This window comes from Notolepis coatsorum (assembly GCF_963971535.1).
Source record: "Notolepis coatsorum genome assembly, chromosome: 17".
NCBI classification, from domain to species: Eukaryota; Metazoa; Chordata; class Actinopteri; order Aulopiformes; family Paralepididae; genus Notolepis; species Notolepis coatsorum.
The window spans coordinates 83640423-83712511 of NC_140181.1; the positions used below are offsets into that span (position 1 = coordinate 83640423).

At 41.3% G+C, this 72089-nt stretch overlaps 2 protein-coding genes across 5 annotated transcripts in view; one reads left to right on the forward strand and one right to left on the reverse strand.

The window, feature by feature from the left end:
* Window positions 1–5014: 5014 nt before the first annotated feature.
* LOC311244588 (MAP kinase-activated protein kinase 2-like) lies at window positions 5015–56771 on the reverse strand. 2 transcript variants are annotated; one of them, XM_084334178.1, is made up of 10 exons: window positions 56118–56771; window positions 25703–25842; window positions 19570–19634; window positions 19361–19440; window positions 16948–17074; window positions 13611–13686; window positions 12965–13089; window positions 11900–11985; window positions 9587–9664; window positions 5015–8337 (listed from the first exon to the last, which is right to left on the reverse strand). In XM_084334178.1, exons 1-10 carry the CDS (start codon window positions 56358–56360, stop codon window positions 8194–8196), a joined length of 1164 nt encoding a protein of 387 aa, XP_084190304.1. In that variant the 5' UTR covers window positions 56361–56771; the 3' UTR covers window positions 5015–8193. The 2 variants fall into 2 exon arrangements, with proteins under 2 accessions (XP_084190304.1, XP_084190303.1); XM_084334177.1 differs by having other exon boundaries at window positions 9587–9667.
* A 4635-nt stretch (window positions 56772–61406) lies between these two features.
* The window catches only part of eif2d (eukaryotic translation initiation factor 2D), a 14496-nt gene continuing 3813 nt past the window's right edge, over window positions 61407–72089 (forward strand). For 2 of the 3 annotated variants that reach the window (XM_084332775.1, XM_084332776.1), the window contains exons 1-10: window positions 61407–61598; window positions 62560–62750; window positions 62871–62954; window positions 63051–63141; window positions 63822–63929; window positions 66317–66594; window positions 67278–67395; window positions 69549–69594; window positions 69694–69800; window positions 71906–72061. In XM_084332775.1, the coding sequence (XP_084188901.1) occupies window positions 61543–61598; window positions 62560–62750; window positions 62871–62954; window positions 63051–63141; window positions 63822–63929; window positions 66317–66594; window positions 67278–67395; window positions 69549–69594; window positions 69694–69800; window positions 71906–72061 (1235 nt within the window). In that variant the 5' untranslated portion in view covers window positions 61407–61542. Of the gene's footprint in view, window positions 61599–62559; window positions 62751–62870; window positions 62955–63024; window positions 63142–63821; window positions 63930–66316; window positions 66595–67277; window positions 67396–69548; window positions 69595–69693; window positions 69801–71905; window positions 72062–72089 lie in introns of those variants that run through there. The other variant, XM_084332777.1, reaches the window with a different exon arrangement.

Sequence of the window (72089 nt, forward strand, 5' to 3'; positions counted from 1 at the left end):
GTAGGGGAGGGTGCCCTAGACGAGGCCCTGGAGCTCCGTGCGGAGGGAGGGGGAGTCGCCCTGGCAATCAGTTGCTCCATTATCTGCGCTTGTAATCGGTCGCGCTCGGCTTCGCGCTTGATGTGAGCGAGGTCGCGCTCTGCTTCGCGCTGGGCTTGGGCTGCGTCGCGCTGTGCATTGGCGGCTTTGCGCTGTGCATCGGCGGCGGCGCGCTGGGCTTCGGCGCGGTCCCTTTCAATATTCTCTTCCGTCTGGAGGCGTCTGGTCTCCAGGCGTATGCGGTCGTCTTCACTCCTTTGCTGCGCCTGGAAGCGCTCTCGCTGGGTCGCAGAGTGTTCGCGTTCACTAAGGGCTTGCGCTTGGAGCTGCGCGTGGAAGCGTTCTCTTTGGTCTGCAGATTGTTCGCGCTCACTCAGTTGTTGAGCCTACAGGCGGTCTCTTTCCATGGTAGAGTGTTCGCGCTCACTTTGGTGTTGCGCGCGGAGGCGCTCTTGTTCCATGGAAGAATGTTCGCGCTCGCTAAGCGTCTGTGCTTGGAGTCGATCGCGTTCAGTGGAGGCTGCCAGGGTGGCGATAAATGTCTGCGCCAGCATCTTGTCCGCCTCGCTGGGGGAAGACACTGATGGAGGTGATCGGCTTCTGGCAGTGCTCGTTGGAGATCCGTTCTCCTGTCGCGCTCCGAGGAGGTCCATCTCCTGGGTGCGCGTCTCTTCTGGTGGTGGGTCGGGTTCCGTCCCTGGAGCGCTTTCTTTATCCTGGAGCTCTCCGGGGACTATCCCGTTGACGTTGGCGGGGGGTAAAGTCATGTCATGTCCCTCCTGGTCCCCCCCGTGAGCTTGGTCAGTTACGTTAGAACCCACTAGGGTCTCTACTGGCAGGGTCGCCTGGTCGGTAGGGTTTGACATACTTTTACTATCCGCTTTTTCCGCGTTTAACGTCTGTATAAAGCTAGGTAGTAGACTGGCAGTGTAGTCCTCTAGGTAAGGAGGTGGCTGCCGTCTGCACTGCGGGCGATCTAGCTTAGGAGAACCGTTTGTGGAGTGTTCATCGTTGGCCATGTCAATATTAATATTATATTAATATTACGCTAATTACCATCCGGCTCGAAGGACCAATTGTAACTGAGGGGTACAATTCCCTGACTGTATTGAATAAGTATGATATCATTAAACCACTACTGAGTTATGTACATTACTACTGGCCATACAGTACACATGTATATGAGATGAACACCCACACAATAACACGGCTTAACAAGAAAGTACTGTTTATAATATTTATTAGAAGAGCACCAAGATTATCTTACATTTATTAAGAATGAGAGTTGCGCTTGTAAGGCGAAGAATGTGCATGAATAGGTCAAGAGCGTAAGTCCATGAGCATATTACGAAGGGGATAATTAATACCACCTGTAGCATAAGAATTATATATGGTACACTAGTAGGTCAGCTGGAGATACTAAGGGGGTTCCCTCCGGTTGTAAGCCAGCAGGGGAGAGGATTTGTCGGTAGCAAAAGTCTGGATCAACGAGGAATAAGGAGACTCCAGGTACAGGAGACGGTGCAATAATCCCTTGATCCGTAGACAAAGCAACAGCTATTCTCCGGTATGCAGTGCCGCATGGGTGAAAGCTAGCCAGCCTCTGAGTCCTAGAGGCGGGCTCGACGGTGCTCCTCACAGGGTAAATCCCACACAGTAGTGGGGGTAGACGATTCTCTGCTCCAGCAGCCACAGGACCAAAGCATTATAATCCAGCCGAAAAGGGCTCTGTAGTCGTCGGTGTAGGTTATCCAGTGTACATATCCACACGGTTCTCGTCTAGGGCTCCTCGGATGACGGCACAAGGTTAGGCCGCCCAGCCTGGATAAGCACACTAGCTCGGTACGATGAAACGTTGGTAATGCTGGTCACTGTAGAACGGTAGCCGCACGATACACTATACATAATAGACTATTACTTAATAATAGAATAGGTCGAACTCGACGATACAGCGTGAAACTCTGACACTTCAGCTATCAATTCGCACGCGGTCTCAAGGCTCTATTTCGGGGCAAAACGGGCCCACTTCACAGCACGTTGTATCGTGGTGTGAGGCTTCAACTTGTTACTAAGATTAGACTACTGCTGTATCCACCTGCAACGTATTTATACGTAAGGTGAATAATCTAGTACCAGCCTTATTTCTGTCTCATATTACTGCGCAAAACCGGGCATGTTGAGACATGTCTTAGCGGTGACTTTGAACTAGACATTGGGGGTATGGCCGTGGCGCCTGGGGGGTCGCTGTCCAATAGGAGAACGAATATTATGGTCTGGCCTGTACTAGGTAAAGGGATATTCCGTGTATATGTACAAAGAATATACAAGGGATATCAGACGATATACAAATACTATACAATATATCTCAAGTAATAAATATATATATTCGGTTTAATCTGACCCTTTGTAACAAGTAGTATGCCAGTAATATACCAGTAGTATTCCAGTACTATACCAGTAATATACCAGTACTATACCAGTAGTATACCAGTAGTATTCCAGTATTATACCAGTAGTATACCAGTACTATACCAGTATATACCAGTACATTTCTGCATAAAGTCCATTTGAGTGGACATTTACGTAACTCCTTAAATAATTAACTAATTATTTTATGTCTGTCTATAATTATGCCAATGTCTATTTTGTGTCTACATCACTGCTAAAGCACTTTGGGCTGCAATGCTTGTATGAAAGGTGCTATATGAATAAAGTTTATTATTATTATTATTATTCCATGCTGGCGGAGACAATGGTTGCTATATGCAAAACAGTGTTGACATATGAGCGATGAATAAACAAAAATTTAGTAAATTGGTGTTGTATTAATGGACCTAGAAAAGTCGCAAAAACTGCAAAATATATATAAAACAGAGGTTATAAATGAAGAAGGGTTGCTGTTTCTCCCACGGTGGAGGGAGATGTTCTGTAGTAGCTTTTCACACACAACTTGTGTTAAACCATCTTTAATTCCATAAAACCGCCAATTGGACTGATCCTCTACAGATGGAGGCTTTGTGATGTTTCCCAACACCCCCCCAAGCTCTATTGGCTGCTAAACAACAGTACATTCCGTCTCACAGCATCATGTTTATGGAAAACAGTACTCCCTCATCTGGCTCTGATCACAAGCCAATTAGTGCCAGAAGACGACATACCATAAACATTCTGCCTAATGTATCCCCACCATAAATTCTAGTCTTATGTAACTGATTTAACCCAAAACATCAGTGTTAAAAACCTTAACCTCATTGGACCTCGCACCCTGCTTTAACCGCTGGATGCAGTGCAAGAAAAGATACCTACATGAACATCGTGCTTTTACTGAATTCCCAAACCACATGTTTTTACATGTTTAGAAATGATTAAAAAAAGCGATCAGAGGAGAATCTGTTGGATGTTTTTGACTATTTGAAAAAAATTATAGAATTTATTTTAGAGTCTAAAATCCTAAAATCTCAATTGACCTATCTCAAAGCTCTGCTCTCTTTTCTTTATCCTCCAATCAGAACTGTCAAAGTTGTGATTGGAGGATCAAGACAAGAGGGCAGGGCTTGAGATAGATTAAATTGGGGTAGAAGACTATAAAATCAGTAGCCACTTCCCTATTTCCATAATATGGCTTCATGTGTCACCAGAAGCCATCAAAATAACTGCTCATATTTCTTTTAACAATACACCAGCTAGCTATTCATATATCTCTACAGTAGTAATAATAATAATAATAATAATAATAATAATAATAATAATAATAATAATATTTAATTTGTAGTGCACTTTACATTTGGAACCAAATCTCAAAGTGCTACAGGGTAAAAACATGGGCAATTATAAAAACATACAAAAAAGGGATAAAACACATAAAGACATGTATAAAAGGTTAAAACTAAGAAAAACTTTGGTGAAGAGGTAAGTTTTTAGAGTCAGTGCGGTCTGTGGTGCTCTCAGGTAGTCAGGGAGGGCATTCCACAGGCGAGGAGCAGCCGAGCAGAAGGCCCGGTCGCCCATGGTGCAGAGCTTGGTCCTGCGGGGACGGAGGCGATTGGTGTTGGCACTGGCAGAGCGAAGGTTACGAGTGGAGGGTACTGGGGTGAGATCTTTGAGGTAGGGGGGGGGGGGCATTTCCGTGGATGCACTGATGGGTCAGAAAGGATATTTTGTTGGGCGGCTGATTGGCGCAGTGGGCAAGGGAACGTGACATTGAATGACTAATGATCTGATCACCTGACATCTAATGACTAATGACCTGACAGCACAACATGACGATACAGGATTTGAAAGAGTTTTAATACAGGCAGCCAGGATGTTTGCACAGTGCAGCAGTTTGATACACAATGTGCAACCATTTATACTGTACATCTCTAACCACTTTATACTGTACATCTCTAACCACTTCTTCTGGGAGTTAAAGGTGAGAAATCTGAAGCTCAAGACACGTAGGAAAACATATCTGTGGTATATTCAAAATGTATATAATTCTATGGTAAATTAATAAATGTATATAATTATATGGTATTCCCATGAATGGGTGAAGTGGGTTCTGACAGGACACTCTATAGCTTAGAGCTCCTCAGTCCCACCTACTGATTTAGTGGTTTATTTAAGACCTCCCCAATCTCTCTCTCTCTGACAGACACACTGACTGATGCTGCTATAGGGAGGTGTAGTCTGACGTCACTTTAGTTTCCCGCACGGTCCACCCATATAGGGATTTATCATTGGGAAAATGTATTATCAGCTATTGTAATAATTCTGCCTCATGAACATTGGCAAGCTTTCCATTTTTTTGCACAAAATTAGTTACCTTCTATCACTTCTAACATTATTGTTTAAGCATTTCTGGTTGAAATACGTAAGGGATAATGTATGGCTACGAGGTCATTGTCGCAAAATAATTGACCGACACGGAGTTTAAAATACAGAGGCGCCGCGCCGAGGTGTTTTAAACGTAGTGAAGGTCAATTATTTTGCGACAATGACCGAGTAGGCTATACATTATCCCGCTTATTACATGGCTAACTTACTAACAATATACCTAATTCATTTGACAAATCGCAGTTGTTCTGTGGCTCTGTCAGCCCAAATAAAGTGATTATTATTATCGCGGGCAGCCTCTGTTCTGGCTCCGCTGACACTCCGCTGTCAGTGCAACGCGGCAGGTGTGTCTGATTTGCTGCACTGATGTGGGCTTGATTGCCAACAGCTGCGCACTGCGGTCATTATTGAAAAAACAGTGGTCATTATTGAAAAATAATGACCGCTGTCGGGGGGCTGTTGACCAATCACAAGCAAGCATTTCGGCGAATGTGAAAACGCCATGTAATAAAATTACATAATCATTTTACCATTAATTGTAAATTGTTTCATGTTGAGCTATTGTGGATGAATACACACAGAAAGGTACACCATGCCAATGTTCATGCTTTATTTGTTTTAAACGAGACGATTTAGAAATGTGTCCATTGGAAATACATTGCCATTTCAAGCGAGGTGGACCGGCCGCCTGAATACTTTTACCAACGGATTTCCAGTTCCGCGTTCTGCGCTCTGATTGGCCACTGACATTTCTGGTCGCGCCAATTGTGTGACGGCAAGTTCTGCCACCGGTTAAGCTTAGGCACTCTTTCGAAGTTGGTTAAGGTTAGAGTTTGTCTTAGAGCAGGGCGATAGAACACCAGCCCTGATTCCAAACTCTAACCTTAACCAACTTCGAAAGAGTCGCCTAAGCTTAACCAGTGATAAACTAGGCGTTAGGTAGTTTGCTGTTCGAGGCGGAAATGGGCGCGTCGCGCGATTGGGCACACGTCACATGACCAGAAACGTCAGTGGCCAATCAGATCGCACCAGAAACGTCAGTGGCCAATCAGATCGCAGAACTGGAAATCCGTTGGTAAAATAGACACGGACCGGCCGGAAACAACAACGACGTAACCACTACACCTCCCTATACCTGAAGTAAGGTTCCCCCCCACCGCCTCCTTTGGTTCTACTGTGTATTGTATGAAACTCCTCAGTCCTCAGTGTACTCAGTCCTCCTGGAGGATTTGTTGCAGTGCTCCCTGCTGGTCAGTTTCAGTATGCTGCTGCTATGCTTTATCTTCTGGGTAATTTGTTGTACTTTGCAGCAGAGAACACCCACCCGCGAGTAGAATTATACCGCAGAGTAAAACTGTATTACCATTTACTGAATTAACAAACTGTCCTCAGAGAGGAACCAGGTCCCTGCAACTGTTTGAAGCTAGAAAGCTTCCTGAAAAGTTGTTACCGTTACACCGTTTAAAATGACATGGCCCTGCTATTTACAACATATTTACCAGTGATATTGCCGCTAGGCTTATGTTTGCTTCACAGCACCTCAAAAACGTTTTGTTTTGATTTACACAAGATACAATACAGGTAAGAATTACATATCATGTAATAGCACACCTTTAAAACAGTGCCCTGCCTACCTCCATGTCTTAGGCCCCAAAATAGCAGGGACCTCTTAACAGTACTTCTCTAATGCTGCTGCTGCTGCTGGGAAACTGACTATTGCTTAAGCACACAATGCTAGAGACTAGTTAGCAGCAAGGCTTATTCAGAGACTTTCAAAACAAATGCAACTAGCATCTGCTTAATGGGCAAGGCATGATTAACGCCACATGTTTTTATTTTCTTAACGAGGAACGACATGACAACCCTTTGTTATTAGACGACCACAACATGGCAAGAATCTGAGGATGACGTGTGCATTATGCTCGCATGACATTAACGCTCAAGAGACACGTGTGGTGAACATGGTGGTCTTCATTCAATAGATGTTCAATGATAATTATGACCTCAAAGGCTTCAGTAGCAAGTCATTCTAAGAGGTCCGTCTGTCTGTCATTAAAGGAGATGATAAAACTCTTGATGACAGGCGTGTTGGCAGGTTAAAAAAAAAAAAAAAAAAACCACAACCACAACCAACACGCAACAGCAGTCATATAACTGGGGACTGTACTTACTGTGTCTCCATTATGACATCAAACATGGTCTATTCCACAATGCAAAGTATATATCCCATATTTTGCTGTTGGCAAGCATCGGCACGAACATTTGCTATCAAACATTAGAGCCACTGTGTCAGCCAGCAAATGTGGTAGCTAGTCGGGGTTAATCAAAGATGGCCATAGCCATTTAGCTCGGGTTCGCTGCAAGCTTTGGTGGCTGACACTTGCCGAGTGACCTCAGTAACGGGGGCGACCATACTAAATATGTCTTTACATCTATGCTTACAATTCATAATAATCTAAAATGACAACAAAGTCCACTCAACACAATGACACATTAATACTGTTGATGTGAGGGTGTGAATGAGTAAATACAGCAACGACATGAGCAAAACTAAAAGACAATTCTATTATAAGATGTTATGTTACTTCCTCCAATACAAGGATTTACATAGAAGCTTCAGTGCACATACAGAATGGTTTCCAGTGCATAGAAAAGGAGTTCAGGACTGACTGGAGTAATCTCACTGGGCTCTCAGCTACCCACCCCAGTGTCCTGGAAACATACCCAAATACAATGACAAACACATGGCCAATTGTGACAAACGATTAAAAACAGATTTCAGTTTGATACTAGATTAGTTAACACAGTGCAGCTGGCTGAACACAGTGGTATACAGAAGAAAATAAAGAGTTGCATCACTGCGACAGTCTCGAAGATTAAAAACGCCAGATCTCAATCGTGACAAAAGCTAATCCAAATATAATTCATAACCTCTGTGACCAAAAAGAAAAATGTTCAAAAGAAACGAGGAAAATAAAACATTTAAAATCATGTTTAAAAAAAACAATAACAGTGGAAACAATTCCTCTTTAAAAACATGTGTTCTCTGGTTTCCCTAAAGCTCGTCTTCACTCCTCAAGTGGCTTCTTCTTTTTGACTGTGTGAGACAGAGAGAGATAGATATAGGGAGGGAGGGGGTGAGAGAGAGAGAGAGAGAGAGAGAGAGAGAGAGAGAGAGAGAGAGAGAGAGAGAGAGAGAGAGAGAGATAGAGAGAGAGAGAGATAGAGAGAGAGAGAGAGAGACATAGATAAAGAAATAGATGACAAAAGATACGGAGGCTAAGCCAAGTCTTTGTGGAGAAGAGTGTCTATGAGTGAGTTTCTGAGAGTCTTTTGTCTTCACAGGCCGGGTGGCTGCGTAGCCGCGCCGGTAGCTTTCTTCCTCCTCTTCAAGAGCAGCGGATTTGTCGAGTCTTCAATGGTTTTGATTTTGATTTGCTCATAGTCCACCCTCATGGTTGCCAGAGCACTCGTCATTTCCTCCTGATAAAACAACAGCGCCATTACCAAAACAAAAACAACCAAGCTGCAGTATAACACAATAACAACATCCTGGTTATGGACTTAATTTCCTCTCGATGATGACCACACACACACGACACGGTATGAGATCAAAGATACTACAAAATGCAAACACCATGAACTCTCACTCTCCATCCTATGTGTTGGTTTATTCATTCTCTTTAACACATTCGTGGCCAACCATGTATATATACGTGTTTCGGATCCAACGTTTGAGGGCCAACCACGTATATATACGTGGTAAGGTTGTTTTGGCTTTTATTCCATTGTAATATCCTACTCAATGTCACCGAGCGGCACTGCAGATTTACCCTACTCTTGGGATTCGGAAAAGTGCATTACCGGCCAGATCCTCGTCCTTTTCATCATGGGTGGACTTTTTTGTTAGCCTAAAGCTATGCCTGTAGCATGTAGCCTGGAATACGATTTGCGACGCTGAATTCAGTATGCAGTAAAGGAATATAGCATCAGCCAATGGACATATCGATCTACCAGATGGCGATCGATAACTGGGAAATCCTGTTTGGGATCCAACCGGCCCACGGTAAGAGCTTTTTCACGTAAATTACGGCCCGATCGGGCCTTGCTTTGATAGCCGACCAGCCGATCAGCGAATGAGGCTAATGCCGTTATTGGTCATCAATAATCAGAAACGACGTCCCCCGCCCCCCCCTTTCATGCATTCATGGTGGACCATGATACCGATAATATGCATTTTGAGTTTTAGTTCTAGCTTGTGTATAGCCGAAACGCCATTCGATTTGACGTTATTAGCTTAGCACCCTGTATCTCGCCTTCCAGGAAATACCCCAGAACATTGTGGTATATAGTTCATATTCACAACGCTATAAAATGGGAACGTATTGATGAAAAATGTATTTATTTAAGGCATATTGAAGGGACGGTTTATAGTGTCAATTGACAATGACAATGGACAGATAGCAATAGTATAAAGTATAGATTTAGCTCTACAAACAGCCTCACGCACAATGAAAGGTTGTTATGATAAACTGGCCTTATAGAGTGAGATTAGACGGATCCCAGTGGCCGCGAAAGTGTTAAGAGAATACAGCTAAGGCATACCGCTACTGTGCGTTTTGAAGGCTGTGGAAGCGAGAAACAAGGACTGCAAACTTTGAGTGGACAATGTCAAGAAGACAATCACGGCTTCTCGTGCCTCGTTAATTAGGTAAGTGTCATCTCTGCTTACCTTGACCTCCTCCCAGACGTCCTGCTCCTCCTGTAGCACGCGGCTGGTGTGAAGGGGGGTCTGTGGGACCTCCATCGACTGCTGTAGAAACAGGAGAGCACATGTGGGCATCCAAAGCATCTCAAAGACGACCGACAACAGATGGTCATGGTGGGTCATTGCGTTATAGTTATACAGTAAAGTGAAGTTCTGTATTTTTTTAATCCTATAACATAGGCCAAGCAGTAGTCAGTGTTGGGAAAGTTCACTTTCTACATGAACTAGTTCAGTTCACAAATCTTTAAATGAACTAGTTCAGTTCATAATTCAAAATCTTTAACTAAAGTTCATGGTTTCAAAAATGAAACAGTTTATAGTTATTTTTTCAATACGTTGCTTGCTGCGAGCTATTATTTGTCAAAACTATTGCCACAACCCATATAGAACCACAGACAGCAATCAGAATAGTGGCATTCTGTCTGTCTGTCTGTCTGTCTGTCGGTCGGTCGGTCGGTCGGTCGGTCGGTCGGTCGGTCGGTCGGTCTCTCTAATTCAATTGGCTTTATTGGCATGACGTACTTCTACATGTTGCCAAAGCAATATTAAACATAAAAATATATTACAAACAGATATAAGTACATACAAAATATCATCGTAAAATAAAACATCAAGTATTACGGCGTAAACATGTCAGGTGACTGTCACTCACTGTCCCTCAGTTTGTGGCAGGCAGCAACATATGCTGCTGCTAGCTCACAGCTTGTTGAGTCCTCCCCTAGTAGGACTGGTCGTTTTTCTGTATCTGGTAGTGCGAGAAAGCCTTTTTTTATTAATTCAATTTTTTTTTTAAATGTGTTTCTCTAATATATTTATATTTTTCACATTTGGTGAGGAAGTGCCACTCAGTTTCAGGCTCACTGAGGGTGCAATGACAGCACAGCCTTTGCTCTGCAGGAAGCCAGGTTTTCCTGTGCCTCCCCTTTTCAACAGCGAGGCTGTGCTCACTCAGTCTGTATTTTGTCAAGGTTCTTTTTAGTTGTTGATCAGTCACCATGCTCAAATAATCTGCTATGGTGTACTGTCGATTTAGAGCCAGATAGCACTGCATTTTGCTCTGTGCTTTTGTTTGTGTTTTCCAATAGGTGATGTAGTTTTGTTTTAGCTGTGTAGTAATTTGATTGATTCTGATTGGTGACGTGTTCTGTTCCTGAGGTGTGTTAAGAGAGCAGGTTTGTGGACTCAGCCTCAGGACCAGCTGGGTAAGGGGGTTCCTGATGCTCCTCAGCTCTTGGCACTGCAGGGCTTGATAATGGTACGAGAGGGGGTCACTTCGTTTTAGGTGTGTCCAAAAGTTAATTGCTCTTTTTTGTATTTTTAGTATTAGTGGGTAACGGCCTAATTCTGCCCTGCATGCATTGTTTGTAGTTTTCCTCTGGACATGTAGGATAATCTTACAGAACTCTGCATGCAGGGTCTCAATGGGGTGTTTGTCCCATTGGGTAAAGTCTTGTTTTGTAAGTGGACCCCACACCTCACTGCCATAGAGTGCAATTGGTTCAATAACACATTCAATTAATTTTAACCAGATTCGAATTGGTATTTCTGTTTGTATATTTCTTTTTATGGCATAGAAAGCCCGGCGTGCTTTCCCTCTCAGCTCATTGACTGCTTCCTTAAAATGTCCAGTTGAACTTAGTTTTAGGCCTAAATAGGTGTAATGTGTGCAGTACTCTACATGTTTTGTACCAATTGAGAACTTTGGTAGGACGTCCTGAGATCTGGATCTTTTTTGGAATATCATTATTTTGGTCTTTTTGGGGTTTACTGCCAGGGCCCAGGTCTGACAGTAATGCTCTAGCAGGTCCAGGCTGTAGGCCGTCTGCTGTGGGGGACAACACAACCAAGTCATCTGCAAAGAGCAGGCATTTCACTTCCCGATTGTGGAGACTTACACCAGGGGCAGAGGACTTTTCTAGTATATTAGCCAATTCATTAATATAGATATTGAAGAGTGCCGGGCTGAGGTTGCAGCCCTGACGAACGCCTTGCCCTTGGGTAAAGAATTCTGTTCTTTTTTTGCCAATTTTTCTCTCTCTCTCTCCACACGCGCAACACGCACACACCAAAACCTTTCGGTGTGTGTGCGCCCGTCCCAAATCTGGTACACTTTTGAATGAAGTTATACTGTGATAGAGCGTCGAGAATGAACGCACTCACAATTACGTTCATCTAGTGGAAATGCAGTACAGTATGTTCAGTTCACATTCGCCCAGTGATGTATTGAACACGTTCAGGTACATCACTGGTAGTAGTGAGCGGCAAGGGGCTGCTCACGTTGATCCAGGGATGGCTCATGAACTCCGCGATGCTTATTCTCTGGGTGGGCTCCGTTTTCAGCAGGTGGCGTATTAGCTGCTTGGCTGAAACAGAGACCCCACAAGAAATTGTGTACAAATCAGTCAAAGTCCACACAGCTTACGTCCAACATATCCTTGTTATCTCAACAAGATAATCATTGACATTTCCTTTTCTTTTCCATCAGCAGTTGAGTGAGTCATATTCCAGTGCTTCTAGCTGAAACCTCAATTCACTCGTATAGCTAGTAAAAACGCACATGCAGTGTTAATTATAAGGTGTTAGAGTCCCAGTGTTAATTATAAGGTGCTATGGTCCCAGTGTTAATTATAAGGTGCTATAGGGTCAAAGTGTTAATTATAAGGTGCTATGGTCCCAGTATTAATTATAAGGTGCTATAGGGTCAAAGTGTTAATTATAAGGTGCTATGGTCCCAGTGTTAATTATAAGGTGCTATAGGGTCAAAGTGTTAATTATAAGGTGCTATAGGATCCAAGTGTTAATTATAAGGTGCTATAGGGTCAAAGTGTTAATTATAAGGTGCTATGGTCCAAGTGTTAATTATAAGGTGCTATAGGGTCAAAGTGTTAATTATAAGGTGCTATGGTCCAAGTGTTAATTATAAGGTGCTATAGGGTCAAAGTGTTAATTATAAGGTGTTATAGGGTCAAAGTGTTAATTATAATGCGCTATAGGGTCAAAGTGTTAATTATAAGGTGCTATAGAATCCAAGTGTTAATTATAAGGTGCTATGGTCCCAGTGTTAATTATAAGGTGCTATAGGGTCAAAGTGTTAATTATAAGGTGCTATAGGGTCAAAGTGTTAATTATAAGGTGCTATGATCCAAGTGTTAATTATAAGGTGCTATAGGATCCAAGTGTTAATTATAAGGTGCTATGGTCCAAGTGTTAATAATAAGGTGCTATATGGTCCACGTCAAAACAATAAGAGCCACCGCATTATACATATAAATAAAATAAAAATAAAAAAAGGTTTTCATACTCCTAGGCCTACATCCTGTACATTTAACATGCCTCACTCACCTTCCTCAGAAACATCAGACCACTCAGGGTTGGGGAACTCGTACTGTCCGTTGCGGATTCGTCTCTTCATTCCGGGGGATATTGCCAGACCATGGTTAGAGTAGAATGGAGGATATCCGCAAAGCCTAGGGGGTAAGAGAAAAGCCTAATGAGCAGGAACACCATCGGCTGAGCGTCATTAGTAATCTAGAGTTCTAGGAAAGAAAGATTTTATAACATCACTAATACAACAGAGCTCAGACGTGCCCACGGCCCTCCTATTGATAGTTGTTCCTATGAGCTTGCGGCATCTGGTGATAATTACATAATTTCTATTGTAAAACTACAATAATTTCACTGTGCAACATACGTGTAGAACCCCACAGTTCCATATATGCGTTTTGTGCTTGTATAAAGCAGGAAAGGGTGATTAAAAACAGTGATGAGACACAAAACACCAATAACCGATTTTCACTACATTAATATATCCAACTGTTTTATGGCTGCAGATAATTGTGGGTTTCTAATTTGTACAGGAAAATCGTTGTAATATTTAGCTAATTATCACCAGAGGCTACAAGCATAGAGAACACACTTCCAGGAACAACGAGAGCAGGCATGTCTGAGCTCTGTTCAAAGTACTTTCAGCTGTTAGCATTTTACTTACAGAATATACATGATGACACCCAGAGACCACATATCACAGGATTTGTCGTACTTCTCTGGTCCAAGAACCTCTGGAGCTGCCATGGTGTCAAGAGAAGAGACAGATTTAATGCCAAAGACATTTCCCTGCTATCACACTATCCCATTGCAATGTGATCAGAACGTTTTGTGAATGGGGTGTTAGCTAGTCAAGATGAATATGGATTTAGCAGGGGTTTGGTTAATTAAAAGACAATTATTAGATATCATTAAATGAATAAAGATGTCATAATTTCACAAAATGTAATTTAAACACAGCTTGTCGTTTTCAATTAGGGCAAGTGTCATTTACCCCCCCCCCCCCCTCTCTCTCTCTCACATAACAGTAATGTGTTCTGTTTACATAGTGACATAATAGACTGTTTCACTGGAATTCTGTTGCTAGGGGACAGTTCCTCAGTCAACTATTGCATCAGCAAACATTGCAACAGGAAAGAAACGTGGGTCCTTACAGAATGTCATTGTTGTCACATTCTAACAGTCTATAGTGACATTCTAACCCACCAGAGACACCCGCTTCTTCAACTTCTCAACCAATAAAAGCCAACTGCCTTCATACCACGGTTATGTAATGGCCTGTGATTCCCCCACCAGTCTACAGGATGTGACTTCTTGGAACCCAGATAGGTCTGAGCCAGTAACAATAGTTTCCATATCCTATATAAGCGTCAGCGGGTTTTTAAACCCAGTCTGTGAAATCCCCGCAGGGAAGGCACTTAACATTAAGTCTGTCTCACGTTAACTCTCAAGGGGAACTACGCACAATTTCAGAATTCGTACATGTCCCTCCTCTGGTCTAAGACGGTACAGAAATATTAGTGAACATGAGCAACTCTCTCACGAACCCCCCTCCTCCCAAGAGTGCTAAAAAAGAGAGGCCAGGGGAATGTTCCGAGTTCATAGGCACATTTTCTGTTTCAGAACTGAGATCACTGCTATAGAATAAAGATAATTTGTATATAAAAAATAAAACAATAGTCTGTGGAGCAGCTCCAGACTCTATACTTGATGACATCACAAGTTTTACTTCTCTGGTTTCTGGCTTTGGGAGAGAGTATCTCATGTTCACAAATAACTTTCTTAACCTCTTAGGCCCTGGCCATTATTTTCAGAAGTCGCCTAAAAGTACATTCCCAGTGTCAGAAATATTGTGTCTGTTACTATGCTTGAGTAAATTGTAATGAACCAAAGGAGAATATAAATTCAAATCTTTTTCTTCTTCCATCTTGGTGAATAACACCATGCTAACATTGACCAGACGTGAACATTTTTGCCATTCGGACACATTTGCAATTTGAAATCTCCTCTTTCCAATGGCAGAGTTAAATCTGGATTTAGTACCACCAGGCGCCCGTTACAGGGCAGCAAAGACTATGAATGAAATCTACTGCAAGTACAGTTACTTTTGTATAATGTCCATAGCTCCGCCATTTTTGACTGGATTGCAATGTGGTTTTTTCCCTAGACGTTCACAGAAAGGTAAAGAAACAATATACATTTTATTTTATGGCAATAACATTCAGGTTTGTTCGACCCGTGAGATATAATCACGAAAATAACGTTAATATCTTTTTTCGCATCAAGCGGCTGCAACTTTGACTGTGGCTGGTGTGAGCTGGGTAGTGTAGTTTTAGGAAATTTCGACGTCCATCGAAAGCCCTGGGTCTCCTCTTTCTTAACACTTTGGTTGCCTAAGGTTAAATTAATGATATACCATAGATTGCCAGCGCTATTTGTCTATGGAGAAAGTCCCCTTCTTTGCAGGGCTATAACTTTTTAAATTCTATTGCTACATTGCCATTATTAGGGCCCATTCAAAGTCCTATATGTATTGTTCATTGTGTAGCAACGTTAAACTTTTTCATTCACATATTCATAGTAAAGTATGGTCTAATGTATAAGTATGTTTTCATCTCTTTCTGCAGCTTTCTCCAGAACGTGATATATAGCCCCAAATGCATTATATTGATGATGAAATACAGTTTGATGGCAATCAGCGCGATATAAAAAATTCCAACTAGACGTACTTCTAGAAGTTACTACACGTCATCTGATGTTGACCGGATGGGCGAGGGGGCGTTTATAATTCCGTGGGCAGCGTTATACCAATCATCTAATGTGGGTCAAATGTTGATAATATCAGTTATTATCGAAGACGGTAACGTTACACGCTGAAACTCACCCCAGTCTCCGCGCGCCGTTGGGCGATCATCGTCGAGTAGAAATTTTATCATTATGGGATATATTATTACCCGGTCCATCTCCAGCTTGTATAATGGTATATACGTCCAAATCATGTTGTTTATCGAGTTATTGGCAATCGATCGCTATGTAGAGTGACGAGCTAGAGTCACGGGACATGTACCGAGTGGCCGGAAGCAATACGGACGTCTAGCAAAACCTCTAGTGCGCTTCCTGTTAAGCGCTTGCGCCGATCGGCCACCAGATGGCGCTCCTGAACCGCCAGAGAGCTCAGTGGGTCCTGCTGGTGAATCTCAGGCCAGCGGAGGGACATTATGAATCCGATCGCAGATTTTTGAAATATTGATATAAAGACGACGTACAGCGTCCCCCGGCAACTTTAGCATGGCCAGCAAAGACGTCTAAAGACGGCTCCCGGCACCCAAAGTGTTAAGACTACAACGATTTCATGACGGCGTCATTTCCTTGCGTCTAAATCATCCGGTTTCCAATGCAATGCGCAGAGATTTTTTACAAGCTCATATTTCGCTAATAACACTTAAAACCATTGGTAAACAAATGTAGTGCTGAAAATATACACTTCGAGTGCTGTTTTGATAGGGTTAGGGTCTTTACTCATGGCTACATTTGAAAAAGAAACGCAACATTACTTAATACGGACTGTATTTATCTATGACGTGAAATAAATCTTGGTTCTGGTGTCATGGAAATAACATACTAGAAGAATTTTTATTTGAGTGGTTCCTGTTTAAAATGTATTGAAATGTTTATTTGAAAAGCTGTTTTATTCATATGATATTGCAATAGGTTATGTAATTGGCACCCCAACCAGGTTAAATGACCAAAAACATTAAATGATCTTTATAAACACCGTCCTTTAGAGGTGGTTTATCTATCAACATCCTGCCTCAGGGCTGGAGGACATGTATCGAGAACGCATTGAAGTCACACAGCAAGCAAAAGTATCAGGCCTGATCATGTTCCTTTTCAGGAATAGATTGTGATGTTGTAGTTGAACAGTAGTCCTTTTCATAGAGAGAGAGCAATTGCAAAGTAAAGTAACATGCAGCTATGCGACTCCAGCCAGGTGTCCTCACCAACATAGTAAGGGGTGTAGCACGGTGTAGCCAGAGAGTTGAGTGTGGTGATTTCTTTGGCAAACCCAAAGTCTGTCAACTTGAGGAGGGCATCTGGCCTCTTGGAGGTGTAAAGAAGGTTCTCCGGCTGGAAGAGACAGAATAATGAGTCATTGTTATTAATCAACTGTAGATGTCAAATGTAAAATAAACTCATTAGGATTCTGGCAAGTAAAGTTATTTGGCAACTCTGATGCTACATTCAGACAATGGAGATTTCAAAAACATCACTCTGGTCGGTCAAGAGGTGTGGCATCCTCTGTTCAGTCTACTTCACATTGTATTTCTGACTAGAGGAAGGACAATGTCAGTCCTTTAAAAGGAACACACCGATATTATGGGAAGCACACTTACCGTATTCCCCCAGAGTCAGACAAGAAGACAGACACCAATGTCCTCTCTGTGCGTTCAGTAGAAATCTATCCGGCTGCACGCTAGCCTAGCTTAGCATGAATGAATGGAAGTGAATACAAATCAGCTAGCCTAAATTAAAACTCCGGGAGAGGTGTTTTTGGCAGACCGCTAGGCAAGCTGATCCGTATCCGCTTCCATTAATTTGTGCTAAGCTATGCTAGCATGCAGACGGATAGCTTTCTACTGACGACGCAAAGAGTAAATTGGTGTCTATCTTTTTCTCTGACTCTGGAGTACACGGTAAACACATTTCCCATAATGTTGGCGTTTTTACAGGCTCAACATGTGTTTTTTTGCGGATGTTGAGCGGGGACACCAAAACATAAACATCAAGACTGCACATTCTGCTGTCGCCGTCAACATTGCCTTTGGTAGATTTTGCCGGCATCCGTCTTGCCTACCGTCTATGGCCATAGTCTGAAGAGAAGTCTTACCTACCATATACTGCCGAGAGGTCTTACCTATGTCTACTGCGATAGTCTGAAGAGAAGTCTTGTTTACCGTCTATGGCCATTGTCTGAAGAGAAGTCTTGCCTACCGTCTACTGCCATAGTCTAAAGAGAAGTCTTACCTACCGTCTACGGCCATAGTCTGAAGAGAAGTCTTGTTTACTGTCTACTGCCATAGTCTGAAGAGAAGTCTTGTTTACAGTCTACTGCCATAGTCTGAAGAGAAGTCTTATTTACTGTCTACTGCCATAGTCTGAAGAGAAGTCTTGTTTACGGTCTACTGCCATAGTCTGAAGAGAGGTCTTGTTTACGGTCTACTGCCATAGTCTGAAGAGAAGTCTTATTTACTGTCTACTGCCATAGTCTGAAGAGAAGTCTTGTTTACGGTCTACTGCCATAGTCTGAAGAGAAGTCTTGTCTAGTGTCTACGGCCATAGTCTGAAGAGAAGTCTTGCCTACCATCTACTGACATAGTCTGAAGAGAAGTCTTGCCTAGTGTCTACTTCCATAGTCAGAAGAGGTATTGTCTAGTGTCTACTGCCATAGTCTGAAGAGAAGTCTTGTCTAGTGTCTACTCCCATAGTCTGAAGAGAAGTCTTGTCTAGTGTCTACGGCCATAGTCTGAAGAGAAGTCTTGCCTACCATCTACTGACATAGTCTGAAGAGAAGTCTTGCCTAGTGTCTACTTCCATAGTCAGAAGAGGTATTGTCTAGTGTCTACTGCCATAGTCTGAAGAGAAGTCTTGTCTAGTGTCTACTGCCATAGTCTGAAGAGAAGTCTCGTCTAGTGTCTACTGCCATAGTCTGAAGAGAAGTCTCGTCTAGTGTCTACTGCCATAATCTGAAGAGAAGTCTTGCCTACCGTCTACTGCCATAGTCTGAAGAGAAATCTTGCCTAGTGTCAACTGCCATAGTCAGAAGAAGTATTGTCTAGTGTCTACGGCCATAGTCTGAAGAGAAGTCTTGCCTACCATCTACTGCCATAGTCTGAAGAGAAGTCTTGCCTAGTGTCTACTGCCATAGTCAGAAGAGGTATTGTCTAGTGTCTACTGCCATAGTCTGAAGATAAGTCTTGTCTAGTGTCTACTGCCATAGTCTGAAGATAAGTCTTGTCTAGTGTCTACTGCCATAGTCTGAAGATAAGTCTTGTCTAGTGTCTACTGCCATAGTCTGAAGATAAGTCTTGTCTAGTGTCTACGGCCATAGTCTGAAGAGAAGTCTTACCTACCGTCTACTGCCATAGTCTGAAGAGAAGTCTTGCCTAGTGTCTACTGCCATAGTCAGAAGAGGTATTGTCTAGTGTCTACTGCCATAGTCTGAAGAGAAGTCTTGTCTAGTGTCTACTGCCATAATCTGAAGAGAAGTCTTGTCTAGTGTCTACTGCCATAGTCTGAAGAGAAGTCTTGCCTAGTGTCTACTGCCAGTCAGAAGAGAAGTCGATGCCAAACAAGCTAATTGGTTGGTCTACTAGATCACGACATCCATATTGTAGACACATGGTGATGATTTACCTTGATGTCTCTATGAGCGATGTCGATGGCATGCAGGTACTGTATGGCTTCACCTATACTTTTCATGATGTCAGAGGCCTCTGATTTAAAGGAGGAGAGAGGAGAATGAAGGGGAAGCGAGGTGTTATGGAACAGATACACATGGATGAAGCTACACATCAGTGAAGATATAAAGACTGGATGTCATGTACAAGATTTAACTTCTTCACCTCTTTCTGTAAAGGCATGATTCCCTCTGTCTTGGATGTGACTGAATAGCTCGCCACCATCCATGCTGAAAACAATAACAGTAGAATGGACGGTTAGGGTTAAACAATACTAGTAAAATGATCTGCGTGTTTTTGGGTTACCGTAAGTGCTGAACTTGGTATGCCAGGTATCAATGTACTATTATGGGTTTCGTTCTGAATCCTTATACATTATACAAGTCTGTTAATGTTTTCAAATCTTATTATCTAAAGATGGTAGGTTAAGAGTGTTGCGTACATTCATAGTTAAACACAATAGATGTTGTGTACTTTTGAGTGGTAAAACATTCTATGAGACTTATAATGGCTCTTCATCTCATGTCAACAGTAAAAAGCTGAAATACCATTTCTTAAATAAGTAGTTGGAATCAATTGTACTTATGAGTAAAAAGACATCAATTACTAGTCGAGTATCAAAATCTCTCAACACTTCGGAGCACTAGTCATATTCTAGATCAACATCTGACAGAACTCAGTCTTTTATTAATAGCCTTGAAATGCAAATAAATCCAGTTATTCACACAGCTGTGTGTAAAGAATATAGTATGCACTGCAGGGAGAAAATAAACTATTGGCAACATGTTGCTTTTTATTGGTTTGTGTGGAATAACAAGCCCCCACACCTCTCTGCCAGGTGTCTGACACTGCACCTTGCATTTCGCCAAATTGAAACTTTAGGCCAGTAAACATTTTAACACATGGAGCAAGAGAGCATTAAAAACATTATGGAAGCAATAACAAACAGACATTCATGGACTGGCAACGCGTCTCGTGTCTGTGCTTGGACAACCCTTCATGTGGACACAGGGCACGAAATTAACTTTTTGACTCACCGGCCAGTGGCGGGTAGATGGGAAAAATCTACCCGCCAAGCATATTTCTTACCAGCCAAAAAAAACTCATTTTTGTGTCACATATATATATATATATATATATATATATATATATATATATATATATATATATATATATATATATATATAAAAAAAAATCTGTAAATTTCAAGTATATGGGGTATTATGTTGAAGAATACACTTAAATAAGAGGCCAGAGTACAATTTTAAGCAAATTATTTTAATATATTCATTGATGATTGCTTAATCAATACATGTCAATTCAATCTTAAGCTTAAATTGTAACCTACTGTTAAACATCATCAGACTCCTCACTCTACCCTCTTTGCAGGATTTAACAGAACATAATAAAATGTGAAGGTTTTATAAACCTAACTTAAACCTCCTCAATCATGTCCTCATCAGAGTCCACAATCTCATTGATTTACTACCGATGACAAACGTGTTGTTTCTGTTTTTCTTTTTGACTTTGACTGTGAGAAAATAATAAATCACACACAAAGGATAATGGCTTATAGCAGACTTAATGATTTTTAGAATATTTCAGATAATGAAATGAAATGTATCAACTATCCAGTTAGTATTTATACTGTAACGTTTGGCTTTAAATCATATTGAACGTAGAGAGAGAGAGAGAGAGAGAGAGAGAGAGAGAGCGAGAGAGCGAGAGCGATGAATGAAAATGGGGGACCCTGATGTAAACAAGACGAAAGTCTTTCTCTGGTCTGCATCCCCTTAACAATTGTATGTATTGAGCTGTACTGTACCTATTCTGCAATCTGTTAATAAAGTTTGGATACTATTGGGAGAGAGAGGCCCCGTCTGAGTCGCGTAGTTGATGATGTCACACACACTAGACTAGGATGTCAACACATGGAGCCTGAATGCATGAAGCGATATAATTAAGAAACGAATAGCCAATAAATGTGAAGTTATCTTTGAACGCCTGTTGTCAAGCCTCGTTAATATAACCCCTTTCCTCACTAATGGAACTGGTTTTGTGGACTCACTGACGGTGCTTTGAGCGTTTCCAGGGTTAGCAGCTAATGCTAATTAGCTTAGCTTAGTCAGCTCATGGTCTGTGTTAACACTTTGATCGCCATGGTTAAATTCATAATTTACCATCCCTAGCCAGCTCTATTTTTCTATGGAGAAGTTCCCCTTCTTTGCAGGGCTATAACTTTTTAAATTCTATTGCTAAATTGACATTATTATGGCCCATTCAATGTCCTATATCCATTGTTCAGGGTGTAGCAACGTTATACTTTTTCATTCACATATTCATACTAAAATATGGTCTAAAGTATAAGTATGTTTTTATCGTTTTCTGCAGCTTTCTCCAGAACTTGATTTATAGCCCCAAATGCATTATATTGATGATCAAATACAGTTTGGTAGCGATCGGTGCCAGATAAAAAATTTCAACTGGAGGTACTTCTAGAAGTTACTACGTATGATCTGATGATGACCGGATGGGCGGGGGGTCGTTTATAATTCCCGGAGTGCCCGGACTAAATATGGATGAGCACTTCTTGTTTGGCGCGTCACTTCCTGTTGGCCGATCTGCCGATCGGCCACCAGATGGCGCTCTTGAACCGTTAGAGAGTTGAGTGGAGATCAGCAGTATATCTCAGGTCCCCGGAGGAGAAATATGATTTCGATCACAGATTTTTGAAATATTGATATCAAAGACGTGTTACGGCGTCTTCGGCAGAATGAGCATGGCGGGCAATGACGAGTTACGGCGTTTCCGGGGATTAAAGTGTTAAGGCTGGGCGATAAAACGATAACTATCGCGATAAATCATTTCCTCGAAATAAACATGAAACGTGGTCGCAAAGTTTCGATATATCGATTTCCCAAGCTTGGATATCAGCACACGCGCACTAACAACCAATCAGTGAAGGAGATGGCGACAGCGAAGGACACCCGCGGTGCACCTCTGGGTAGTAAACAAGGCTGGCTAAGATCATTAGCTTTCACGCCGCTATTTTATAGTTTACGTGCGGAGTGAGTGTGTGGCGTGAATTCTGAGGGTACGGTTAGAGTAGGGTGGGGTATGCTGCGCCGCGGTGGACGTCGTTGCAATGTATTGGGGCGGAACGGAGTATTTTAGGGTGATAGTTAGTACATTGGAAACAAGGCTGGCTAGGATCATTAGCTTGCACGCCGCTATTTTATAGTTTACGTGCAGAGTGGGTGTGTGAATTCTGAGGTAACGGTTAGAGTAGTGTGGGGTATGCGGTGGACGTCGTTGCAATGTATCAGCCCTTGCAACCTCCTTTGACAAGCTCTGTCCCCTCGTTGAGAAACCTGCCCGCCGTTCCCCACCCAGTCCATGGCTGACGGATGCAGTGAGAGAACAAAGACAGGTCCTGAGAGCGGCTGAGAGGAAGTATAGAAAATCACGCCTCACTGCTGACATCGACACATATCACAACCTCTTGTTAACATTCTCCAAAACCATTACTAATGCCAAAGCTTCTTTCTTTCACCATAGGATCGAGGCCTCTGCCAAGAATCTTCGCAAACTGCATGCTACCATGTCCTCCCTCCTCACTCCCCCCCCACCCCCTCCTCCCTCATCTTTTTCTGCCGAAGACTTTGCGATCTTCTTTGAGGAAAAAGTGGAGAACATCCGCAGCTCCTTCTCCCAACCCCCACCCATTCCAAACGCTGAATCGAGAACCTCATCCTTCACTCTGTCATCTTTCTCTCCCATTACAGAAGCCGAGACCCTGACACTGGTAACGTCGAACCGTCCGACTACATGCCAGCTGGACCGGCTACCCTCCCCACTCCTCCAGACCATAGCACCGGACATCCTCCCATTCCTAACTGCAACCATCAACTCCTCACTCAACTCGGGGGTGGTCCCCACCTCCCTAAAACAAGCCAGAGTCACGCCCCTCATAAAAAAACCAACCCTGAACCCCACCGTCATAGCCAACTATCGTCCTGTCTCTCTTCTCTCCTTTCTTTCTAAAACACTTGAACGTGCTGTATCCAACCAACTTACTGCTTATCTCTTACAGAATGACCTCCTAGACCCCAATCAGTCTGGCTTCCGGACTGGCCATTCCACAGAAACGGCCCTCATTGCGGTCACAGAGGCACTTCACTTAGCAAAAGCGAAAGGCCTCTCCTCTGTCCTGATTCTCCTAGATCTATCTGCAGCCTTCGACACAGTCAACCATCAGATCCTCCTCGCGGCCCTCGCAGGAATGGGAGTGGCTGGATCTGCGCTGACATGGCTGACATCATACCTCAACGACCGCTCCTACCAAGTGTCATAGAGAGGGACTCTGTCGGCCACCCGCCCCCTCCGGACGGGTGTCCCCCAGGGCTCGGTCCTAGGACCCCTTCTCTTCTCCCTCTACACTAAATCACTGGGTAACATTATCACGTCTCATGGCCTCTCATATCATTGTTATGCCGATGATACTCAACTCTTCCTCTCCTTCCCTCCCTCAGATATCCACGTCTCTGAGCGGATCTCGGCCTGTCTGTCCGACATCTCCGCCTGGATGACGACCAACCACCTCAAACTGAACCTAAGCAAAACAGAATTGCTCCACCTGCCGGCCAAATCCTCCCCCCTGACCGACCTCTCCATCACAGTCGAGAATGCAGCTGTGACCGCGTCCCCGACCGCCAAGAACCTCGGTGTTGTCCTCGACGACCAGTTGAACTTCTCTGCTCACATCGCAGCGACAACCAGAACCTGCAGATTCCTCCTGAGCAACGTCAGAAGGATACGCCCCTTCCTGACAAAAGAAGCCACCCAACTCCTCATCCAATCAACAGTCATCTCCCGCCTCGACTACTGCAACGCACTGCTAGCTGGCCTCCCGGCCACTGCCACCAAGCCTCTTCAACTCATTCAAAACGCAGCGGCCCGCCTGATATCAAACCTACCGAAGTCGGCCCATGTCACTCCACTTCTTAGGGACCTGCACTGGCTCCCCATTGCTGCACGTATCCGCTTCAAGGCCCTCGACCTAGCATACCGTGCAGCAAAGGGAACCGCTCCCGCCTACCTCCGGTCAATGGTCTCTAACTACACACCATCAAGACCCCTACGCTCTGCATCTTCTGGCCGCCTCAGACCTACTCCTATCCAAGCTCCCAGAGGGTCATCAAAGAGAAGCCGCCTATTCTCAGTCCTTGCCCCACAATGGTGGAATGAACTACCCATCCCAGTTAGGACAGCCGAATCCCGTCCAATCTTTCGCCGTCGACTAAAGACTCACTTCTTCAACCATTATCTGAAATGAAAAAAAAAAAAAAAAAAAAAAAAAAAACTAACCCCGACTAACCTTACTGTCATGCACTTGTCCTAATAAACTAACCTACACTGTAACACGCAACACTTGATGAACATTGTTACTCAGCTGATAGAGTTGTACCCTTCTTGCTGTCTTGTCGTACAGAACTTGTAAGTCGCTTTGGATAAAAGCGTCAGCTAAATGACTAAATGTAAATGTAAATGGGCGGAACGGAGTATTTTAGGGTGATAGTTAGTACATTGTCGTGGGATACACGGCTTGCTCTGGCTAACTGTGTTAGTTCCATTCTTATAATGCATATGATCCAGTGGCGGTAGGTTGCCCCCTGGTGGAATATAATAATCTATGCACTGGGCCGTGTTTACTGCGTAGAAGAACGGCGCCGGGCATAAGAAGTTAATTAAACTTGACAGAAATTATATCGATGATAATTATCGAGTGATATGAAAATTATTTTATTATTTTATCGCGATAACGTTTTTGGCCATATCGCCCAGCCCTCTGTGTCTATAATGAAATGATAGGAAAAGCTCTGCAAAACGTTCTTTTGTTAGGTGGTCCCGCTCTCGCTGCCATGGTGGGTTTTCTTTTTAGCGGTCGGCTTACGCTCATAGTTCCACATTATTTGTAACCCATTTAAAGTTATTAAGCCAACGTTAGCTCCCTACAGTGCAAGCAGGCGCCACGGGCAGTCAGGACAGAAGAGTAGTGGATGTGACATCGGTAAACAAGCCACAAATTAGGCCTATCGTAAAACCAAAACACACAGCAGTTTTAATAATTTTACCTGACTATTTTGTGACCCGCCACATGGCGGACAGACCTCTCAGTGGCACTCCAAACCTAAAATCTGGTCGCCAATGGCGGGTGGCGGGCTCTAATTTCGGGCCCGTCTCTTTCCTGTTTGTATGTGGAGATTAATAAATTATTGATGTTTGTGCAAGAACCCACCACTCCATGACGATGAGCAGGCACTTCCTGCCCTGGTAGAGGTTTTCATAAACATCTGCGATGCGTACGATGTGGGTGCAGGGGGAGGCCCTCCAGTGGAGCTCCACCTCCCGTCTGGCCTTAGAGCAGTCCTGCAGCATCTGAGAGAGAGACACACACACACACAGAGGGATCACATAGTTATAGTGGAGCTCCACCTCCCGTCTGGCCTTAGAGCAGTCCTGCAGCATCTGAGAGAGAGAGACACACACACACACACACAGAGGGATCACATAGTTATAGTGGAGCTCCACCTCCCGTCTGGCCTTAGAGCAGTCCTGCAGCGTCCGTCCGTCCGACCCACCCATATCAACTAGTGTGATAGTAATAGGGGGAATGCCACTGAATCTTAAGACCTCATATCCGTTATTCCTGTAGCTGAGTCAAACAACAATCTATGTATGCTATGCTGCACGATTAATCGGAAAAAAATTCTAAATTATGAGAATTCTTTTATTTTTTTTACTTTACTTTACTTAAATGACAACGAAAAATAAGAATAGTGTGAGAGAATCGTGATCTCAATTCTTAGAGAAAAATCATGATTCACATTTTAGCAAGAATCGTGCAGATCTAGTCTGTGACGTCATATACAGCCTGGAACAGCGAATGAAAAAAATACAGATTTTGTGGACAATTGAGCTTTTACAACCCATTTTTCTATAGGGTTGGGCGATTAAAAAAAATTATAAACTTTTTATTTTTATAGCATTTTCAGCTTTTTCTGGCCACGCAGGACCGACAGAGGAGAGAGGGTGAAACGGGAGGAGAAGATTTGATTTGATTTGATTTTATTAGGGATCCCCATTAGCTGGTGCGATAGCAACCAGCTAGTCTTCCTGGGGTCCACACACAAAAAAAATACAAAAACAATCACTATTACAAAAACAAAATTATTAAAAGTCAGTATACACAAAATGCATAATGAGCCTACTGTAACAATTAAGATAGCTAAAATTACATTGTGTAAAACAAAAAAACAAAATTACTTTACAGTGTTAAAAACAATTTAAAAACAATTTAAGATTCTTTAAAAAAGTGAATCTACTGTAAATGCAGCAGAGGTTCCGAGGCAGGCCATTCCAAAGAGTTAATGCTCTAAAAATAAAAGATCTCCTCAAAGCGCTGGTTCTAGGACCTGGCAATTCAAGCTGCCCACTACTGGAACCTCTAGTGTAATGCTCGTGCACAGTATTACTAAAAACAATCTGATTATGTATAAAAACTGGAGTTTTACTGCTCATGACCAACTTGAACAGCACAAGTATATTAAAAGACAATCTATTTTCAACGTTAAGCCAAGAGAGGCGGGCATGCATACGGCTCACATTAGACCTTAGTGAGCAGCCCAGTACCAACCATGCTGCCCTGTTCTGGACCACCTGGAGCTTCCTGAGGTCACCACTGGCAGCAGATGACCACATCGCAGAGCAATAGTCAAGATGACATAAAACTAAACTTTGCACTAACTGACATAAAAGGGGACGGGCAACAAAAGAAGCACATTTCCTGGAAATACCAATTGCTCTTCCCATTTTTAAAACAATATAATTAATATGCTGAGACCAAGATATACCAAGAGGGGAAGACATGCGGCACATGGCCACCGGGTCTGGGAAACGAACCCGGGGCGACCTCTTCGCGACTCAGTGCGCTATGTGGTGTGCTACTGGAGCGCCCCATAGGGCTGGGCGATTAATCGAAATAAAATCACGATCTCGATTCATGCAATCTCATTTTTAAATGATGACGATTTTCTTTATTAAAAAGATTTAAAAAAAATTGTTTTACTTTTTACTTAAAACCTTTTTAAATTCTGACGATTCTGACTCGAGTTATTTTGTATGTTACAAGAGACTTTTAAGTTTAAGTCAAGCACTTTCTTTCAATGTTATGTTTAAGTTTAAGTCAAGCACTTGGATAATGTTATGTTGTCTGTTTAAGAAAGAGTGCAATAAATGATTTTATTGAAAAAATAAGAATCGTGTGAGAGAATCGTGATCTCAATTCTAGGAGAAAAATCGTGATTCACATTTGAGCAAGAATCGCCCAGCCCTACTATATACCGTCATCAACGACACAAATCAGACAATTATGTGTGCATTCTTTGTAGGTTGATCTAAAAGAATGTTCCTTGCAGCAGGATTATAAAGATTTTGGGATGAAAATTGGATTACATTTTAGAATGAAAAAGCACCATAGCAATTGCATTACAAAAGAAATACATAATTTGTCTATCACCGTCATTTGAGCTGGAAAAAAACAACAGAAAACATAAAGGCAATGGATATAAGACCAGAGCAGTAACACTGATTTAGTCTCTCTCTAGACTCTACCCTACCATAGTTCATTCAGGTGTCAGACTCTACCATAGTTCATTCATGGTCAAGACTCCACCATAGTGCTTCAACAAGATCCAACCACTTCTCATCTAAATCTTATTAGTCTGCCTCAGACACATCATCATAATATGATTTCCTTCTTCTTCATTTGCTCTGAGCGAGACATAGTAAATGCACTGCATTAACCTGTTCCACCCGTGGTGAAAATCCACCTAAAATATATACCTAGGTAAATGGAATATTGCTCCACTTCTACAAGGGCTATTTGCATATTCTTGGTATCTAGGTACATCTATGGACCTCAGGGAATGTATTCACAGTGTCAGAAATATTGTGTCTATTACTAGGCTTGCTTAAATTGTGATGAAGAGAATATGAATTATTTTTCTTTGCATCTTTGACGGTGAATAACACCATGCTAATAATGACCAAACATAAAAAACTGCCACTGATCTCGTTCAGTACCTTCTTGAGATCATGTGTACAAAAATCTAAGGAAATTAATAAAGGGAAGATGATTAAACAGAAGGTTCTGTAGATACAGTACTGAATTCTCCCATCCGGACCAATGCAATTTGAAATATTATTATAGAATATAGAATAGGAGGCTTATAAATTACCTTATTATAGCCAATTCGCACATACATATATTATCTTTCAAATGCCCGAGTTCAATTTGGATTTAGTATCACCAGGTGTGCATAAGAACAGATAAGGCCTAACAAAATTAATAGTTGGTTTCCGGTTGCCGACCGACCCTGCCGATTTAGGTGCGACCCAATATATTTTATGAGTTTAAAAAAAATATATATAAAAAAGATTTTTTTTTTTTTTTAGAATAAAGTTTCATAGAAATCTTAGTCAAACATTTAGTATTATGGATATTAAACATGCTGGCAGAGTACATGCATCCATGTTGTTGTGAACATTTTAATTAAATAAAGAAATTCCCTATCCATAGTCGCCGTGGGAAAGAATAAAATAAAAAAATAAAATAAAATAAATTCCCTACCTACCCATGGCCAAACTGACAACCAACAGGAAACCAACAATATATTTTACTTTGCCTAATGATATCTACTGTAATTTACTGTAGTTTTTTATTTTCACCACAGTGCAACCATTTTGAAACTAATTTCAGATCTAATTGTTGCTACATGCTAACAATAGGGAGGAGAAACTAACTGTTTCAATATTTGTCAAAAACGTTACCTTTTGTGGCTTATTATCGCGAATAATAACAGTTATTGATATTATTCATTCAGAACGCTGAACTTTGAACCCCCATAGTATCTGCCAGGAAGTGTAGTTCGGCAAAATTCCAACGCTGAACGACAGCTATAGATGCACAAAATGGCTGCAAAAAGACTACAATTCCCATGGTTAAAATTTTCCAAAATGGTTGCAGTCTTGGAATAGACTTCAGAAAATCAAAAAATTACAACTATCTAATGGCACTTTTAACCTATTGCTAAACTAACGTATTGATGATAATATACATTCTACATGCTTTTGTGACATGTTAGTGATGTTAATACTTGAAAACGTTTGATAAATTGCAACTTATATGCAATATTAAAAAATATATGGATTTATGACCAGATGCCATTTTGGGACCGGATCCGGTCCCGTCGGGTGGAACAGGTTTGGTATGCATTCATATAGCACTTTTATCCAAAGTGCTTTACAACTCACATATTCACACACCAATGGTGGAGGCAACCATGCAAGGTGTCCAGTGTTTCCCCTAGGATATTTTTTTAGGGGGGGTGGTAGGCCCCCCAAAACTACTAGTGTTGTCGCGGGGCGCGTGTGTCAGAGATACGTGGTGTCAACAGTGTCGTCATAAGTAAGGCGGTTGTTAGTATCTGTGCATTTCTCTACACTGAGCTGAAATGAAACTATTGCACATAAATTAGGTAAATAAATATTAACACTTTCTTCGCCAGGCTTATGTACATCATTATACCATCCTCTGCCAGCTCTATTTGTCTATGGAGAAGTTCCCCTTCTTTGCAGGGCTATAACTTTTTAAATTGTATTGCTAAATTGACATTACTATGGCCCATTCAACATCAAGTATCCATTGTTCAGGGTGTAGCAACGTTATACTTTTTCATTCACATATTCATACTAAAATACGGTCTAAAGTATAAGTATGTTTTTATCGTTTTCTGCAGCTTTCTGCAGAACGTGATTTATAGCCCTAAATGCATTATATTGATGATTGTATACAGTTTGATAGCGATCGGCGCGAGATAAAAAATTTCAAATGGACGTGCTTCTAGAAGTTACTACTTATCTGATGTTGACCGGATGGGGGGGGGGGAGGGTCGTTTATAAATCCGTGGCCAACGTTAGATGATTCATCTAGTGTGGGTGATATGATCATTAGAGCAGTTTGTATCGAACACGTAAAAAAAAAACTCACTGTAGCTTCCTCGTAGCGTTGGGCGATGAGCAAAAATATTCCTATTATGGGATGTTGAAATATGCGATCCATCTCCAGGTTGTATAATAGTATATACGTCCAAATCATGTTGTTTATCGAGTTATTGGTAACGGATTGCTATCCATTGTGTCTAGCTCGAGTCCCGGGACTATTAGAGAGTGATCGGACCGAAGTTGGAATGAGCACCAGCTTCCGTTTCCGGTTTCCGGAACCGTTGAGAGGGGATCAACAGTAGATCTCAAGTCTCCGGGGGAGAAATATGATTGCGATCACAGATTTTTGAAATATTGATCTCAATGACGTGTTACGGCGTCATTGGCAGAATTAGCATGGCGGGGAATGACGAGTTTAGGCGTCCTTGGCAGAGAAAGTGTTAACACATAAATTAACTTTTTTACAATTTTACATACAGTAGTGACAATATTTACAATACAGGGACAGTGTTTCCCACAGGATTTTCTCAGAATGGATTTGGTAGGTTTTTTCTGCGTCCTCGTAGACTGTGCCGCACCACCGTTTTAAAGTCTTAGTGAATTGATTGATTTATATGAAAACCAATGTATGTATAATTTAGCTAGCTCGCCAACGTTACTGTGATTAAAGCAAACTTTAATAAATAAAAAAATGTATATAAAAAAATATATATACATTTTTTTTTTTTTTTTTTTCAGCGGGGGCGGGGGGCCCGTTAGCCGGGCGGGCCGCCAAGGCAATGGTAGGGGAAACACTGGTGTCAACCTGCTCATCAGGGGCAGTTAGGGGTTAAGTGTCTTGCTCAAGGACACTTCAGAACGCTGCTGGGAGGAGCAGAAATCGAACCGGGAACCTTCCGATTACCAGACAACTGCTTTACCTCCTGAGCCACTGTTGCCTAATGACTGGGGAGCAGTCTGTCCTTGACTAAACATTCTTAGTCGACTAATAGTCATGGATTTTTGTCAACTAAACTATTACTGCACTACATTGTAATCACTCAAAATAATCATACCTAGCCTACCTACCTCATAGTCGGAGGGGGGCTTCCCACCCTCCAGAACATTTACAACAAGCGGTGCAGGGGTAAGGCTAAGAGAATCATCAAGGACTCCAGCCACCCGAACAACTGCCTCTTTGAACTGCTGCGGTCAGGCAAGCGATACCGGAGTCTCAAGGTGAGCACAGAAAGACTCCGAAGAAGCTTCTATCCCCAGGCCATCAGGCTGCTCAACGAACAATAAACACTATGCAACAACCATCAAATGCACACAGCACACACATACTCACTTTAAACAAACAACACACTGCAGCACCCACTCTCCACACTTTAGATCACCTAAACACACTTTATATTTATTTGTAAAGGATTTGCACTACAACTCGTACACCTTACTGTAAATTGTACCTAAATTGTACCTCATCCCATTTCTGCTTTGCACTATATAGTATTGTATATTAGTATATTGCATAGTATATTGTATATTGTATGGTAACTCAGTTACTTCTATTCTGCATCGAACATTGTACATGTCTATACTGAACACTGTGACCTCTATTTTTACTTCTATTTTACATGCTATACTATTTTATTTCATACTTATCTTGTCTAGCACAGTCTCTGGAGCGTAACAGTAAGAAGCATTTTGTATAAAAGTATTCTGTACTTCTGTATGACAACTATTAAAGAAACTTGAAACTATAACTATGTACAATAGTGCTGTATTTATATAAATACATTTACTGCATTAAATATCCATATCATATACCTGCATATAATCCTTCTATATACCTACTTATACACCTGCATATGGCCCATATACCTCTGTATGATAGCATGTACAATAATGCTGTATATACAATATATATATATATATATATATATATATATATTCTTACTGTATGCATCCGTCTGTACATACCTGCATATAATCCTTTTTTATATATCTGTAGATAATATATCTATACATGTCACTTACCTACTCATTAGGCTTCTGGCCAGGACGACTTACTACCAATGCCATAGTGTCTTCTTTATACCTGTATCACTGTACATATTAATACTACAACTCTGTACACATACATCCGATTATCACTATTACTCAGTAGCACTAGTAAATCACATGTACGCTGTATTCACACAATCACACTTTACTGTTACATTTGCACTCTGGTTGGATGCCAAACTTATTTTCGTTGTACTGTACTTGTGCTGTATAATGACAATATATTTGAATCTAATCTAATTTAATCTAGTTTATTTAATCGAAACATCTGTAAAATTGTGTTTTCTAACATAGTCACGCTGAAGGATAAAATTAAATCTAGTGAATAACTCAATCAGCAAAAGAATGCATAAACAACAAGCCTAATCAATTAACAAGGTCTTGGTCCACAAACTACTGTAAACTAAGAGGAGTGTGTTGTGTGTCTGGTGTCCAAGGAATCAGATTCAGAACAGAAAGATCAGTAGGAATAACCACTGTTTCCAATAGGACTATAAAGAGATCAGTAGGAATAACCAGGGATTACCCTAACCATGCGACTGCGACAGTAGCGCTGCATGCTTCTAGAATTCTCATCACAACTTGTAGTATATCCATTCAGTGAATCAATTATCACCTCAACAGAAACATCACGTTATTCACTATGAGCCACGTCACTGTTGTATGGCTCATGGGGAAGCCCTGGGCTGCTGGCAACTCAAACTCACTGAACTACTATTCAGTCCGTGTCCTGGGACCACTTTGGCCTAAACATCAATAACAAACCTTGGGTCACGCAGTGTTGTACAGTTCCCATGGGAGGAGTCATTAACCCAGCTGGCAGCTGTATAATATCATCTCCTCCTCCCCTCATTACCTCTCCATCTAATGCCAAATCAACACTAGCCAACCCATGACCTCCCTTATCCATCCATGACCCATACTATCTCAGGTAGAGAGTAGTCTACCTGCTTGCCAAGCTGACAGAAAGCAGGGAGGACTCGTATATTTCTTTATATCCTGTAAACAAATACAACTGCTGTTGATAATGATAATTGTGTATTTATTTAAGGCTGAAATGAGGAAGCTCTACACTCTACAGTACACAGACAGTGCAACAAAAGGACATTTCAATACAGTAAATTAGTCACACAACAACCAACCGCCATCTCGGATAGTTTATTTTGAGTTGGAAGTATTTGTATTTGTCTTTACACTATGCTAGGCTACAGCAGATGCTTAGCATTACAGTTGGCTATAGTAGCTACCAAGCTATGATGTCCATGGCACTGCAGTGTGGCTGCAGATTGTAATTAGTAGATCATCTAAACTACATGTTTCTTCAAAATATATGTAAAACAAATGTTTTTGTCTCATCAGATAGTTAACTAAATAATATCTGTTTCAGTGGATGAAATGTTAATTACTTCATTTTATTGCAACATATACAGTCTCCATAGTAAAGTATAGGAGTATTAGTATGGAATGTCTCCTCTGTGGTCTACAGCAGCAACAATACTGGGAGGAACACAGACAGAATGAGAGGCAATGTTGTTTTCCTGTCAAGTAGAATAAGAATTCATATCTGCACAGGCAGTCCATTCATCAAGGACTGGGAGAACAGCCTGAGGAACAGGCTCTCTGCTGTTGCCGACTAGGGCCCAACGCCATCCAAGATGGTGGGTCATTCGTTGGTTCCTCTGATTTGTTTACCCGTCTCACAGCACTCTCACTGCCTAATAAAAGCTGAGAATATGACATCTGCATGAAGCCCTGTGCTGCTGTGTACTGATCCAGACCCAGCCAATAATCCCTCAGTCATCTCTGGCCTCTCGCACTAGGCTACTTTTAGACATAGGCATGTCTACCCTCTCTGGCTCTTCATGGCTAATAGCATTAACATGGGCCAGACAGCAGAGGTAGGAGTCAACGTGCCAGTGGACGTTATGTAATCATGTTTCGAGAGTGCGCTCAACCTCAGACCCGTTTCACCTGAATGAAAAAAAAAAAAAAAAAAAAACAAGACCTATTTACCCCGCCCCCCCCCCCCCCCCCCCCCAAATAATAAGCTACTCTACAACACGAGATAAACCACTGGCAAGAGTTGATGAGGCCTAATTGACTATTAAATGTCAATTGACACCAAATATTTCCATTTATCCCTTGAACTAACCACAAGCTGCAGGGAGGCAGCAATAATTCATACAAATCTGACACCAGTGTCCCCCCCTCCTCCTAATCTCCACTGCAATGTCAGCCAACACTCTACATCGAAATGTCGCCTGGCTGCCACCCCAAACCATCCAATCAGAGCATGTGTTCTGGAGGTGGGGACACCTCAGGGTTAACAAATAACGACCAGATCCCAGAGCAGTGCACTGAGGTCATATCTGCAAAAGTGATTTAATCAGTCCGTTTGGTCTTAGTTCATTAGCATAATCATGCTGAATCAGTTATTTCCTGAAAAACTATAAGCACATCTCTGGTAAACATTAGATTTTAAATGATTACATGGGAGAAACACAATTGTACAAATTTGTGGATACTATCAATTAGCCTAAATCGATTGGTTGACAAATTTCATGATCGTTAGTAGACTAAGAATTTCATTAAATCAAAGCAAATCAAATGTATTTGTATGGGCCGGACACGTCTTCATTAAATCAAATCAAATCAAATGTATTTGTATGGGCCGGACACGTCTTCTTTAAACAAGTCAAGAAACATCACAATAAATCAAGAACAAAACAAAAAACACCATGAAATCTAAAATAAAATGTTAAATAAATAAATGCAGCACTCCCAGTCCCAGACATCCATAGAAGGTAAGGAAAAACTCACTAAAAACCTAGCAATAGGGGAGAAACCTTCAAGGGGGGCCATTCAAGGGGGGGATCTTCCTTCTTAAATGTCTGTGATAGTAGTGTTGCTATAAAACAGGCGAAACAGTTGGTAAATATTAGGGATGCCCCGATCGATCGGCCACCGATCGTTATCGGCCGATAATCAGTATAAATATGCGATCGGTGATCGGTGATAATGCTTTATTTTCGCTGATCGTCAAAACCGATCTCACTCGCTGAGTTCTGTCTCAGACACCGGGAGCTGCACACAGTGTGCTGCGTCTGCTCCTCCTCCAGCCCCTCCCGCACGCATGTAAACACGGGTCTAGTCTAGTGGGACGGGACCTCCATGAGCTAACGTTAGGGTGACCATATTTTGATTTCCAAAAAAGAGGACATGCTGGCCCCAGCCTCGAGATACTTAATGATACTTTGCACAATCGAAGCAGGCATGGCCACCTTCATTTCACTATGTCTTGTGTATGTACTGTACTGTATGTGATGAATAAACCTCTTGAATCTTGAATCTCTACTCAAAGTTTACTCAAAGATGCCTTTATTGTTTTAACCTCTTAACATGCACCCAGAAAAGCGGCCTTTTTTTTTTTACTTGAACTTGAGGACTGCATTCTTTTTTTTGCAAAGCTTATCTTTATACGTTATGCTTAGCACACGCATAAGCCTGGTCTCTTTTGAAAGAACCTTCTGAAGTTACTAATGCAAAAAAAGGTAAATCACTTTTAGTGCTAATGAAATAGAGTAGCATATAGGTCTGAACTTGAGTTGAACGTGAACTTGTGTACTCACATTTTTCTGCAGTGGTTGCAATATCCCAAATGTAACCACATAAAAGAAAAGTGGATTCTTTTTTTTACTTTAAAGGGGAACTATTTTACTATTTCTTTCACTATTTGGGCACTTTTACACAATTCATGTGAGTCTATGGAACACCTCTGTAATATATATATTTTTTTTATTCATTGTTTTGTATTTCTAATCAAGTCCTCAAAAACAGCATTTTTCTACCTCAAGATCTCGAGCCGTTTTGAGCCTGGGCTCCTAAACCACTGCGCAGCGGCGTCGCCGCCTGAACATTAACATGCAGCGGTGTCTTTCTGACATCACATATCGCGCACATTTTCAAATGACTCAGTTCAGTGAGGGTGAATATTGTGAGAGGAGAATTGGAAGAATGCGCCAATATGAGAATTTTGAGACATAGATCATATTAATATAAGTTCACATAGCTAGGAAACAATGCTAAACACTCAAAAAGGCCATTTATAAGATAGTTCCCCTTTAACTTGAGGACTGCATACTTTTTTTGCAAAGCTTATCTTTATACTTTATGCTTATAGCACATGCATATAAGCCTGGTCTCTTTTGAAAGATAACATTCTGAAGTTTCGTACACAATAAATAAAAATCACTTTTAGTGCTAATGAGTAACATAGGGCTGAACATGAGTTGAACTTGTGTACTCACGTTTTTGTGTAGTAGTTGCAATATTCCAAAATAATATATATATATTTTTTGAATAAGCTGGAAAACACCGCAAATCCATAGCCTGAAGTCTTACGTGTGTTGTCGGGCCTTACAAATACATTTGATTTTGATTTGATTATCAATAAGGCAGGGCTCTACAGTGCGACCAAATTGCTCGCATATGCCCCTAAAAATATGTGTGTGCGAACCGTAAAAATCAATTACGCGCACGCTGTGCGAGTACAGATTACAGCCTCTCTCGTCTTTTTTTTCCTCCGCCGCGAGAATCGTTAAAAAACTACAAGTCCCACATTGCACTCAAGCCAACGGTCCAATCACAGTAGAGTGACGTGACTGGTTTCATGAGAAAGAAAGCAAATGACCAATCGGAAGCTCTCATTTGGCTTGTTTACTTCCTGAAACGCCACCATTGCGATATGCGAGAGTTTCCCGAGACATGTAACTTCTAGTCTTACCAATAGCAATATATTTTAGAACACCTAGATTTAGCGATAGCAATAGTAATATAACGTTAATGCAACAAAACGAATGCCTTGCTTTGTTAATCATAACGTTGATGCAGTAGCGCAGTGCTTCTCAAACTTTTTCTGTCAGGCCCCCCTTTGGCGGACCAAAATATTTTGGGCCCCCCCCCCCAACAAAATAGTCATGAAATGGGCCATGTTTAAATTTATTGAAATAACACCAATATCGTGACCTTTCAAATTGGCCATATATTTTGTTTTCAGAGCTGTCATGGATGAAAAGCCAGCTTCACACAGATACTGTATGTGGTGCTGAATGGTATCAACACCTTAACTGCTGCATCATGAGATACTTGGTGGGCCATGAGATGAGATACTTGGTACTCAGCACCACACTCTGAAACTAGCTCTCTAGGTGGCATCAGATGAGATTTCAAAGAGTTCTTCCAAGAGTTTGGATGGAGATGTGTCAGGAAGCTTTGTCTCAATGTTGTCTGTAAAGTTTTTTTTTATCCAGAGTAACTTGGTGATCCTTTTCTGTGTTTTATTAAATAATGATTTTCAGATTTTGAGAAATTGTATTTTCATGGAGAACAGTGCAGCTGCAACAGATTTTTTTTTTTTTCTGTAATCCAAAAAGATTTTTTTTTCTTTTTTTTTTTAAATAAATCTCAAGGCCCCCCCTGTCATGCCTCTGCGCCCCCCACTTTGAGAAACACTGCAGTAGCGTATGCCGTTGTGTTGACGGTAAAGGACATGATAACAACATAACACTGTGTACACATTCAAATTGCGATAATCGATTCTAACATTTTCAAATCGATGCAGTTGAATTTTCCCCTTAGGATCGATGCATTGTTACACTGGGGGTCCGCCAGGGGGCGCAGGGGGTCCGCCAGACCACAGATGATTTTTTTTTTTTTTTTTTTTAGATAAATATTTAATTAGCATATTTTTATCATAAGCATGAATAGTCTCTCCACTACAATAAAAAAGAAAGATAAATAAATAAACATCTAGACATGATTTTTTAACGTTAACAGTAGGCTACCGGGTAGCCGCTAAAACGCGAATCAGTTGACTATCACTTTCTGTAGCTAGCCTAGCACGCTAGTTAACTTTCTCGGCTCGTCTGCAGTCAGCCGGCAGAGGCGAAAATGTGTGACAAACGAAAAGGAAATGACGGCAGCTCATCTGCAAAAAAAGTTAGGACCTACAGCAATCGCGAAAATTACATCACCATGGGCTTCACTGAGGGACCAGACAAACGACCTGAGTGTGTGATTTGTGGAGAAAAGTTGGCAAACTCGAGCCTGAAGCCCAGAAAGCTGAAGAGACATCAGGCGTCTAAGCACCCAGAAACCGTTGGGAAGGATCCAGACTTTTTTCGGAGGAAAGACCAGTCTCTCAAGGCGAACAAGCCTGTTGATGTTAGAGTAGCGTGGAGCAGGGGTGGCAGTGATTTACAGAAGGCTACCGAAGCCTCCTTTCAGTGTTCGCTTTTAATTGCAAAAGCAAAGAAACCGCACAATATTGGCGAGCAGCTCATCAAACCAGCCTGCATCAAAATGGTTTAGAAACTGTGCGGCCCACAGGTGGCGGATAAACTAAAATCAGTACCACTCTCGAACAATGTAGTGAAAGACCGAATTGATAAGATGTCAAGTGATTGCGAGCAGCAGCTGTCAGTAAAGCTTAGAAAGGGTCCATTTGCCATACAACTTGATGAAACTACAACTGTCGCAGACGAGGCTGTGCTCATCGTTTATGTGCAATATATCGAAAATGAGGATCTGAAGCAGGACATTCTCATGTCAGTCAACCTTACTACCACCACTCGAGGTGAGGATATTTTTACTGCAGTGGATTCTTACTTCATTCAACATAAATGCAAACCATTCACCATTAGGGCCTGATTTGAGAGGATGAATACAGGATTTGAATATTGGCCAAAATTTTGAAATACATATGGTGCAAGATTAGATTTGTTGATTGAAGGCACAAGTCAAAGAAGCATAGTGGGTCTAATTATGATGCATATGCCTGTGTATAAGCAGTTTGTTATTAGTAAAAAGTATTAAAATGACAAAAAAAAGTATTTTATGGTATTTTATTAGGAGGGGGGTCCAGGAATTTCATCAGAGATGTTTGGGGGTCCCTGGGAGAAAAAAGGTTGGGAACCCCAGGTCTACCTGACACGCAAACTCATAAACAATGTTTCTGTACTGGAGGTGTACAGTATTTCAATAGGCAACCCTGAAAGGATTATTTCTCTAGAAGAGCAACACAGCCAAAACATAGGCATTGTATGCATAAAAGGGGCAAAAGCTAAAGTTAAGTGACTGTTACTTTTGTAGCAGTAGTTTGATTTGATAGTTTATTTGATAGGGACAGCACATGTTAATGAACATCAAGTACAAAATACAAAATGTAAACATGCAGGGTTGTAGCAAGAGCTAATTTACACTAGGGGTGGGACGATACATCGATCCAGATCGATACATCGATGTAATTATCAACGATCGAATCGGATCGATGCGATGTAATAAGATCGATTCATATCGATACTCTTATTTTGAAAATCCTGTGGCGAGTCTCATAACTGATTGTGTTAAATGGGCATATGATATCATCTCATATCGATCGCAGGCACCTGAATCTAATCGTATCGTATTGTATCGTGAGAGACTTTGTGATATCGGCAAATATCGTATCGTTGTCCAAATAATCGATATCGTATCGTATCATGATGAAACTGGTGATTCCCACCCCTAATTTACACACATGCACGCACAGTACAAATATACATTTATTTTTGAAAAAAATTAAACTCTTTTACTTGAAATATTTTCACTGTGCTCCTAAATATTTTTGGGTGCTCCTAAATTTCTTTGTGTGCTCCTAACTTTTTTCATTTAGGAGCACCTGTGCCCCTAGTGAAAAAGGTTAGCGTAGAGCCCTGTAAGGTGATATCTGGAACACACAAACACACTATTTTTTTAAATCACATGCCATGAAACTCTGGGACCTGGCTGAATTTAAGACTGCACAAATCATGTTTAAAGCACGAAACAATTCACTCCCGGGAAACATCCAAAAATTCTGTTATAGAGAGGGGGGTTACAATTTAGAGGATAGTCTAACTTCAAGAAACAGGCTGTTGATTCAACAATGTATGTATATTTCAGTTTGTGGAGTGAATATGAGTTGCATAAGATAATAGAGTGTGAAGGTATACTGAATACTGTCTATCATGTATGTCATATTATATGTTATGAATTGAAAATGTGGGACCCTGATGTAAACAAGATGAAAGTCTTTCTCTGGTCTGCATCCCCTTAACAATTGTGTGTATTGAGCCGCACTGTATTGTACCCATTCTGCAATCTGTTAATAAAGTTTTCAATCAATCAATCAATCAAGGGGGTAGGAATACATACGTTTACACTTCATCCTACTCCTGCTTGTTTGTTTTTTTAATCCATTTATTACTTGTTTTTTTATTATTATTTATTTTCTATTTATGTTCAAAATAAATAAACGCATTCATTCAAGATATTGTGTGAGCAAAAGTATAGTTAATTTACTCATACAGTATGTACATCCTCAGGCCTCATGCGGATCTCACAGCTGTGCCCGCACAGTGCAATACTCCAATTCAGCCATTGGCAATTCAGCCATTGGGTGGGTGGCACTGCTGAGCGGCCCTCATGTGTGAACACTTTAGGCAACCAACTTTTCTGATGAATACCCACAAAACATGGAGGTCCCGAACGCATGGAAGTATTGATTGCGCCGTAACGAATCATTAAAAAAATATACCGTTAACTGGAATATGTTGTGCCTTTACACATATGTTGGATTATGTAATTGGTTTGTCATGACAAACTAATAAAAGAAAAATCGCGATTTACCCGGTGGCTACAACAACACACAGTGACTAAATGCCTGTGTTAGACCTACAGTATAATACTGCCAGCTGCTATAAGAAAACCAAAAACTATCAGTATCGGCAGTGTATCGGCCGATATGACTCATAGACGATCGGTGATCGGTATCAAAAAACGTGATCGGGGCATCCCTAGTAATAAAACACAAATATGTACATGATGCAATAGCAACTGGGGTAGGGATGGCCAAAAACGTTATCGCGATAAAATTATAAAATTATTTTCATATAACTCGATATCGATAATTATCGTCGATATAATGTCTGTCAAGTTTAATTAACTTCTTATGCCCGGCGCCGATGGACGGGCTATTAATAGACTTGTTTTTCTGCTGCGAATGTCTCGAGTTGATGTCGTCATCAGTCCGCGCACGTTAGCAGTTAGCCAGAGCGAGCAGTGTATCCCATGACAATGTACTAAATATCCCTAAAATACTCTGTTCCGCCCCAATACATTGCAACGACGTCCACCGTATACCACACACTACTATAACCGTGGCATCAGAATTCACGCCACACACATACTCGGCACGTAAATATATAAAATAGCGCCGTGCAAGCTAATTATCCTAGCCAGCCTTGAGTCATACCTCTCTACCCAGAGGTGCAGCGCGGGTCTCCTTCGCTCTCGGCCATCTCCTTCACTGATTGGTTGTACTGTACCGGTCCCAAAATGGCATCTGGTCATAAATCAATATTTTTCAGAGTGTTGCATACATTTTGCGATTTTAATATCAAACGTTTTCAAGTATTAACATCACTAACATGTAGGGCTGACCTTCGAAGCTTTTTTTGGCAATCGAAGCTTCGGGGCCGAGCTTCGATTTTAATTCGAAGCTTCGAAAAAAAAATTTTTTTTTTTTTTTTTTTTTTTTTTTTTTATATATATATATATATATATATATATATATTTTTTTTTTTAATCTTATGTTGTGGGACTTGTACAGCACTTTCGTAAACGTTGTTGTTTTTAAATGTGCTCTATAAATAAAGTGGGTTGGATTAATTAATTAAGTAGCCCCTTTCGTGACTGACGCATCCAACAAGGTTTCACTCGGCTGTGTGATTTAATTCAAGGTGGATCGCTGTTGTCGTTTGAACAACTTCAGATTTCATGGGAACTACCAATCCCCCAAATCAAGAATGTTTAAGATGAATGAAGTAAGATTTTGATTATTTGAAATATGGCCTGTGTAGACTAAACTATGCACAGAATTATGTCAGTCTACAAGGTCCGGATTCTACATGGTCCGGCAATGTAGACCTTGTAGACTCCACTACAGACCAATTATCAGTGAATGTTCATGCATTTTTAAGAAGGGCAACTTCCACAAAAAAACAAAGAACTCACCAAAACATCTCAGTAGCACCTTATCTAAATGTTATATTTCATATATGGAGATTCATATTTATTTATGTATTGCATGCATTTCTACATTTTATTTCCTATTGTTTATTCATCCCAGTATCTTTCTTTCTTATGTGTGGAATTCTACAAGGTGCGCGCACACACACACACACACTTACATTTAGTCATTTAGCTGACACTTTTATCCAAAGCGACTTACAAGTTCTGTACGACAAGACAGCAAGAAGGGTACAACTCTATCAGCTGAGTAACAATGTTCATCAAAGTGTTGCGTGTTACAGTGTAGGTTAGTTTATTAGGACAAGTGCATGACAGTAAGGTTAGTCACGGTTAGATTTTTATTTTTTTTTTATCATTTCAGATAATGGTTGAAGAAGTGAGTCTTTAGTCGACGGCGAAAGATTGGACGGGATTCAGCTGTCCTAACTGGGATGGGTAGTTCACACACACACACACACACACACACACACACACACACACACACACACACACACACACACACACACACACACACACACACACACACACACACACACACACACACACACACACACACACACACACACACACACACACACACACACACACACACACACACACACACACACACACACACACACAGAAGTAAAAAAAATGAAAAAAATTTTTTTTTTTTTTTTTTTTTTAACTTCGATTTTTTTTTTTAATGTTCGAAGCTTGTGCCATCGAATCGAACGTTCGAAGCTTCGAAGCATTTAAGACAGCCCTACTAACATGTCACAAAAGCATGTAGAATGTATATTATCATCAATACGTTAGTTTAGCAATAGGTTAAAAGTGCCTTTAGATAGATTTTACTTTTCGATTTTATGAAGTCTAGTCGCAAGGGCGACCATTTTGGACATTTTGAACCATGGGAATTGTAGTCTTTTTGCTGCCATTTTGTAGAGGGGTGCATAGCTGTCGATCAGCGTTGGAATTTCTCCGAACTACACTTCCTGGAAGATTATATGGGGTTCAAGGTTCAGAGCTCTGTATGAATTATTTCAATAACTGTTATTATTCGGGATAATAAGCCACAAAAGGTAAAGTTTTTGACCAATTTTAAAACGCAGTTAGTTTCTCTTCCCTATTGTTAACATGTAGGAACAATTAGATCTGAAATTAGTTTCAAAACGGTTGCACTGTGGGGAAAATTTTAAAGTACAGTAGATTTCATTATCTGTTCTTATGCATGCCTGGTGATACTAAATCCAAATTGAACTCGGGCATTTGTCCATGCAAATGGACATTGTAGAAGTGGAGCAATATTCCATTTACCTAGGTATATTTTAGGCGAAAATATTCCACGGGTGGAACAGGTTAAGGAGAGGAAACAACACTGTCCTAAGGAGAGGAAACAACACTGTATTAAGGAGAGGAAACAACACTGTATTAAGGAGAGGAAACAACACTGTCCTAAGGAGAGGAAACAACACTGTATTAAGGAGAGGAAACAACACTGTATTAAGGAGAGGAAACAACACTGTATTAAGGAGAGGAAACAACACTGTATTAAGGAGAGGAAACAACACTGTATTAACACTTTGGTTGCCTTGGGTTAAATTCATGATATACCATAGGTTGCCGGCTCTATTTGTCTATGGAGAAGTACCCCTTCTTTGCATGGCTATAACTTTTTTAATTCTATTGCTACATTGCCATTATTAGGGCCCATTCAAAGTCCTATATGTATTGTTCATTGTGTAGCAACGTTAAACTTTTTCATTCACATATTCATAGTAAAGTATGGTCTAATGTATAAGTATGTTTATCTCTTTCTGCAGCTTTCTCCAGAACGTGATCTATAGCCCCAAATGCATTATATTGATGATGCAATACAGTTTTATGGCAATCAGCGCGATATAAAAAATTCCAACTAGACGTACTTCTAGAAGTTACTACACGTCATCTGATGTTGACCGGATGGGCTAGGGGGCGTTTATAATTCCGTGGGCAGCGTTATACCAATCATCTAATGTGGGTCAAATGTTGATAATAGCAGTTAGTATCGAAGACGGTAACGTTACACGCTAAAACTCACCCCAGTCTCTGCACGCCGTTGGGCGATCATCGTAGAGTAGAAATCTTATCATTATGGGATGTAGATTTACCCGGTCCATCTCCAGCTTGTATAATGGTATATACGTCCAAATCATGTTGTTTATCGAGTTATTGGCAATCGATCACTGTGTATTGTGATGAGCTAGAATAGGGCTGGGCGATATAACGATAACGATAAATATCGCGATATATTTGAATAATCGATATCGAATATCAAAATTTAAAAAAAATCGAAAAATAGTTTTTTTTTTTTTTTTTTTTACCTGCAACAGGGCAGTTTTAAAACCAGAGACAGTGGACAGACTTGTCTTTCTTGCCTGCAACTTAAAGTAATGGCTTTGCTTGTCCAAATGACAATACTGACCAAATTCAGATTTCTTTTCTCTTGTCCATTTATTTTGTTTGCTTTCTAATTTAAAATACATTTTGAAACCGTCTGTACACAGTAGGCTATGTGTGCTAGCAGAACTAGACTCCAGTCACGAGTCACAGTGCACATGTGCGGTGGTTTGTCCACCAAAAAAGCGCCAAAAGATCGAAAATAAACTAGCAGAGCCAGAACTGTTCAACTCCTCTGGAGCCACAGCCAGCAGAGAAGCCGGTTTACTTTAGCTTTTAAACCAGCTGCAGCCTGAGAACTGGAGTGTGAGGGGATGTAACACTAAAGATGGCGGCAATGACAAAGAATTGCTGCAAAATAAACATACATCTGTTGTTAAAAAAAAAATGTTGTTGTTTTTTTTTTTTTTTTTTTTTTTTTTATACTTATAACAATTCGATAATTATCGATATCGAGAAATAAAATAAAATTATCATATCGTTATCGCGATATGATTTTTTTCCATATCGCCCAGCCCTAAGCTAGAATGCCGGGACCTATAGCGAGTGCCCGGAAGTAATACGGACGTCCAGCACAACCTCTATGCCACTTCCTGTTTAAGCGATTGCGCCGATCGGCCACCAGATGGCGCTCCTGAACCGCCAGAGAGCTCAGTGGGTCCTCCTGGTGGATCTCAGGCCAGCGGAGGGGACATATGAATCCGATCGCAGATTTTTGAAATATTGATATAAGGACGCTGTACAGCGTCCTCCGGCAACTTGAGCATGGCCGGCAATGACGTCTAAACACGTTTCCTGGCAGCCAAAGTGTTAAGGAGAGGAAACAACACTGTCCTAAGGAGAGGAAACAACACTGTCCTAAGGAGAGGAAACAGCACTGTCCTAAGGAGAGGAAACAGCACTGTCCTAAGGAGAGGAAACAACACTGTCCTAAGGAGAGGAAACAACACTGTCCTAAGGAGAAGAAACAACACTGTCTTTGGAGAGGAAACAACACTGTCCTAAGGAGAGGAAACAACACTGTCCTAAGGAGAGGAAACAACACTGTCCTAAGTAGGGGTGCACCGATATGAAAATTGGCCACCGATACCGATTGTTCAAGTAACACAATCGGCCGATACCGATATTTGTGTATTATTTGTATAGTATTTGTAATTTTTTTTAATATTCTTTTTTTTTAATATTTTTTTTTGTAATATTTTTTTTTAATGAAACTACTGTATATTTGTATGTGTATGTTTGTATTTGTAGGCCTCTTTACTTACTTAAAAAAAGTAAACATCAAGAAATATGTTTATGGTATTAATTCCACCATGCCATGTAGCACTATCGCTCTCCCAGTATCGTCTGGCGGCCTGCAGATGGATACTGTTTTCTCAACCAGAGCTCTCAGCCAATGCAATATAACCATTTTGATTGACAGTCGATTCAGCCAATTACGCCACACCGCTAGCACCCACCTCCTGCTGTCCTTACCACCAATCGGCAAGCGTTTATTCATTTTCTACTTTCGGGCATGCCGCCATTGTTCTGTTTGCGAGAGCACAACAAACTTAACGTAGCTACGTTAGCTGCCCGGCCCGCCGACCAGCGCTCCACAGCATGACCAAATGAGACATAATGATTTTACTGCAACAAATGTTATAATAAAACAAAGCCTTTCTATACATTTGTCTGGTTGAAAACTTTATTAACAGATTGCAGAATGGGTAGTTGGGTACGGAATGAGCAACGGAATGGAACTGAGCTATGAACGGACTAACGGAGTAATGCCTTGCTTACTGCTATCTTCGGGTAAATAATATGCTTGTTATTGAACGTGTAACACTAACTATATAACGTTAATGCCACAAAACGAATGTTTGTGTCATTTTAACAGCAGATACTTTCTTAAATGCCATCTTCCCGAGAGAGGGTGTTGACGGGGAGTTGTGTTATTAATAGCATTGAACAGCTAAACGAAAGCTAGCGTTAACTATTGTTAAAGGTTTAGCCATAACTTTACCTTGGCTAAAGTTGGGGCTATTCATAATCCAGCAATAATGGCTGCAGACCTGCAAGCAAAGTACAGCAAGTTGGCAAAGGAGTATTCCAACGCAAATCACATTTTCACCAGTAACGTTAGTCTTGCATCTCCCGGTAGCTAATGCTAGCTAACCTAGCTCATGTTAGCGTCGTCACTGAGCGACCACCTCGCGTACACAATTAATGACATGTTGCGGACAGCCATATCGGTGACAATGTTTAGCTTTTAGTGCCAAATGATAAGAGTCTGAAGCGGAGTCTCAAAAGAGAATGTTGAATATTTAGTAGTAACTTTGATGCAGTAGCTTGTGTGTGTGTGGGGGACTGGGGCGGGGCCGGCGTTGTGCAGGATGCGACTGAATTTATCGGCTACTGCCATCGGCACATTCGAGCTTATCGGCCGATAGGCCGATTGCAGTCAACAAGGCACTTATCGGCCGATACCGATACCCGACCGATACATCGGTGCACCCCTAGTCCTAAGGAGAGGAAACAACACTGTCCTAAGGAGAGGACACAGCACTGTCCTAAGGAGAGGAAACAGCACTGTCCTAAGTAGGGGTGGGACGATACATCGATCCAGATTGATATATTGATCTATTATCAATGATCCAATAGGATCGATGCAATGTAAAAAGATCGATTCATATTGCAATACTCTTATTTTGAAAATCCTGTGGAGAGTCGTATCCGCTCGGCTCAACAGCAGACAGCAGTAGCGTCTGAAACGCGGACATTGCAACAGAGCAAGGCTAGTGTGCCTATTATTTTGCGACCCAAAACAAGTCCCTGCCGTTTTATTCTGCAACGGGTCAAATGCATCTAACATGCTTTGCAATCCTCGCCATTCCTTTATGCCCACGTCGTGTTAAAGACAGAAATTAACGTTACGTTAGCGTAAGATAACAACAAGCTAACCCTGATCAGAGCCATAGACAGAACAGCAGAGTGGGGACTGGGAAAGGGGGGGGGGCAGGCATTCTCCCGTTCTGTGTGTGTCAGGGCTCTACAGTGCGACCATATTGCTCGCATATGCCCCTAAAAATATGTGCGTGCGAACATGCAAAATCAAGTACTCGCACAGCGTGCGAGTGGGGCCAGCGAGTGCAGAGTACAGCCTCTCATTCGTCCTTTTTTTTCTCCGCTGCGAGAATCGTTAAAAAACTACAAGTCCCACAGTTCACAGCCGCATAAACGTTCCAATCACAGTAGTTTCCTGTGGTCACGCGACTGGAAACCGAAAGTAATGATCAGCGGCTGCGTCACTGTCTGAGTCAAACAATAATACAGCCATGTCGAAGCCCATTCATTTTTATTTTGCGCAAAAGATACCGGAGAATGAGAAGTCAGGCGAGGCAGCTCATGTTACAGAGGTGATGGTTAACGTTAACGTTAACCAAGATACTGACGCTAACCAGCATGCTAGCGAAGTTGGCCAAGCTAGCGAGGCTACACCCACTGTAGCACCCAATGTAGCCACTGTAGCTAGCGAAGCTACACCCACTGGAGCCGGAGGGAAGACATACAAATTTAACGTGAATTGGCTAAACATTTCCCCATGGCTAGAGTTCGAAAACAATGTCATGTTTTGTAAATATTGCAAAGTAGGATCGATGCATTGCGATGCATTGTTACACCCCTACAACTGGCCCACTGTGTATGTGTGTACAGCTAACTTGGCTAGCGTTAGCAATCGCAGAGGTGGGCAATGGGTCCAGCTGTAGCGCCGGACGGCCAGAGTGCAAGCGGTGTGGCAATAGGGTCCAGCTGCAGCGCCGGACGGCCAGAGTGCAACGGTGTGACGTCGTAATTGGCAGAATCGACTGTCAATCAATGGTCTACCTGACACGCAAACTACTGTACTGGAGGTGTACAGTATTTCAATAGGCAACCCTGAAAGGATTATTTTTCTAAAAGAGCAACACTAGCTCCCCCCTCTACTGATGGCCCTGGTTGTAAAGCCAGTGTCTCCTTTTTGTTCAATATCACTGCCTTTCTTATTAGGCCTAGTTGTTGGCTACAACTTTGCCATAGTAGGCATTAATCACTTAATTAATAGTTCAAATGTCTGTCCCATTCCCTTTTGCACACGCAGATGATACACACACACGCACACAGTGGGCCAGTGACTTTGGTGGTATGTGCTATTGCACAGATGTGTCCCATTTGCACATGCACGCACAGTACAAATATACATTTATTTTTGAAAAAGAAAATAAACTCTGTTACTTGACATATTTTCACTGTGCTCCTAAATATTTTTGGGTGCTCCTAAATTTCTTTGTGTGCTCCTAAATTTCTCATTTAGGAGCACCTGTGCCCCTAGTGAAAAAGGTTAGCGTAGAGCCCTGTGTGTGTGTGCGCGCGTTTGGAAAGACCAGATGAAGTATAGTATATTCATAGTAAATGTACTAAGGATGGACAGATAATGTTGATATTTAAACATAAAAAATACAATACATAATAAATGTATTCATGATCATCATGCAACATAAAACAATTTATGGAACGGTTTGGGAGAGGAAGGGGTTTTAGGTTGCGTGTTGTGAGTTCCAAAAATATTTACATAACACATTGGTCGCCAACAACGTCATAATTCGTTATTGCCCGCCATGCGTTGAACGCCAAATTCGTTGTTGGGATCAATATTAAATTTTTTAGCCATGGCATTCATAATTCATCCAGCCTCCCTCCGGGACTGCAGCGGCACCCTGTCTGATATTGCAACGCCTCAATACCGCCGCCTGGTGGATGATCGGGCGAGGTACAATCCACACTAGGCTTGGGCGGTATCCTTTTTTTCACACCGTCAAACCTTTATGATATAATACCCCGGTGCACGGTATTTGAAGGTATGACTTTCATTTTCATCAGCGGGGGGGTCCAACCCGTGTTACCAAGTAAACAAATCATCGTCAGCTCTCAGAATGGTAGTCCCGCACCGGTAGAAGCCTGCACCGTTTTAGCGTTAGCATCTAGCCATGGCAGACTATTTGATTACTTAAGGCATAGGTGTCAAACTCATGGCCCGCGGGCCAAATGTGGCCCGCCACGTCATTTGATGTGGCCCCCCAAGAGCTCCGGGGGGGGGGGGGGGGGGGGGGGGGGGGAAGAAGAAAAAAAACATTTAAACGTTAATCTTGGGTTAAAAAATAGCGGCGTTAAAATAATTGTGGGTTAATGCGTTAATAAAGCTTTAACTAAGACAGCCTTAGTTATTACACATTCTTTTTATTTATTTATTATATTTTAGCGTTTTTACAGCTTTTTCATTGTCACGCAGGACCGACAGAGGGGAGGGCGAACGGGAGGAGAAGTGGGGAGGACATGCGACAAATAACGTCGGGTGCTGAGATCGAACCCGGGTCGGCCGCGTAGGTGCGCGTGGCACTATGGTACGTGCCACAAGGGCGCCCCTGTTATTACACATTCTTACACATACATGTATGTTGAACATCTGAGGTATTGATGAAGTAACAAAGGAAAAAAGCCAAAAGCACTTACTCCTCAGTAGGGATGGGTACCGAATTCGGTACTTTTGAGGTACCGAACCGAAACACGTCGGTACTACCGAGTATCGAATCAAGTGAGAAACCGAAAAAAAAATAATGTACTACCAGATTCGCGTATAGCGTTATTTATTTCCCGTGACTTCGCGGTTTATTCATAACGCTATGCACATTTCACAACACAGCCAGCTGTTAGAAACTGTACATTGTAACATTATATAACATAACGTTATGTTATTTCACGGTTATTTCACGGTTTATTCACATAACGTTATATTGTTTACACTGTCTATTCTATTATAACCCTCCCAAATCATATTCAGAAAGTATCACAAAGACTTCTATTGACCAAGGAATTAGTTATTATTTCGCGGTTTATTCACATATTATATTGTTTACACTGTCTTTCTTCTATTATAACCCTCCCAAATCATATTCAGAAAGGCACACACAACATATTCCAGTTAACGGTATATTTTTTTAATTATTCGTTATGGCGTAATCAATACTTCCATGCGCATAAATTGCGTTCGCGACCTCCATGTTTTGGGGGTAGTCATCAGAAACCTTGGATCCGGGATTCGCTCCCATCCATCGGGCAAGAACTGTGGGTTTTCAGCCTCTCTCTCTGGAGCTTAACGAAGTTTCCTCCGGAGTTTCTAGAGGGGCTTGTCGCGGCTCATGCGCATGCGCACGCTCAACCAATCAGAGAGGGGTCTGCAGAAATGGAGTTCAACCAATCAGAGAGGGGTCTGCAGAAATGCGGCTACGAAATGTAGAGACGCCCACTAGAGCGGTCTCGCCCTCTGCTGACGCGTGTGTGCACTACACTCCGTGTGTGCACTACACTCAAAACTCTGTTTCACTGTTATAGAAACTGAAGCGCATCTGTGATTTTGACGGTGACGGACGGTATTGATTTTCAATACCGTCAGGATTTCTAAATACCCTGGTATACCGTCATACCGTCATACCGCCCAAGCCTAATCGACACCAAACCGGAAGTGGCGCTGGTGCATCGAGGAAATCCCTCCGGCAGTACTATCTTGTTTACGAGGATCAAGAGACACAATCGAGTGCATTGGGATCGCTTTCGAAACGCAATAATCTATATGATTTGTGTTTATTGCGTCATACAAACGGGAAATGGATCTAGCAGATCGACGTCAAATAATTGGAATATTCTTCCTCCAGTCTCATCGGAGGAAACGACCCCCCCCCCCTCCTTCACGCATGATGAAGCATAATGTATACCGATCATATACATTTGAATTTTTTAATATAGCGTGTATAGGAAAGAAACACCAATCGATAATCTATCATAGCTTCAGGGCCTATAACGTGCGTTTTTGGAATTACAGCAGAAAAGCTTAAAAACATACTTATATTCTCGACGGTATTAACACAACAATGTATGAATGAAAAAACATAACGTTCCCACATCCGGAACGATAGCTACCCGATGTTGAATCGGCCATAATAATGTCAATATAGCTATAATATTTAAAAAGTTATAGCCCTGCAAAGAAGGTAAACATCTTGCTAGAGCCATATGAAATCCATTAAATTTTTTTTCCAAATTCCATTATATATTTTTTCCAAATTCCGTTTTTTCCGTTTTAATATTTCAGAATTCTGTATTTTGCTTTTTACGCTCATTTTACCATCAGAAATAGTGTCTAATAAGTGGGAATGAATAAATGTCCACAATTGAATAAGATATAACAGTCCATTTAATGTTTTTAAGTGCTGCAACTCAGAAACAGTTCATTTTTACACAATATTTTTCAAATAATATTGTGACAAAATAAAAATAAACATTTCAAGTGTAAACAAACAATAGATACAGCTAGCTACTACTGTCATTATCACAATGTAAGTAGCCTAGCTATATCTATTCTATTGTGATGAAATATAGTAATGCATAATTTAGGCACCTTTAGTTTAGTTTATAAAGGACAGTGTGTACTGACAATCATTTGCATTAAACAAATAGACGGGTGCACCAGATTTAGCAAGAAGCTATAATTTCTAGTCCTGTGTACTTTATGTACTGCAACGTTACATAGCTATTTCATCACAATAGTGTCAGTGATTAGCCTCGCCCTCTAGCTGTATCTATTGTGATCACCAGGGATCATCGTTAGAGAGCTGGTGTGTATGGGGCTGCGGCACTGCAGAAAGTGCAGATATACCCTACTCTGTTTTGAAGCACAGTGTTTTTCCGTGTTCCTGACATGGCTTTTGGAGAGTGATCTTCGCACGTGTTTTGCGAGTCCAGTCCACGGCATGTTGGCAGAATTTGTAAAACACCTTATCGCCGGTCATATACAAGTCATTAGGATACTGTGCTGCTCTGAATTTAGGGCTTAGTGTGGTTGGTCCAAAATATATCAGACATTTCAAAGGTAATCACCGTTGCATTAGGGTTTCACTGTTTCACACACAAAAGCTGGGGGGGGGTTGAAAGCTCGCCGTTGCTAATAAACATTTAAAATAATTTTTATAAACGAGTAAAAAAAAATCACTGAGCTAGCCTTGGCTAAGATTAGGGATGCACCGATCCGATATTGGTATCGGACGCCGATATCAGTAAAATAGCTGGATCGGGTATCGGTAAAAATATATATATCGGATCTTTTTTTTTTTAATATATATATAATAAATTAAATAAGAAATAACCATTCAGTACATTTATATCTATGTGTTCATTTGTTACATTTAGTTTCACTAAGTTAGGAAAGTAATGTTTTAAGTCAAGCCTGATGTTGCCTTGCACAAAAGAATGATCCCAGTCTCTTCCACACAGTGAGGCATACAGTTTATTAATTGAATGAATGAAGTTTATTTTCTGTCTTTGTTTACAACAAATCAAAAACACACTTGTGATCCTTTACAATTCTTAAAAACAAAATATATTTTAATATATATAAAATAAAATAAACGTGGATTAAATAATTTTTTTTTAACTTTTTTGGAAAAGAAATTTGGACAATGGGTATCTGATCGGTATTGGCCGATACCCAAACCAAGGTATCGGGACTGAAAAAGTAGGATCGGTGCATCCCTAGCTAAAATGGCTTCTTCCGCATTTTGACGCAGGAGCGCTGTAATTGCTGGGCGCACCAGGCATGTGACAAAGCAGCCAGCAATCACAGCGCTCCTGCGTCAAAATGCGGAAGAAGCCATTTTAGCCAAGGCTAGCTCACTGATTTTTTTACTCGTTTATAAAAATTATTTAAAATGTTTATTAGCAACGCCGAGCTTTCAAACCCCCCCCCCCCCCCCCGCGCTTTTGTGTGTGAAACCCTAATGCAACGGTGAGTACCTTTGAAATGACTGATATATTTTGGACCAACCGCTCGTTTTTAACCAGTGCTTGATGGTGCACATTAACATGGCTAGTAGCGTGGAATCAGTGACTGCGTATTCAAGCAAGGCTTGCATCACAGTTACGAAAGGGGCTAGGTTTCAGAAGAAGAAATGTAAGATTTTAGAGTGGCCATCACAGTCACCTGACTTGAAGCTAGTGTCTGGCGATGCATCACGTTTGCAGCAGGTTATGACAGCAAAAGGGTGCTCTACTAAGTACTGAAGATGCTTGTCATGAAGGGGTTGAATAATTTTAAGACTGCAGTAGTCATTAAAAGTAGCATTTTGTGTTTAATTTGGATAACAACCCCTGTAATATTAGTTTCATTAAACAACTTAAGCAGTTCTTGTGTAATTTGTTTATTGTAAACAGTTGGGAAATTGTACATTTTGCCAAAAAGCCCAATATGCAATGGGGGTTGAATAATTTTGATAGCAACTGTATATAAAAAAATATGCATGTAATCGTATCTCCTGTGCTGGCACAAGCACTACTATAGCGTGGAGTGGAGAGATAACACACAATATAATAATTCATGGAGATATACTAAAAAGCTATTTATCATTTTTGGCTGGTAAAGAATCTCTCTGGTTGGTAGTTTTTTCAATCTAAAGAGTACATTTTGTTCCCCATTTTTCAGCATTTAGCTACAGGCATGGATACATTGTATGTAATGATAAACAATGTCATAGTAACGGGCGGTTGTTATATTATTTCACGATATAATCAAGTAGCTATAATGAGTCAATAGATAAAAAGCAGTAATGGCATGTAGGTTACTCACCCTACTCATGTACAGTAGGCATCCACATTCCACACTACACAGCATTTATAGACATAAATAAACTTCATGGCTCATCTCCTACTCTGGGTATTCAGTAGGTGGTGTCAAAGAGGCAACTTACCCATGTGACCTGAGGATACTAGTAAAACATTTTGAAATATTAAATTGCAAATAGAATCAATTGTTGATTTTTCTACTAATCAATAAAATAATCACTGTCCTAAGGGAGGCAAGAAACACTGCCCGTCAGGTGTTTCTATTGCTTATTCAAGAGACACCAAGATACAATGCTTGTTTTGATGAGTTTACTTTTGGCCTAAGCCTGGGCTACACTTCACCCTGGCTGGGGTACACATCTGATGATAGAGAAGCAAAATCCATGCCGAAGTCATCTTAAGGTTGTACGTCCCACTGACAGATTTGGCTAGGTTTAGAGAGAGAGAGAGAATAGTGACAGTTACATGTAACACTAATCTATATTATAGGTCAACATAATGATGGCATTTGCTGAACCCTAGGAAATGAATAGAATTATATTTGAAAGAAATTATATATAATATTAAATTGCCTTCTCCTTAAAACGGGTGGCATTCCCCTTTAATGACACAGGTTTAATCTAGCCTGTGTAGATTATATAGGCGTACAAGCTATGAGGAAAGTGACTTAATAACCTTGAAAGTCAATTAATCAAGGCAAACCAAACCAGACTACAGCACAAACACACACTGCTCTGCCATGGTCCACTCCATAGAGTACAAAGGCATGCCCCTGTGTGTGGGAATGTAAGTGAAATTGTTAGCTGCAGCAACCACAGTGTGAAAACCACTTGCATACTGTACCCCGATTAAACCAATTAATAATAACAGCACCGGGGCGTCCTAGTACGTCCGTTCCAACTCTGATTTACGAGAGGTTGTCCAGACCGAAGTTATTTGGGGATCAGATGACAGCTGCAGTATTACAACACCATCCGCAATATTGACACTCTGTAGCTCTACACTGTATAACAAGAACGGTATTGACCCGTTACGGCCATACTCAAATACACAACATAACCATTCAGTTTTCTGTTCAAAGTTCTCAAAATATATGGAACAAGGCTAGTAGGTAGGATCCCGTCAGGCAGAATGTGTTGCATAGTGTAACCTAATCTAAACTCACACACCCCCGAAGTAGTTTTCGCTGCCTATCCCACCTGTGTCACCATCAAAACAAGCCACAGATATGTCACCAAATACAAAATGGTACATTGTTGCAAGTCGACGAGTTCTATCCGAGTCCAGTCAATTAATCTCACATTTCGCTGAGCTTTTTCAACATCCAAGAACCAGCAAACCTAGTTAAAAACACAAGTTATCCGGAGTGTGTGAATGATATTTACCTTTAATGCATATTTTTCTCCACTTCCCTTTTGGAATATTTCCAACACTTTGCCATTAATCCCCATGCCGAGGACCTGGCTTGTGACTTTGTAGTCGTCAGTGATGGCATTCTTTTTTATTTGAAGAGGAGTGTGAGGTTTGACGAAGAACGGCGTGAAGGGAGCAGAGTTCAGGTTGTGAGGCTGCTGCTGCTGCTGGTTCGAGAAAGCCGGTTGATTCTGGTTCGGTGCGTTCGACAACATTCTGCTTTAATTTGGCGCTTGATGATTACAATAAAAAGGGGGGTATATCGTCCAGTAATTGTGTTCTTCGTCTTAAACAACTAGTCCACTAACTAGCTAGCTGCTAACGCAAACACAGAGATAGTAAAACTCATGTTTCCCTCGCATGCTGCTCGCTAGCCCGGACAGCTAGCTGATAGCTAATGTTTCATACGCCATACAAAATCTTCTCCGTTTTTTTTTATTTTTTTTAAATAACCAAGCCTCTCTATTGTGAAGCCAGACAACGAAATAGGTTTGCGATTATGATATGACTAATATCACACAGCCGAAGCACTACATGGACAAAACCGTATCGCTCAACGCTCAATGTTCGGCAGCTCCTCAAAACAACAAACTACTTCTAAGTGACTTCATGTCATCATCGCCACCTGCCCATCTTCGTGCTGGAAGCACCGGAGAAGGAGGCGTGATTTATTTCCGTAGACTATGTGTGCGAAGACGCTAGCCTATCAGAGAGCGTCGTCGCACACATAGGCTACGGACAAAAATCACGGGGGAAGGAGGGGTTTATTGAAGAGGACTTGCCGTAAAGGAAACTGTGATTGATTGATTGATTGAAAAGTTTATTAACAGATTGCAGAATGGGTACAGTACAGTACAGCTCAGTACATACAATTGTTAAGGGGATGCAGACCAGAGAAAGACTTTCGTCTTGTTTACATCAGGGTCCCCCATTTTCAATTCATCTGTTCTTTCCCGACATTCATATTCTTGAAGTTGATAATACCTTCGTCTTAAAAAACAATATGTTTTAGGGACTTTGAAAAACACTACTAGCTATATATACGTAAGCTGTATTTGTAGCCTATGCCGTAATCACTCTCAGATCACAGACACATCATTTAAAGAGACAAACCACCGCTTATATGGCAGGCAAAATACTTTGTTTCAAATTGTAGATATTGTACATATATATATATAATATATAGAATCAATGACTGCATGAAAGCTGTAGCAACAAAGTGCAGAATAAATTTATTTCGAAATATTCTAGGCTGAGGAACAACAAAATGCTAAAAGGTCAAGCAGTCACACATAACCCACAAATGCATTTCTTAAAGTTGCAGAGTGCATAATTTCCCTCAGTGCACCGATAATATGCAATAATTCTAGATTTAGTCAACACCAAGAAAACCAAGGAGCTCATCATGGCACGTGTTCATCCATATCAATGGGACGGAGATTGCCGATGTGTCTCCAGCTTCAGACCTCAACACTGGTCAATAAAGCTCACCAGCATCTTTTCTTCCTGATGTAGCACCCTGAAAATATGGCTATTATTCAGAAGTGCTGACTTGCCTTTTTATCTCCCCTGATGCACCAAGACCTACTAATTAGTCACCATTAATATTCCCTCGAACAACGACGCAGGCTCCTCCTTGTTCTACCGGCTGGAATATGGATTATGAACAATAACCCTGGATCATATTCTCCACTCAGTGTTTCCCTTTGGGGCTAGTAGGCGGTACCAGCAGGGGGCGCCGGTGGCAGGCAGAGAGCGTACGAGAGAGACGGAGAAGGAAGCAAGCCAACTGAGACGGAAGTGCGAGGAACCAGCCTCTTCGACATTGGACTTGGATCGGTTCGGTCGTGTCTGGACAGAGCCCCGTAGTGGACCACGGGTGAACGGATTGAACTTGAGTATATTACGGGTTATCCTATAAAAGTAAACGTAGTAGCGTGTTGCATGTTTCCCTACTGAATACCCTAGCGATACAACGAGTTATCCTAGAAGAAATGCGGTATAGCCAAGTGTGGCTTAAGTTAAAGATATTCCCTCTAGGGAGGTGCCCCGCCAGCGTGGCGTGAAGAGGACCGGTGTTTAGAGACACCCTGCGTTATTATATATCACGGCTAGCAGGAGGGCTGTTTGGGACCCAGAGTGTAGCTTCAGTGTCAGTGAGGGCAAGTTTATGGATGCGCATCGACACAGCACCGGCTGTCTACAACCAGTCTTCACCGGCGTGACGGCGTCAACGTCGACTCTGCACCGGCTGTCTTCAGTCAACACGGGAGTTCGTCCCGACCAGCAGAGGTCGCCATCACCCAGCACGCGCCCTCAGCCCACTACTGCCCCTCTGCTCCAGCCCCGCTTGCTAGCGCCCGTGCCGAGAGCGTTCAACGCCATCTTGCTATCCGGACGGTGGTGGCGCGGCGAGGCCGCCATCTTGGTTGAGTACATTAGGGCTTCGGTGCCCAGGATCTTATTGCACAGTACACAGTGTGATGCGGCCTGCGGGCGAAGCTAACGTTGCTAACTACAGTTCATAGGGGTACCCCATCAACAATATATGCCGGCATTAGTATAGGACTTTTGTTTGGTATTGTGGGCCCACATTTTTTATTTCCTTTGAGTGTGATAACGTGTTGTGTCTTTAATAATAATTTCCCATCTAATCAACCCTTTCCCAGTGGGGAGGTTACAGACTAGAGGTCTTATACATGGTACTGACCCAGACGTGGGCGATGAGTCAAATGCATTAAAGTATGTTATTCCTGGTACTAACACAGAGGTGTGTGTAGAATATACGTGGACATAAGGTATTGAGTTACAAATTGGGTAATAGTAAGATTTCATTCTATTTGATCCAGTGCCTTTAAATCTTTGTAACTGACCAGTATAATTAACTATAAAGAATTAGATAGGAGTTCTGTGTGCGTGTCCATTCATGAGCCGTTTAACAACTCCTTTGGTGTGGGTAACGTTAATACAATTAACCCCTTCCTATTCCACCTTTCCCTTTTTATTGTAAGGTTTCTAGTGTCACTGAGGGAGGGTACTGCTTGCGGGGGGAACCAAGTTATTTACTTACAATTCAGTCACTAGGTGTGGGAGGGTCACAGGAGTAATTGGGGGAAGTGGGAGCGTGTTGGGGAGTACTGCTGACCGCCCTGCTGCAGGGGAGGAAGACCAGAGTACCAGACCAGGTTGGTAAATCCCGGGCCCCATCCACTCACACTGCCAGCCTCCAGTTGAAGCTCCAGACTCAAAGACGGAGGTGCAGTCAGACAAGTTCAAGTTCAAGTTCTTTAATAGTTGTCATACAGAAGTACAGAATACTTTCATACAAAATGCTTCTTACTGTTACGCTCCAGAGACTGTGCTAGACAAGATAGTATCAAATAACATAATAACATAATATAGCATGAATTTAGAAGAAGAATGAGGTCACAGTTGTTCGGTATAGACATATGTACAATGTTCTGAGTTACCATATAATATACAATACACAATACTATGCAGTGTACTAATGTACAGTACTATCTAGTGCAAAGCAGAAATGGGATGAGGTACAATTTTAGGTACAATTTACAGTAAGGTGTACGAGTTGTAGTGCAATCCTTCATCCATAAATATAAAGTGTGGGGAGTGGGTGCTACAGTGTGTTTGTTTAAAGTGGGTGTGTGCTATAAAGTGTGTGTAGTGGGTGCTACAGTGTGTTTGTTTAAAGTGAGTGTGTGCGTGTGGATGTGTGTGCTATGTGTGTTTGGTGGTTGTTGTTGTGTAGTGTTCATTCATTGTTCGTTTAGCAGCCTGATGGCCTGGGGATAGAAGCTACTTCACAGACAGAGCTCTACTGTGTCTCGCTACCCAGTGATTGTGCCCACCCGTTCCCACGAAGCAGGGATAATCCACCCTGCTACACTGAGGAGACTGAGGAAAGCCACCTGTCTCCTCAGATGCTGGTGAAATTTTACCGGTGTGCCATAGAAAGCTAACTGCATCACAGTCTGGTATGGCAACTGCACTGCCTCAGACTGGAAAGCACTGCAGAGGGTGGTGAAAACCGTGCAAAACATCACTGATACATCACTTCCTGCAATTGAGACTATTCATCACAAATGGTGTTTGAGGAAGGCACACAGCATTGTCAAGGACACCTCTCATCCGAATCACAGACTGTTTGCCCTTGTTCCCTCTGGGACACGCTATAGGGAGCCCCACCCCCATACTGTACAAACTCTGTTGCCATATACTCAGTGTATACCCATCTACTGCCTTCAACCACCTTACACTGTAATAATAACTACCTACCTCAAACTGTAGTCTACCCATATAACACTGTATGATAGCCATGTACAATAATATTGTACCACACACACATATATATATATATATGGGGGCTCAGGAGGTAGAACGGTCGTCTGGTAATCTGAAGGTTCCCGGTTAAATTCTGTCACCTCCCGGCAGTGTGTCAAAGTGTCCTTGAGCAACACTACTCCAGATGAGTTGGTACCTTGCATGGTTGCTTCCGCCATCGGTGTGTGAATAATGTTAATGAATGGGTGAATGTGAGACACACACAAGTTGTAAAGTGCTTTGGATAAAAACACTATATAAATGCAGTCCATTTACCATATATATATGCATATCCTGTGTATACATACAATATTCCTGTTTATATACACACTGTATATACTATAATCTATATCTGTATATATCCATACCTATACTAGTTATACCACTATATATATATATGTTTTTGTAAATATTGCCTTGAAATAGAGAAGCTGAAAAAGGTAGCAGGATGTAGCCTTCAATAAAGAAATTATATTGTCAACCGATATGGTTGAAAAACAAACAATGTTTTAAATGTAATTGTAGATACAATATTGTAGTTACAATTTCTTTAATTGAATTAACTTAAACTAGAAAAGTAAATACAAACTAAATTAACAATGTAACTTGCAGTTTACAGAAGGACAGTTTCCTTAAAAAAGCACAATTTATAAGAAATGTCTCATCCTTCCAGTCGGGAGTCGGGACCATTTGTCACATATAGTGAGAGCTCCACAGCTCAAGCAAACCCCCACAGGGCTTGTATTTTGGTTTTACACTTCTCGTTCTTTGTTATGCTATTGCTATGCTATTGTTGTTGTGCTGTACGATGACAATTCATTTTATTCTAATTAAATGTAATACAATGTTCTGTCCCGGAACAAAAGTGCAGCTACCGCATTGCCACAGTTTCCTGTCGGGTAGAATTCGGTGTTGCACCAACATGCACATTACTTGCAGTATGCAAGTTTGGTGTCTAATGTAGACAATTGGAGTTCCCTGACTGAAATGTAACACATTTAAGAATTTGATTGAATTCATTATCTAATTGTTGACAATATATATTATTTATTTTACATTATGTTTGCTAAGGCGTTTCGTGTCAAGTCCAACACCGTGATTAAAGGTTCTGACAGGTGAGTGACGCTAGTCCTAGTAAACAATATTATCAACTCAATGTGTGATGTATTATGCTTTTCTCAACGGTTACATATTTTATTCTGGTGTTTATTTTGGAGTGACTGACCACGTCAAATGTTTTTAGTTTATCAGTACATTTTAATTATGCTTTCTTTCCTTCTTAAAAACACGACCTGGAAAGGCCACAACTATCTTGATCTATTAGACCTGGTTCATACTGTGAATTGTGACCCGTTATCGTCCAGAATCTAGATCGTACACCTGGCTGCCAGGGAGTACTAATTAGCGAGAGAAGTGGCTAACGTAAGCTATGTTTATCCACCCATTGATTGATTGAACACTTTATTAACAGATTGCAGAATGGGTACAATACAGTACAGCTCAATACACACAATTGTTAAGGGGATGCAGACCAGAGAAAGACTTTCGTCTTGTTTACATCAGGGTCCCCCATTTTCAATTAATCATAACATACCAACCTCCCCCACCCACCCAACCACCTCCAATGTACAGTACCCCCCACCTACCCAACCTCCTCTAATGTACAGTTTCTACGTCAAATGTATATACTTTTTTCTGGACTCTTTTCGTATCACAAACAGTACTGTATTTGCAAATCTGGTATGTCATACATTTATAGATGTAGCAGTACTGTCTATCTGTATGTCATATATGTTACGATGAATTGAAAATGGGGGACCCTGATGTAAACAAGACGAAAGTCTTTCTCTGGTCTGCATCCCCTTAACAATTGTATGTATTGAGCTGTACTGTACTGTACCCATTCTGCAATCTGTTAATAAAGTTTTCATTCATTCATTCATGCAGCATGAAACACAGGACCAGTGTTCTGCTTTTGGTCCATAAAGAATTCTGGTCTCAATCCCAAAGATTCTTGTCACATGGTTGCTGATCATACACAAACAGAATATTTTTTCTCTTTGTCCTCTACTGTAGGAGGAAGCTCAAAGCTGATATATCCACAGCCTTTCCCTCCCTGTCTGCAGAGGAACTGTCAGAGTTGATCCCCAACAAAGAAGAACTGAATGTTGTAAAGATTTATGCACACAAGGGAGATTCTGTCACACTCTATGTTCTTCATAAAAACCCACTCTTCTTCGAACTTGAGAAGCGACTCTATCCAACAGGTTAGCTAGCTATTGAGTTGACGTGACGGAACTTATTTAATGAAATGATGTATCTTTCATGATAAATTATAATGCAATTAATTATATGTATTTCACTGTACTGTACGTCATATTTTTCAGTGTATACGCTTTGGCACTATCCTACAGTCTTGCCAGCATTTACCACATGGCCTGCAGTGCTTCAGAAGTTAATCGGAGGGGCAGGTAAGCCTATTTTCCTGGAACAAGGCTGATGTGGATATGTAGCATTGTCATATTTAATAATGAACATAAGAAAGTCACTTCTGTGCCTCTCTGAAGATCTTATGCTGCCAGGAGTGGTGGTGCCTTCAAATGGTCTCCCAGATGTAAAGCAGGGCGACTGTTGTGCGGTCACCGTGGTTGGCAATAGGTACTGTATGTTTTACAAACCAGAAACACTTTATTCATCAAGGGGCAATACACACTGTAGATGGTGTACAGGAAGTTGCCGTGGTGACAGTAGTGCATGAGATTAGATAAAACAATGTATGCTAATTGCTGAACATACTAATTGTTGGACATAATGTACTAAGACTAGTATTATGATGTATAGTCTCATTTACAGGCACTATCATTAGACAACTGTTGGTTCCTGCGAGGACCTGTCGACTGTCGTCATGTTTATTATTGCGCATGTGCCAATAAATCTACTTTCTCTTCTTACCTTCGCCACAGTCCTGAGTAAACATGTATTTTTGTTCGGTCTGCCAGCTAACTCCATTCTGTCTATGTAGGCTAACACACTTAACATGTGTGTACACAATCCGCTAGATTATGGATTCCGTAACACTAATACACAAGGTATGAGAACAATACAATCTCACCTTGCAGGACAATGCAATACTTACAAAAAACTACATTCAATACACATCACTCCATATTCAATATTGTATACATTCATATTTCATATGTCTGTGCATTTTCCTCACAATCACCGTCTGGTTGTTTGATTCTACTGGTCACTCACTACTGGTTGTTTGATTCTACTGCTCACTCAGTATTGGTTGTTTGATTCTACTCGTCACTCACTACTGGTTGTTTGTTGTCCAGGGCTCCTGTGGCCGTGGGCACCGCTACCATGTCAAGAGCAGAGATGTCCGGTCTGGGTATGAAAGGCAGAGGAGTCTCCGTCATTCACACATACATGGACAGTCTATGGTGAGTGGCTTCATTCCACCGCCACATTACAGCCATGCAGAAAAACATCGTTATCCCCGGGCCATCAGACTGCTCAATGTGGACTCAATGTAACATAATTCATCCATTCTACATTCACTGCACACAACATACACATGCACACACTCACTTTAACTCTTTGACTGCCACACTGTTTTTCCATCTTTACTCCCTGGAGCCAGCTTTTTTGACCATTTTACGACACTGGGATAATTACAAAGGCATGTTTTATGATGGGGTTCGGTAAAATAGACGTTACCTTTTGTCAGCAGGTCCACCAAAACCCTGTCCACTCTTGTTCCAAGTGTCTTAGGTCAGAACAGGATCAATAAATATAATGTTAGTTAGCCCGTTAGCAGCGCCAGGGTAACGTTACATCCAGGAACATACATCCTAACAGCCTGTTTGAAAATACTAGAATCCAACATAGTCTGGTGAAAACGCACCTTATGTTATGGATGGATCGTCACTGTTTGTTCTCTTCATAATAATCTCCAATAGTTTGCTCTAGGCGATCGCCATTGCCGAACGTTAGTTGGCTGTAGTCTGGGGATCTCTCAACTCGGCGACAAATAATGTTACCTCCTCGGCCGGTTTGACTAGTATTTTTATGATTTACCATAAGTGCTGAGTCCAATGTAGTCTGGTGATAGTTTTGTCCTCTTCATAATAGTCTCCAAAATGCACGATCGCCATTATATAGAGCCATATGAAATCCGTTTTATTATTTTCCAAATTCCATTTTATTTCCCCCCAAATTCATTTTTTTCCGTTTTAATATTTCAGAATTCTGTATTTAGCTTTTTATGCCCATTTTACCATCAGAAATAGTGTCTAATAAGTGGGAATTAATAAATGTCCACAATTTAATAAGATATAACAGTCCATTTAATGTTTTTAAGTGCTGCAACTCAGAAATACAGTTCAATTTTACACAATATTTTCAAATAATATTGTGACAAAATAAAAATGCACACAAAATAAAAATACACATTTCAAGTGTAAACAATAGATACAGCTAGCTACTACTGACATTATCACAATGACAATGTCAGTAGCCTAGCTATATCTATTATATTGTGATGAAATATAGTAATGCATAATTTAGGCACCTTTAGTTTATAAAGGACAGTGTGTACTGACAATCATTTGCATTAAACAAAATGGATGGGTGCACCAGATTTAGCAAGAAGCTATCATTTCCATCTATAGTCCTATGTACTGTAACGTTACATAGCTATTTAATCACAATAGTGTCAGTGATTAGCCTCGCCCTCTAGCTGTATCATCATTAGAGAGCTGGTGTGTTTTGGCTTTTGGAGAGTGATCTTTGCACGTGTTTTTGTGGGTCCAGTCCACGGTACGTTGACAGAATTGGCAAAACACCTTATCGCCGGAGGCATAAAAGTCATTAGGATACTGCTCTGCTCTGAATTTGGGCCTTATTGCGGAATTTCTTAGCTTCTTGACGACGTTAACACCGAAGCAGCCAGACGCGTGGACACTGCTGCGTGTTGTGTGTAACACGCTGTAGCGTCCCCGGTCATGTTTGCTTTGCACCAAAAGTTCGATCTCCTCCCGAAAACGGAATTTCAGTCCAGATTAGGCCAAATTCTGCAATATTCCACGTTTTACAGTTGATTCCATTTTTATTGGTAAATTCCGCGATTCCGTCCGCGATTCCTTGAACGCGGATTTCATATGGCTCTACCATTATACCTCTCTACTCACTGTTGCTCGCTTCTCTCTAGTACTCTGGCTGCGTCGTGGGGGGGGGGGGGGGGGGCACACTAAACTAGCCCAGTTAAAAAGGTAGGCGATACTGCCACCTGTCGGGATTCGATCGTCATTTCAGTTCTAACTAACACAGAGGTCCCTAGAACACACACTAAGGTCCGCGTGACTGTTTAGAATAATAATAATTAAAAAAACGATTACGCTCAATGAGTTAAACACTTTTAAACATTACACCGTATTTATTCGTACACATTTGCACTTCTACCTCATTCTGCATTTTGCATTTTGTACATTTTTGTTTTATATATTGTATATTTTGTATAGTGTTTAGTCTTTTACCTTTTTACTGTATGAAGCACAATCTTAGGGGGCTCATACAGAACCAAGAAAGCCAGTATGTGTTACATCCTGCCCATTAGAGGTCAGTTGATAAAGGTAGATTTGCAGAACTGAAAAAAAGGTGCCTGCAGACTGGATGGAAGGTCCCAAAATCTTTCATTGTACTATATTACCTGAATGGCTTGACATGGAAGGTAGTATATGAAAATGTAAACAAAATAAATAATAATACAGAAGCATTATTTACAAGTAGAATGATCAATTATTATTATTATTATTTTTTTTCCTGTCAGGGCATTTGGAGATAAGTCTGGTCCTCCTCCTGTTCCGGATGGTGAATGTGTTGAAGTGAATGGAGATGAAGGGGATGAAGAGGATGTAGAGGAGGAGGATAACGAAGGGGAGGAGGAGGAGGTTGAGACGGTTGTGGAGGAACAGTGTGGTGCTGGTGACTTTGGCACAGACCAGTCCTGTCCTGTCATCCAGGACCTGTGCCTGGCTGAGAGGGAGGAAGAGCAGCGAGACAACGAGGAAGAGGAGCAAGACCCGGAGGATCAGAGAACACCACAAGGTAACCGGCTACACTGGGTTACATTGACTTTACTGTTATAACTTCTCTATACAAGCAATGCACACAGACTTCCACATTAGATTGTTAGTTATAAATGAGCTTTATGGAGTTGAGAAGTAAAATATTTTATTTCTTATTGTTGCCTTGAAGGAGATTTTGAGACTGTTCATACCAATACATCAGTACATTTTGAGACTGTCCATACAACTACATCAGTACATTTTGAGACTGTCCATACAACTACATCAGTACATTTTGAGACTGTTCATACAAACTACATCAGTTAATTTTGAGACTGTCCATACAACTACATCAGTACATTTTGAGACTGTTCATACAACTACATCAGTACATTTTGAGACTGTTCATACAACTACATCAGTACATTTTGAGACTGTCCATACAACTACATCAGTACATTTTGAGACTGTCCATACAACTACATCAGTTCATTTTGAGACTGTTCATACAACTACATCAGTACATTTTGAGACTGTTCATACAACTACATCAGTACATTTTGAGACTGTTCATACAACTACATCAGTACATTTCCTGTGCCAAGGAGTTTAGTCATTGTGTAGCTTTTTCTGATTGAGTACTGATATATTAGTGCTTGATGGCATGTTTAGCAAACAATGAACTATGAAAGTCACTTAAAGTCTCATGTGTGGTTTTACCAGAGCTGATGGATGACCTGTTGCTGCAGTGTTTCCTTCATGCCCTGAAGAGCAAAGTCAAAAAGTCAGATCTGCCCCTGTTGACCAGCACCTTCCTCAGAATCCACATGTTCTCCTGCTGGTACAGTATGGTTGATCTGTTACAGTTTGGTGTATTTGGGTGAATGAATGAATGAATGAATGAAAACTTTATTTAACAGATTGCAGAATGGGTACAATACAGTACGGCTCAATACATACAATTGTTAAGGGGATGCAGACCTGAGAAAGACGTTTGTCTTGTTTCCATCAGGGTCCCCCATTTTCAATTCATATAGACATTTATGACATACATGACATTTATGGCATAGGGACATATAGGTATTTAGTACTGATACATTTGTGACATAAACGGTATTCAAATATACAGTACTGTTACCCCTAGATCCTGACAGAGTATATACATATGATTGGGAGGGGACTGTACATTAGGAGGGGGTGGGTGGGTGGGAGAGAAATATACATACGGCGGGGAGGGAATATATACATGCGGTGGGGAGGAGACTGTCTATTAGGAGGTGGTGGGGGTTTTGGGCATTTACGGTGGCCAGTTTCGAATTGCAGCCTCCCGTAGGTGCTCTTTAAGAGCGGTTTTGAATGTGGGCAGGGATTCACATTCCTTTACAGCTTTGGCTAGGGCGTTCCACATTGTTGTGGCATAATTGCGAAACGTGTTTAGTCCCTTGTTTGAGCCGAATCTGGGTTTAACATGATTTGTTGAGCTTCCTCTGGTGTAGTGGTTGTGGTATTCACTGATCTTTGGGAAGTATTTTGACATGTACATGGGCACCCCGGTCGTATAGTGTATCTTGTAGACCAGGCCCATTGCAAGTTGCTGTACTCTGTCGTCTACTCTAAGCCATCCTAGGTTGTCAAAGTGGGCAGGGGTGAGGTGGGTTCTGGGGTTCAGGTCAAGTAGTAGTCTGACCAGTTTGTTTTGTGATGTTTGTAATTTTGTTTTAAGCGCCTTTGAGGTGCTTTGGTACCATGAGGTGCATGCATAGTCATAGTACCCTTGAATGAGTGCTCCTGCCAGAGTCTTCAGGGTATTCTTGTTTACCAGAGAGGAGATCCGGTACAAGAATCTAGTTTGTTGGTTGACTTTTTTTATTACATTGGATGCCATTTTGTCACAGGAAAGATTTGCCTCTAGGATGGAACCCAGGTAGGTAATTTCGTCTTTCCTTGTGACAATATTGTCACCCACTGTAACTGAGAAGCCGTCGGTCTTGCTGAGTTTGTTATTTGAACCGAAGAGAATGGACTCTGTTTTGCCCATGTGTAATGATAGTTTGTTATCAGCGAGCCATATGCAGATTTTGCCTAGTTCCGAGCTGAGGGTTTTTTCAACCTGCAACTTGTTCTTGTCAAAGACCAGCAGGGCTGAGTCGTCCGCAAACAGGAACAAGTTCCAGTCACAGGCTGACGACATGTCATTTGCATAAATTAGGAAGAGTAGCGGTCCTAGTATGCTTCCTTGTGGAACACCACAGCTCACTGTGAGGGGGGGGATGGAGTACCGTTTACCTTTACCATCTGTTCTCTCCCCTCCAGGTAGGATTGCATCCAGCTCACTGATAAGCTATCAAAACCAATTGCTTTTAGCTTGTCCATTAGAATGGAGTGATTGACAGTGTCGAAGGCCTTTTGTAGGTCCAGCATGACCATGCCGCAGTATTTGCCCGCGTCCACCTCTTGTTTGATGTGGTCGTTCAAATAGAGGAGGCATGTGTCAGTGGAGTGGGACGTTCTGAAGCCAGATTGGAATTCGTAGATTAGATTTTTTTCCGCAAGGTACTTTTCGACCTGTTCGTAGACTATTTTCTCCATGACTTTCGAGATGGAGGTAAGAATAGAAACAGGGCGGTAGTTGCCTGGGTCTAATTTGCTGCCCTTTTTGTGCAGAGGGGTTTATCTGGTACATTTGGGTGTATCTGGTACAGTATGGTTTATCTGGTACAGTATGGTGTATCTGGTACAGTATACAGTATGTTTTATCTGGTACAGTATACAGTATGGTTTATCTGGTACAGTATACAGTATTATTTACTGGTACAGTATGGTTTATCTGGTATAGTATGGGTTATCTGGATTACAGTATGGTTTATCTGGTACAGTATAGTATACAGTATGGTTTTATCTAGTACAGTATGGATTATCTGGTACAGTATAGAGTGTGGTTTATCTGGTACAGTATACTAAGATGCGTCCCCAATAACATTTCTTATTTTACAGCCCAAGCGGAAAGCAACTTGATATCAAGAAATCCAGCTATAAGAAGGTAGACATCCAGAAAGTGGATACTCTTGGGCACATAATTGACAGCATTTTGAACCGTGTCCCTCAATGGTGAACCTGTGTTTGGGGTTTCTGCCAACAGTTGTCTAAGTTCCTTCAGACGATGCAGCAGCAACACAAGCTGGTGCGCGTGAAGGAGCTCACGAAGGGGGTGGAGAGCATCGTGGAGGTCGACTGGAAGAATCAACAGTGAGTCAAGCCTCGGCTACAACAAATGAGGTGGAAAGTAATTAAGTCATTTTACTCAAGTGCTGTACTTAAGTACAATTTCTAGCAACTTTTATGTGAGTATTTCCATTTTAGGAAACTTTATATCAGAGTAACATAACCGGACCACATACCACTTTAACATAACCTTTCATCAGAGCAGCAGAACTGGACCATATACCACTTTAAGATAAGCTACTGTATAGAGGTCAATGGATCAAGGATTTGAACGCTGCCAAACACTGGAATACACAAACGTCATGTAGAATGCATAATTTTTACTTTAGATACTTAAGTAAAAGTATTTGCTATTGAATGTACTTAGGTAGAATTTGAATGGGTGACTTTTACCTTTACAGAGTACTCATTCATCTGGGTATTTCTACTTTTACTTAAGTAAAGGAACCGTGTACTTCTTCCACCACTGCAAATTAGTTGTGTTGCCTGGGCCGCCTAGATGTTTGGACCCCATATGTGTTTATGTCTTAGATGCCCAAATTGATACACATTAGGCTACAGAACTCCATTTTGATAATGTTCTAAGTCAGAGACCCCCCCCCCCCTTATCTGAGAAGTGTCGCTCTAGACTCCCTCAACTACCATCAATGTATCCCTGAGCAAGGCACCGAAGCGGTATAAGCAACAGTTACAGACTGGTATGAATGTGTGTTGGTGTGATGTAAGTCTGCTCAGTCAATCTTAGTTCAGCTTCAGACTCGCAACCTGGCCCAGAATGTGTTCTTTACTATTATTTACTCTTATTATTAGGGATGCACCGATATGAAAATGTGCCGCCGATACTGATTGTTCAACTAACACAATCGGCCGATACCGATATTTGTGGTACAAAAGAAAATTATAATTTCTTTTTTATATAATTCTTTTTCTTTTTTTATGAAACTACTGTATATTTGTATGTCTCTAAATGTTTTGATGAATTGAAAATGAAGGACCCTTATGTAAAAAAGCCGAAAGTCTTTTTCTGGTCTTCATCCTCCAGTCCACTGAGCTGTACTGTATTGTACCCATTCTGCAATCTGTTAATAAAGTTCAATCAGACAAATGTATAGAAAAGCTTTTATTATAACCTATAACAAAAAATTATATTATTGTTTATGAAAATGTTTTAGCCCTATGCTTGACTATTATTTTAGGCATGGCAACAAATAAAATAATAATAATAAAATGAATAAATAAAATATTAAATAAATAAATAGGCTACACGTCTCTTTGTGTTACAAATTGTGCTCACCGATATGAACATAGGCCTCTTTACTTACTTAAAAAAAGGAAACATCTCTCTAAACACTATCTCTCAACCAAAGCAATGCAACAGAACAATTTTGATTGACAGTCGATTCTGCCAATTACGTCACACCGCTTGCACCCTCCTCTGCTATTCTTACCAATCGGCAAGCGCCTTTTCGTTTTTTACTTCCGGGATGTCCGCCATTGATTTTCACGAGATCAACAACAAAGCTAATAACTTTAGCTCCCCGCCTGCCACAAGTGGACTACCAGCGCTCCACAGGAGTACTAAACGAGGCATAATGATTTTACTGCAACGAATGTTATAATAAAAGCTTTTCTATACATTTGTCTGATTGAAAACTTTATTAACAGATTGCAGAATGGGTACAACTCAGTACGGGCTCTCTGAGCAAAGGAAGCAACTGAGATATGAATGAGTAATGCTTGCTATGGTCCGGTAAATACGCTGATGTTATTGAACGTGTAACTATATAACGTTAATGCCACAAAACGAATGCCTTTGTTAATCATAAGTAGTGACTTTGATGCAGTAGCGTATGTGTGTGGGGGCGGCGTTGTGCAGGTCGCTTGACTGAAACTTTTTTCAAAGTTTGAATGTGTGGGCCAGATTGACGCGACACAAATTGATGGATATTTATCGGCTACTGCCATCGGCACATTTGAGCTTATGTTAGTCAACAAGGCACTTATCGGCCGATACCGATACCCGACCGATATATCGGTGCACCCCTACTTATTATATTATAACTAGATAACTATATACTATATTATAACTGTTTTACATAACTATATACTATATTATAACTGTTTTACAGACTGCGCTTCTTCCGTGCCCCAGAGGAGACTGCAGTGGAAGAGACTCCAGCAGAGCTGGGAGGGGGCGGGGAGGAGTCATACCACCCCCCTGAGATCACTACCCTCTACTCCGTGTCATCTCGCCTGGAGCATCTGTTCCTGGATGCAAAGAAGAGGTGTGTGTTGTTGTTGCGTGGAGGGTGC

Bases quoted from the DNA above. Each gene is read 5' to 3' on its own strand.
- LOC311244588 (XM_084334177.1), bottom strand. From the start codon at position 56,360: ATGTTGTCGAACGCACCGAACCAGAATCAACCGGCTTTCTCGAACCAG. The intron at 19,635-25,702 runs GTGGGTTCTTGC...TATTGTTTTCAG, and splicing joins CTGCTCATCGTCATGGAGTG to CATGGATGGTGGCGAGCTAT. The intron at 9,668-11,899 runs GTGAGCAGCCCC...CTGTTTCTACAG, and splicing joins TGAGCCATCCCTGGATCAAC to CAGTCGATGGAGGTCCCACA.